The sequence below is a fragment of the Telopea speciosissima genome, chromosome 5 (assembly GCF_018873765.1).
Source record: "Telopea speciosissima isolate NSW1024214 ecotype Mountain lineage chromosome 5, Tspe_v1, whole genome shotgun sequence".
Lineage (NCBI taxonomy): Eukaryota > Viridiplantae > Streptophyta > Magnoliopsida > Proteales > Proteaceae > Telopea > Telopea speciosissima.
The window spans coordinates 31,264,474-31,336,562 of record NC_057920.1 but is presented as its reverse complement, the minus strand read 5'-3'; the positions used below and the strand labels follow the sequence as shown (position 1 = coordinate 31,336,562).

The 72,089-nt window shown below is 39.5% G+C and overlaps 1 protein-coding gene across 1 annotated transcript; it reads right to left on the bottom strand.

Moving 5' to 3' along the window:
• Nucleotides 1-37,521: 37,521 nt before the first annotated feature.
• On the bottom strand, nt 37,522-38,896 carry LOC122662938. Its single transcript, XM_043858641.1, has 3 exons — nt 38,762-38,896; nt 37,706-38,401; nt 37,522-37,623 (listed from the first exon to the last, which is right to left on the bottom strand). The coding sequence occupies exons 1-3, from the start codon at nt 38,894-38,896 to the stop codon at nt 37,522-37,524; spliced, it is 933 nt and encodes a 310-aa protein (XP_043714576.1).
• Nucleotides 38,897-72,089: the final 33,193 nt, after the last annotated feature.

The window sequence follows — 72,089 nt, the reverse complement described above, 5'->3', positions numbered from 1 at the left end:
GATTAAACTCATAAGAGATGGCCAAAGATGGATGTTAGGCGTATCAAAAGCATCCTATATTGACAAAGTTCTGGCCAGATTCAGTAAGGAGAACTCCAAAAGAGGAAGTGTTTCTTTTTGGCATGGAGTAAATCTTTCCAAATCTCAATATCCTCAGACTTAGATAGACATTGAATAGATTAGGAGAATTCCCTATGCTTCCGCAGTAGGGAGTTTGATGTATGCTATGTTGTATATGAGGTCAGATATTTACTATGTAGTGGGTATTGTGAGCCGTTACCAGTCAAATTCTGGATTAGAGCATTGGACTACTATGAAAAACATCCTCAAGTATTTGAGGACTAAGTATTATTTCTTAGTTTTTGGATGTTGTCAGTTATCAGGTTATGGGGTATGCTAACTCAGATTTCCAAACAGATAAAGATGATAGAAAATCCACATCTGGGATGGTTTACTTAATGGGAGGAGGTGCCATTGTATAGAGGAGTACAAAATAAAAGTCTATAGCTGATTCCATTACCGAAGCAGAATACCTTACAGCCTGTGATGTGGCAAAGGAAAATGTTTGGTTGCGGAAGTTTCTATCAGATCTGGAGGAAGTCCTTGTCCTTGTCAAATGCCCTATTTCCATGTTATGTGACAACAAAGGGACAATTGTACAAGCTAAGGAGCCTAGGGCTCATAAGAGGAACAAGCACGTGCAACGGAAGTATCACCTTATCAAGGAGATTATCCAGCAGGGTAACATGAGTATCTCCAATGTGGACACTACTAAAAAAGTGTCGAATGCCATGATAAAGGATTTATCCCCTGCAGTGTTTGAAAAACACATGGAGGGTATGGGCTTAAAATGTATGGGGGATTTGATTTTGATATACAAGTGGGAGATTGTTGGATATGTGTGTCCATCAAACCCGGTTCTTGCCGGTTCAACCCGATTTATTATGTATTAAACATTTCATATAATTTTGTTTAATATGATCACATGCGATATAAAATTTTAAGCAATGTATGCCCATAAGTATTACTTTAAATTGGTAGTCATGACTAGGGTTTGGGTTGGGCAACCTTTATCATATGGTCGTTGCATTGGGTATTACTAGACATGTTTGATGTCGGACTAATGTGAGTACACACATGTTGATGTGTGTATTGGCAAAGAATCTTATTTTGTCGATTCTCTCATATATTACTGCCAGATGTAGGTTTGGGATAGACATGTGTCATCGAGACCCAGTACCTGAGAGGGACTTATCACTGCATGATGTGAGCATATTATTTGGTTCACCAATGACTGCGGTTTAAAAGAACTAAAGCTGGTCTTTTAGGAATGCATAAATATTATGTGAGTAAAAGAGTCACTCAACATGGTCTCCACTACTCGATTGAGGGACATCAAGGGGACTTAGTCTATCGATGGTCGGATAAGAATTAGGATCCTATGCCATTTTGTACATTGTTTTGCAAAACTTATTTTCACATAAAATGGCGTATTATATTTATGTATTTGATTAAACAATTTAATCACGTTTTGTGGATTTTTTATCACGTACACAGATGCTCCGATACGGACATGTACCATGGAATGAGGTTTGGTGTAAAATTTTTATACCAAACCCTAACTGGGTTATAATAGGGTTCCCATGGGATGCCAGTTCTTAAGTTAGGGTTCCATGGGCGACCATGGGTAACCTAGATTTCCAATACTTGTGAACCCAAGATGATACCATGACTTGTTCTTACAGGTCTTACCTCCTAAGAGAATCACCATCCAGGGTAACCCCTGGAGAGTTCCCATCGTAGCACGCGACCCCCCAGGAGTTGCTATGATCGCTATGGGGTGCACTCGGGATAGAGGACCTAAACACATGGTCCCCTCCTCCAAAGTGGTGATTCACGGTAGCTACTGTGAAACAACTAGAGGAGGGACCAAACCCAGACCCACCAACAGATTATGATGCCAAGCGCCATCTGAAGATAAAGTCTGAGACTACTAGGCCATCAAAAAATAAAGTCCGAAAGGAAGATCACAGGGATACAACCATCAGAAGAAAAATGGTAAATACACATGGAGGTATAACATAGCCCCCATTCAAGAAGGTGTCTCAGACGATGCCACATCAAAATAAGAAAATCTACTTAGAACAATGGACACCACGACCCAGAATAGAGGTAACAGAAGTAGACCTCACGGCGTCTGCATAAATAAGAACACACAAGGACGAATAAACCACCCTTATGTAGGAGAAAGAACGATTAAGATGAGAAGAGCACACAATGGTCCAGATTGAAGAATAGACCAACGCATGAAGAGATTACAGGAAGAATAACTACATCATCGGTTGTGCCTATTTCCCATTGGAGGTCTATAGGTACGATGCCTAGAATACCACAAATGGCAACATTTTCCAATAGAAGCATTGATGAAGAGTCACTGAAGAAGACGACTACTCCACATGAAGTGCCAGATTCTTACAAATTCAACGCATGGATACTCGCAAAGGTAAAGACGAAGAATAAGAATCACTTCAGTCTTAATAATGTGGTAGTTATAACTCGTGTTATGAAGCAGTGACAACGGCACTACCCTTGGGGGTAACCAACAAGGAGATGCACAACTCAAGTGAGTGCAACAAGTACGCACCCGAGTCTCAACCAGCCCAACAAAGAACACGGGGCTATGACATTCTCCAAGAAAGTAAAGCGCGAGAAAATAGGAGGTGCGTCAGAGATTGTCCTACTCCAACACACCCAAAATGGAATATGTTGGAGTAGGGGGCTTTATGTTACACCATATGATAGCCACCCAATGATAACATGACATGTGGCATCGACAAAGATATTCAGTTGGGTCAACCAGGTAAATCATACCCACACAAGATCAGCCTAGAAGGTCCAGAGACCCACTCAAAGAGGTAAGAGGAAGCTGGCATGCCTATTGGGTCAACTAGCCTACCTAGGGCGACTCTACACATCTTGGCACATCCTTACCCATTAAGCGTGGTTATTTAACAAAGGCCTTGGCACATCACCACCCCCTAAGCATGGTTACTCAACAAAGACCTTGGCACATCATCGCCTGCTAAGTATGGTTATCTAGTGAAGGAAACCACTCTCTACGCCTCCACGGCATTAATGAGTATTTAATGATGCTCACCAAACAAGGCTCCCATGCATGTAGGAGACCTTATCAGATAGGGACTCTCCATAACCTAATAAAAGAAACACTCCACCTGCTAGAGACAGGAGGGTTGCACCAGCGGTAAAATCAGGACCTTTACGTTACCACGTCAACCAAAGGGAACCAACCCTATAAATTGGAAGGTAATACCCCATGCAGGGGGATCATATTCTTGAAACTCCTACTATTTCATCTATTTGCTAAAGAGATCTAACTTAGGCATCGAAGAGTCCCCCGTCGATACTCTACCGGCACTCATCTCCCTTATCTATTTGCTATTTCGTGTAGGTCCCATCCTTGGAGGACTCACCGGAGATTTCTTGACGCAACAACATGTCTCCTTAATACGACAGGCAATAACAAATTCTTTTCTATACACACACATTATGTGTACTTACATTTGTACCATGAAATCAACATTTCTAATGACATTCAATGAACAACTAGATAAGGAACCTGGAAAGAAATGAGGTGCGTCTTCGGATGGGCACTGGAGCTGAGACTATGGCGATGGCTGTGGGAACTTTTATTTTAAATTTTAGTTCTACTTGTTTAGTTTTAAAGGATTGCTATTATGTACCCTCTTTCAAGAGGAAGATAATTTCAGTTTCAAAACTTGTTTTGGATGGATATAGTTTTTTCTTTAATTCTAAGTCAATTATTCATTTTAATAATTCCTTTGTGGCATCCGGATATGTGCAAAGTGCTTTGTATTTTCTAGATTGCCTTATTAGAACGAATGTTGTTTCAAATATTGATTTAAAACGAAAAGCAGCTCCAGTGAACTCAACATATCTATGGCATCTAAGATTAGGTCACATTAATGTGGACCGAATCAATAGATTGGTGAGGGATGGACCCTTAGAGAGTCTGAGGGTGGAACAGTTCCCAATCTGTGAGTCATGCCTTCAGGGCAAAATGACCTAGAAACCCTTTAGCAATAAAGATACTAGAGCCACAGATCTGTTAGAGTTAATACACACTGATGTGTGTGGATCCATAAACACACAAGCAAGATATGGGTATGAGTACTTTATCACATTCACCGATGATTACTCTAGATATGGTTACATATACTTAATGCGTAGGAAATCGGAAGCCTTTGATAAATTCAAAGAGTTCTAAGCCGAGGTCGAAAGACAGCTCGAAATGTGTCAAGTCCTTATGATCAAATCGTGGAGGCGAGTATCTATCGGATGAATTTAAAGAATATCTCATATCGCAAGGGATAGTTAGTCAACTAACTAATCCAGGAACACCACAACAAAATGGTGTATTCGAATGACGCAATCGGACCCTATTGGATATGGTCCAGACGATGCTCATTTATAGTGAACTGCCTCTCTCTTTTTGGGGGTATGCTTTAGAAACGGCAATTTACATCTTGAATAGGGTTCCATCCAAGTCTGTAGCCAAGACACCCTTTGAGTTGTGGGAAGGGCATAAGCCCAGTATTCAACACCTTAGGGTATGGGGTTACATAACACATGTGCAAAAACAACAGACAAACAAGTTGGAATCCAGGACTTCAAGATGCCATTTCATAGGCTATCCCAAAGGCACGATAGGATATTATTTCTATGACCCAGTTGACCAGAAGGTCATAGTAAGCAAACACGTCACATTTCTAGAGGAAGAAATGTTGACCAAGAGGTCCGAATCTGTAGTCATTAAAGAGTTATCAGATAACTCAGAAACGTCACTTCCAGAAGTGAGACCAATTGACATACCCACTGAAATACCAACACCTGAAGAACCTCGATGCAGTGGGAGGACTATTAGACCACCCACTAGGCTAACTCTTCTAACCGAAGAGGAAACTATGGAAGAGTTCCACATGGTATCGGTTGAATCGGATGATGATCCGATGACATACTCTGAGGCTCTTAAGGATGTTGATGCCACTAGGTGGCTGGAGGCAATGCGCTCTGAGATCAATTCGATGCATTCCAACAAGGTCTGGACTCTAGTCAATCCACCAGCTGGCGTCAAGCCAATTGGATGTAAATGGATCTTCAAGAGGAAGAAGGGCACTGATGGAAAAGTTAAAAGGTTCAAAGCGAGACTGGTGGCAAAGGGCTATACCCAGAAAGAGGGTATAGATTGTAAGGAAACCTTTTCATCGGTGGCGATGATGAAATCCATCAGGATTTTATTGGCAATCATCGCACACTTTGATTTTGAGATCTGGCAGATGGATGCGCGGACTACATTTCTAAATGGATTTCTCCAAGAGAAAATCTACATGTAACAGCCAGAGGGGTTCTCTTCCTCGGAGAAAGAAAGAAAGGTGTGCAAATTGCAGAGGTCCATTTATGGACTGAAGTAGGCTTCCAGAAGCTGGAACATCAGGTTTGATCAATCAATCAAATCATTTGGTTTTGATCAAAACATGGATGAACCATGCGTTTACAAGAAGATCAGTGGGAGGGCAAAATGTTTTCTTATTTTATACGTAGATGGTATATTGCTGATGGGTAACGATGTAGGATTCCTTTCATCAGTAAAATAATGGTTATCCACAATGTTTTCGATGAAAGACCTTGGTGAAGCTAGTTATATCCTTGGGATTAAACTCATAAGAGATCGCCAGAAAAGGATGCTAGGCTTGTGATAGGCTACCTATATAGACAAAGTCCTGGCTAGATTTTGCATGGAGAACTCCAAACGGGGAAGTGTCCCTTTCCAACATGGAGTCTTATGTACGTCATGTCGTATACGAGGCCGGACATTTGCTATGCAGTAGGTATTATGAGTCGTTACGAGTCTAATGAGTGGATGTGCCATTGTATGGAGGAGTACAAAACAGAAATCTACAGCCGATCCCAATTTTTATGAACACCTTGCATCATATGATGCGGCTAATAAGGTGTTTGGGTTAGGAAGTTCCTAACATTTCTGGAGTAGTCCCTGATCTTGTTGAAGGCCCTATTCCCCTGTTATGTGACAACAGAGGGGCCATTGCACAAGCTAAGGAGCCTAGGGCTCATCAGAGGAACAAGCACGTGCAGCGGAAGTATCATCTCATCAGAGAGATTATCCAGCAGAGCAACGTGAGTATCTCTAAAGTAGACACAACTGAAAATGTGTCAGATGCCATGACAAAGGGTTTGTCTCCTGGAGTGTTTGAAAAACACATAGAGGGCATGGGTTTAAAATGTATGGGAATTGGCTTTGATGTACAAGTGGGAGATTGTTGGATATGTGTGTCCATCAAACTCGGTTCAGACCGGTTCAACCCGGTTTACCTTTGTATTAAACTATTATATATTTTAGTTTAATATTGTCACATGCGATATAAACTTTTTGAGCATTATGTGTCCTTAAGTTATACTTAAAATGGTAGTCATGACTAGGGTTTGGGCTGGGCACCCTTATCATATGGTCGTCGCATTGGGTATGCCTAGACATGTGATGTTAGGGTACGAATGCGAGTACTCACATGTTGATGTGTGTATTGGCGAAGAATCTACTTTGTCGATTCCCTCATGTATTACTGCCAGATGTAGGAAGGGATAGACATGTGTCACCGACACCCTTTTACCTGAGGGAACCCTGTCACTGCAAAGTATGCCCGCATTCTTTGGTTCATCTATGGCTGAGACTCAAGCGAGTCAAAGCCGGTGTTCTGGGAATGCGTGAATGCTTTGTGAGTGAAGGAGTTACTCAACATGGTTACCATTGCCCGATTGGGGAACACCAAGATAGAGATTGTCTATGTATGGTCGGATCGGAATTTGGATCCAGTGCCGTTTTGAAAATGTTTTTGTAAAATTTATTTTACATAAAATGATATATTATTTATAGTTATTTTAAATAAAGTGTTTAATCGAGTTTTACGGGACCCGATCAGATGCACAAACTCTCTTATATGGACATGTACTATGGATTGGGGTTTGGCAGTACATGTGTACATGTCCTAGATTCCATAATGATGGTGTTGATTAGTGGGGGGGCTGTATATGATAAATTGTTATCATATAGGGAGTTATTTAGAATTTACTAATTTAATTGGCTCTTTATTTAATTAATGGATTTGGTGCTAATTGTAATTATCCATTAATAATTAAATAAAGAATCTAATTAATACTTACCCTATTAGATTCTGCTTCTTCACTTGTGTAGCACTTTGAGTTTAAACAAAACTGCCAAACAAAGAGAGAGAGAGTCAGACTCTCACAAGGGTTCTATTAAATCCTACTAGGATTTAATTAAATCCAAATAATATATATAGGGGACCAAAACGCAAAAGGGAAGCAAGCTCTCCATGTTTTTGGCAGACACTCTCTCTCCTACATTTTTGGTCTCTCTCTCTCTCCCTCTTGTGATCTCTCTTCTTCTTCTTGCTTCTCTCATCTGTGTTTGAGAGTTAGGGTTTGAGAAACCCTAGATCTATGCTGAAGAGTACGAGAGCATCTGGGATTGGCTTGAAGAACCTTGGTAGCACCATTGGAGGTTCAGATCTGTTTGCTTAGAGCGCTCACTGGAGGAAGAACCATTGTCTATTGGAGGAGCAACACTTGAGGCTCACCAAGTTAGCAATTCTTGTTTAATTCCTTCAGTTATTAATTATTAATATTTATGGGATGCAAAAGAAACTCGAATCGATTTATTTCCGCTGCGCATTCGAGTATGGGATGGATCCCTCTTGCCATGTGATGGATTAGAGATGTTGTTTCTCTGTCCCTAATGTGCTCTATAATTGCATGGGACACATGAGGGAAGGAGAAACCCTAACAGGGTTGCACCAAGGTTCCCATGGGCAACCATGGGAAACCCTAAAAATTAAAATGGGGCGCCCATGGGACACCATGGGCTAACCCAAGGTGTGCAATACCTTAATTGGTTTATAATTGGTTTCCCTAGGGAACCATGGTTTTATCCCTGGACCGTAGTTTGTCCTACACTTTATTCAGCAGGCCGTCCTTATTCCCTCATTTCTAATCGGGAGCTACATAGTATGTTTTGTATAAAATCCCATTTTTACTATGGAAGTCTTTTGGTTTGATGTGTTAGACTACACTACTGTCACTCACAGAGCTGCAGTAGTAAGGAAATAGTTCTACAAATTCCATTATGGATGTTTATCCATGATAGCTGCTTTACTGCCTTTCTTTGGGATCTTTGTCTTCTCAGCTATCGTCTGTTGCGAGTAGATGGTTCTGCAAAGTTTATTATGAAGATCTTCTATGAGATGTGTTGTATTCTGTTTGCATTTCTTCTCATGTAACGACCTGCGACGATTCACACGATATAAAATATGTCAAGTTTCTTACTTTTTTCATTGTTTGTTTCTCTTATGGCATTAATTGACCTCACAAGCTTGGATGCATTTATAATTGTCGCGCAATTCACCAAACCATTGTAGATCCTTCAATTATTTTTCACTTTGATTTAGTAAATTTAGGAGCTGCGTTGCCTCATCTTAGAGGACTTATGAGGTATGGTTCCTTGACTTAGAGGTCTTATGTATTCATTGTCTCGTCTCAGAGGGCTTTACGAGGTGCGGTGCCTTGACTTGGAGGTCTTACGTATGGATTGCTTCGACTTAGAGGGCTTATGAGGTGTGATGCTTCAATTTAAAGGTCTTACATATGCACTGCCTCTACTTAGAGGGCCTATGACATGCGGTGCCTTGACTTAGAGGTCTTACGTATGCACTGTCTTGACTTAGAGGGCTTATTACATGCGGTGCCTCGACTTAGAAATCTTACGTATGCATATTCTCTGACAATAGTTTTAATAGAAGTACTTGCTACTTTATTCACTTCTTGGAAAAATACAAATTATAGAGCTTCAAACAGAAATATGTTGGAAGAAATGACTAAATAACTAAAAAGATCTACTAAGCAACCTAATTAACTATGGTACCTATTGTATCAGAATTTCTGCTGATGAGAATCCTTATTACAAACAGAGTTCTTGATCCCATCAGGAAAACTGAAGCAATTTGGAAAATAAACGAAAGAAGATGGGGGAGCCTTTTACTCCAAAACTCAGTTAAATCTTTTATTGAATGAAAGTCGTCTCTCCTAAAGAGGGACTCTCCCCCTACTTATATACATTGTTGGGAATTGACAAGTAATCCATTCTCTGTGAGCTATCACCTTCCTTCGCAGCATGGTTTTCTGATACCTCCGTTCTTGATGTGGTCCCTTCTTTTTCTCCGTGATTCCTGGTCCACGTGGGAATTCCTCCTGATGTGGTCCCTAACTGCCATAGGGGGATAACTGTTAGACACACATGGGAATTTATAAGCGTGCTCTCCAAGTCTTTATTTCTTGATGAATCCACATGTACAGTTATGATTTAATGTAGATTATGGTATAACATTTGCCCCCTACCCCCTTCACCTTGGTCGAGGCACCTCGGTTGAGATGAAGGGTGTATTTTAATAAAATTTAAAGATTATCTAGATACATTCCCTCCTCGAAGATATTTACAAATATGCCATCTATGGCCGTTCTTAGGCACGTGGAAACAAAATATCTATCGTCTTTTCGCTTCTTTTGAGGGGGAACTGATGGAGAGTTAAAATTTAACTTTTAAACTTTTAAACCTTTTTATTCCTCCCGGTGTTCTAATGATAGCTCTCTAATTCCTAGGTATAGGTCCTTTCATCTCCCCCAATATTTGGTCCGTTCAACAATATTTAAATAACAGGATCTTAATCGAGGGTTTTTCATTGTCGTTTTCAAGTGCGTAAAAAACATTCTAATCTTCTCGAGTTTTCTATTTTTTGATCTTCAAGTTCTCTCTGTGAAGGATTTTTCTTCAAGCTCCACCATTGTGTTATTCTGTCCCTCCATATCTTCTTCAACTGTATCCTTCTTCTTCCCAAGTAAGTGCTTTTTCTTTCTCTTCTTTTATTTGTAGTTCTTTTTCCTTCCCTTTATTTTTAGCGGAAATGGGAAAAACAAAGAAAAATCACTCATCTAGGGTAGAGACCGAAGTAGAATTTTTGCTAGAAGAAGGTGATAGATTATATCATGGAGTTACCCAAGGAAAAAGGAGTTTCTTCTCAATCATTCACTGTGAGTGATACAAATTCTAGGGTTTCAGCGTTCGTTCCTAGGAATTCTACTGGAGCGCTGGCTAGTTCTTATAGTCTCGATTCCATGAAAGAACTTGGAAAAAAAGGTTATCGAGTTTGCCAGCCACAACTAGATCCTACAATCGGAAAGGGGGTTGATGAGATTTGCTCTGTTCTATCTGAGTATAATCTTCTAGAAATAAAAAATGTGTACGCAATCCCAAATGAGATTGTTCTGAGAGTTCCTTCATCCGAGGACAGATTGAATCAACCCCGACCTGGAGAAGTGGGACTTATCCTTGACGCTTTTGAGGCCGGTCTCCAATACCCTCTTTCTCCTTTCGTGGGTCAACTTTTAGGCATTATCAAATTGCCCCCAGTCAATTGGTTCCTAATGGGTGGAGGTGCATTGGAGCCTTTTTGATAAAATGCTTCCGTTTAAAAATGTGTGTCTCCCCAACACTGTTCATCAAGTGTTTCACTTTAAATCAGAACAGTGGTCATCCCGGGTGGTATTATTTTCGTCAATGAGCTGGTATTCCTATAGTAGAGTCTCTCCCGACGTCTAACCACGGTTGGAAACAAAGATTTTTTTGGGCAGTTCTGGTGGGGCCTAATTGTCCTACCACATGGGGTTACCCCGATACCAAGGCCAAAAACAAGACTCCTCAGTTAGATTCTACGGATCAAGTAACTTTGAAGAAATTGATAGCAGACGGGAATCGTATCAGGGGAGAGGCCGTTGATGTGCAGAATATTGGCGAATTGGAACAGGGTGAGTATCTCGTGAGTTATCCCCTAATGTAGAAAGTTTTCTTTGTCTCACATATTGCTTTTGTTGATTGCAGTTGACTTCAATTTGGATTCTGTGGCATCATTCATAGAGGAGGAGGACCTCCAAATTACTGGGGATACAATCGTAGCTTCCTCTGAGTGGAGCAAGAAGCAAAAAATGCCACCCATTGAGCTAAGTAAGGATTCCTCTAAGAAAAAGTCTTTCAAGCCCCCGCCTGTGCCTTCCAAAAGTTCTGAGACCACTGAAGCCTCCTAGAATAGGGAGATATTGCTAATCCGAGCCTGGTTTCTTAGGAGGGGGGGATCCTCGATGATCCCAAAAGATCTTCCTCCTCCTGGCAATACAAAAAGGGATAACGGAAAGGGCAAGGCTGACCTGAGCGTGTTTGTTCCCCAGTTCCACCTCGTCCAGAGCTTAAACATTTGAAATTGTAGTTGTTATAGGTTGGATGTACAGACTTTGCTTCTTTGCGCTCGGGACTGGTTGGATCTATGTTGCTTTTTCTATTTATTGAATAGTTAAATCCTTCTTTTCTTCTGACTTCTGTTGACATTTCTTTTCCAATGACGTATTTCTTCATCATGATGCAAACCCCTTTTCAGCGATTTTTTATAGATTTCCAATGCCAACATTTATTATGCCCCTATTTGACTGGCTTTTCATATACTTTTGCATTGATGTGATTGGTGAGGAAATCGAATCGCTGTCTAGGTAACTGTTCTACCTACGGTTCTGGGAGACCGCTAGTCCATTGGGGTTGAAACATGTGGCCTTGGACGTAACTTCTCAGTAAGTGGGGCAGTTACTTCTCCAATATTCGGTTCCTCTTTTGAATGGTGATCCTGCCCTATAAATAGGGTTTACCCCCTTTATAGTTTTGCTTCTTCAAAGAGAAATGGATTCCTCTGTATCGTTTTTCCTCGATTGTTCCACAGAGACTCTTTATCTTTTATGGAGCTTTAGTTGCCGTTGCTTTCTAAGATGCAAGGGTTGCAAGTTTTTGAAGATCTATCTTCTCAGAAGTATCACTTTCGGCTTCAATCTTCAATTGACATTTTTCATCACAGCTTCGATCCTCAATTGACATGTAGTGTCTTTAGGGTTGTCAGGCTGTGATGGTACCTCTCGGGGGACCTTCCCATTGCCAATTCTTTGGAGAAGGAAGGTTGCATCAGAGAGGTGGAGAATCTTGAGGAGACTCCCTGCTGCCGACCTTCACTGTTAATGTATTTGGCAGGCAGTGGTGTGGATCTGTTGGGGTACTGAAGGACCCTAAAAGCCTTTGTTTTCTCCCATAATTTTTTGGCTCTTTACTTCTGGTGGCTTGAGAGGAGTAGAAATAGGGCTATTTTGGTGCTTTGGCACGCTGATGGAGAATCCCATCTGGCAAGGTGGTCAACTGTTGATTCTCGGGGTTGCTGTGGAGTAGGTGATTTTACTTCATCATGGTCGAGCTTGGTATCGATCATTGTGTCAATGCTACTCTTGTTTCACACTTCCCCATTCTCGGCTTTTGGTTTTCATCAGCCTTCTTCTGTTCGTGACCTCAAAGCCAGTTTTCTCCTGGCGGTGTGGTTGTGCAATTCGTTTGTCAGGTTTTCTGCTTGCGGTGAAGTGGTTTTCGGGACCGAGCAAGATTCCTTTGTAGTGCTTGTGAACCTTACGGTGTACTTGTATTTGAGAAATATAATTGCTTTGTAAGCTTGCACTTGTATACTGGTATCGGTGTACTGAATATAAAAGAATCTTGTTACCCGAGCAATCTTCTTGATATATTTTCATCTTTCTGTAAACGTAATCTCATATTTCTGTAGGATATCTTCTCCTATAATCTCGTGATTGCTTCCTTTAACTTATAGAATCCTCTTCAGAACGTTGCAACTAATCATCATCCTTGTTTGTGGAGAAACACCCTTGTGATGTTACTTACTCCATCATGGTCTGTGGGCTAGTATCTTCTCTGGGGAAATGCCTCTATGGTGTAAATCACCATTATGGCCAGATGACCATCGTCTTCTTTGGGGAAACGCCCCAATGGTGCAAATCACCATTATGGTCGGATGACCATTATCTTCTTTGGGGAAACGCCCCTATGGTGCAAATCACCATTATGGTCGGATGACCATTATCTTCTTTGGGGAAACGCCCCTATGGTGCAAGTCACTGATGAGCACATTTATGTGTGAAATCTTAGGGCATAAAGCATATATTTTACCACATTGGACAGAGTTACTTTGGTGCTTCTTGTGTTTTTTAGGTTTTGGGCTAGTCTAGACTATCAGGAGCTGCATGTCCCAAGTTTCACGTAAAATTGCCATTTTTCCTTCCATAGCTGCAAAGATGACTAAATTTAGAGCAAGTTGGATGTGACAGAATGCAAGTACGCATTCGTCTAGCCCACCGTACAGTTGATTATTCTTTTCAACCTAAGAAAGGATAATGGGTCAGAAAGGAGCTGTAGTGCAAGCCCATAGTCAGTCTTCCACTGCCCAAGGACATTTTTGACATTATAGAAGATATTTTTAAGCAATGGTGGAGATCTACTGCAAGTACAGGGCCGCTTCGACAATTTTGCATTCTTGAAGAGAGAGAAGGACAACTACCCACATGGAGGGACCCACACTGCCATTAGATTCCATTAATTTTGAAGGCCCACAAGGTGTCCACGATTTTTATGGGCTGCATTTAATGCCCCATGATTTTTAGAGGACACATTGGGGATTTTTTTATTTGGTTGAGTGGAATCCTAGTCATCGCTCTCTCTCTCTCTTCCAACTTTTCGAGGGCATTCCTGGAATTTCACTTGGGATAGATTTATTTTGAAATATATTTTCTCATCTATGGAAGGTTGAAAAATCAAAGATGCTTTGATTTTATTGCTTGGAGAAGATATCTACAAAGAAAAGGAAGCACAAGTTAGAATTAGAAATTTACTTTTCTAGAAATAGAAGGTTTATGTAAACAATATTCTCTTCTTTTCTTCTTTCTATTTTTTTTTCTTTTTCTTAGGAGTCAAGGCAATGTAAAGAAGGAAGGAGAAGAGAATATTCTCTTTTCTTAGGGAATATTTCTCCTACACTTCCCTCTTCTCTCTTCTCCCCTTTCCCCTATAAATACCCCCTACCTCTCTTGTAAAGTTTGCTCATTCACTTAGTGAAATTTCTTCTCTTCTTCTCCTTCTAATTTGTGATTTTTGGCTTTTCTAAGTTCTAGTTTGCTGTTTTTGATATTCCTTTAATGGTTATAATAGGTTTAGTTTATGGTTTAATTTCAATTTAAGTCTTCAATTGGGTTGTAATTTCTTAATTCTAGTTTAGGTTTTAAGCCTTCTAGTCTAAGTTCTTAAGTTGATGACAAGACTTGAAGATTTAGAAGAGGAGGCCATGGTAAGTTTATGCAAGTATTCAAGCTTTTCAATTACATTCATGCAAGCACATCTGTAAAACTCTCAATCTCATTCTCCATCTCCTCTATCTCTCTCTATCTTCTTCTTCTTCTTCTCCCTCTATTTCTTTTATTTTTATTTTATATGGTTGTGGTTTGTGAATGTATTTTTATTTCCTTATTTCTTTTTATGTGGTTAGTATGTGTGGCTGTATTTTTATTCCTTTCAATTCGCTTTAGTTTGATAGGTTAGATGCTCATGTGTTAGGATGCCGATTTAATCCCTTAATTTTGTTAGATGCTTATGAGTTAGGATGCATTGATTTTCGTTAGTTTAATTAATTTAATTTAACACTTTAATTTGGTTCACTATGCATTACTTTTAAGTTAGTTAAATAGAGTGGCGTATATCTCCTCGTGTTCGACCCGTAGCTACAATTGACCCGTATGCTTACGGTTTTATTTTAACTCAAACAAGTTTTTGGCGCCGTTGCCGGGGAGATTATTGTCCATTTTATTTATCTGATTTTTAAGTAGTTTGAAGTGTTTTAGTTTATTATTTTCTTTTCTTTTTCTGAAAAAAATAAAAAACAGTTTTTGAAAACCTCTTCTTGTTTCTCTTCGATTTCAAATAGTATGCGCCCAATCTAAAGTCCTTCATATGCTTCAACCCTCCATCTTTTGGTGTCCCTCATAGGATTAAGTTATCTATGACGCTACATCTTGACTTGGTTGGGTGGATTGGCATGTGACTTATCTTTGGAGGTGACCACTCTTGATAACAGGAAAGCGACATAGTGAGAGCGTTGGAAACACAAACGTATAGTAGACATGCACTCTACATCAGAATCCATTTGGAGTCGACCGTAGGTGGCTATAGAAGACTAAACGGGTTCCCTTGCTGTCAACCTATATGGCATCCTTACAGCTTTTGAACCATTGTTTTGATTTTTGAGGGATAGATGCACTATCTACCTTGGGCTTCCTCTTGTTTTTAGTACTTTTTCTTAAGTCTTTTATTTTTCTTCAATTTTTCTAAAGGAGACCTCATATCTGTTTAGGTGGCTACGGTGTGGACTCGTGATTCATCTAATCATCTTATTAGAATACCACCTTCTCCATTACCCTTAACCCCACCTTTGACCATGGTTGACCAACAACCCAAGACTCGTAAGGATAGGTTGTATCCTACAAGGGCTGCACAGCCTTCTTGCATCAACTTACAACCTGTTACAGGAAACAATTATGAACTCAAGACCAAATTCATTAGCATGCTACCCAACTTCCATGGGATGGCCAATGAAGATGCATATCTCTTCCTTAGGAAATTCGAGGAGGTCTGTGTTCTAATTAAGGTCTAGAATTTGATTGATGATGCAGTTAGGCTTAGGTTTATACCCTTTGCCCTGAAAGACCAGGCCAAAAAGTGGCTCTATGGACTGCCTACAAATTCCACTAATACATGGGATGAGTTCACCATTGTCTTTTTGAGAAAATTCTTCCCTCTTCACAAGACCAATAAGCTTAAGAGTGACATCCTCCAGTTCAGGCAGAAACCACATGTGTCCTTTTCTAAATTCATGGAAAGATTTAAGGACCTCCTCTTAGAATGCCCTCACTATGGTTTCGACTTATGGCAGCTATACCAAATTATTTATGAGGGTATTGATTATCAAACCAAGCAACTTGTAGAGTCCATGTGTCCTGCAGGCTTTACTTCTTTTTCTGAGGAAAATGATGCATGGACATTCTTAACCAACTTGGCTGATAAGACTAGGGAATGAGAATCTTCCCAAGAGGCTGAAGGACCACTAAGGGGTATCTCATTGAGGGTATGCCAGCTAAGGAGGCCAAACTTGACAGCCTCATAAAATGGTTGGAGTCCATAGTTCTTAAAGAGTCTATACCGGTTAACCAGGTCAACCAGTTTACAATATGCAGTTGGTGCCAAAATTTGGACATATTTTGGAGGAATGCCCCAACACCTTGGTGGGCAATTCCAGCACTGAGAATGTAAGTGCTCTCTACCAAAATAACCCATATAGCAATACTTACAATCCAGGATGGAGAAATCACCTCAATTTCTCTTGGAATCAAGGGAACCAAGCAGGCCCATCCAACTTTAACCATCAAGGCCAGCTTGGTGTCCAAAGGCCCAACTATGCACCACAAAGCCAAGGAATGTCTCTTAACCCCTTTCCCCCTCGTCCTCATCTAGGACCTTCTGTGAATTCTACTAGGCCTCCTCTCCTTGCACCCTATCAGCCACCCCCAGGGTTCATCAATACAAGAGAGGCACCAAGAATAGGTGAGATTGAGAAAAGAATGACCCTTATGGAGAAGCAACTTACCCAACTTGTCACAATTTTGCATGAGAGGGAAACAGGGAAGTTACCTAGCCAACCTGAACCAAATCCTAGGCATCAGGTTCATATTTAACAAGGTACCCAAGCTCCTCCACTCAACTAGGTACAAGGCTAACAGCTTCAAGGGCCCTTCAGCCAGGTTAATGTTTTCTATGCTTTAAGGAGTGGCTGTGAGTATCAACAGGCTAGTATAACTCAGTCTTTACTATCTCATACTCCTATTGACTCTCCCCTTTCTAAAGAGGCCATTGAAGTGCCTACTGTTCCTGGTTCGTCTGTTGAACCTAAAGAGATCCCAGATGATTTGGTTAAAGAAATCAAAGATGATTCTGTTGAGAAAGTAAAAGAGACCACCCCTGAAAGAGTTTATACCCTACTTGCCCCTTTCCCAAATAGGTTGGTTAGCAAGAAGTCCCCTTCTGTGGAGAAAATTTTAGATGTTTTTAAATAGGCTCAGGTGAATATCCCCTTGTTAGATACTATTGCCCAGATTCCTACTTATGCTAAAGTCCTTAAAGACTTATGCACCCTAAAGCGGACCACCAATGTGCCCAAAAGGCATTCTTGGCTGCTAACATTAGTTCTCTCAACTCACAGCCAGTAGCAGCCAAGCATAAGGATCCTGGTAGCCCCACCATCTCTTGTACTATAGGCAATACCACTATTGATCATGCCTTATTGGACCTTGGTGCAAGTGTGAACCTCTTACCCTTTCATGTCTACCAACAACTGGGATTGGGAGAACTGAAACCCGCCAAAATCACTCTTCAGCTTGCAGATCGATCAGTTAAAGTTTCTAAGGGAATGATTGAGGATGTCCTGTTGAAGGTTGGGGAATTTATTTTTCCTGTGGGCTTTATTGTTTTAGATACCCAACCTACTGCCAACTTCAAGGACCAAATCCCTATCATCTTGGGTAGACCATTTCTAGCTACCAGTAATGCTTTAATCAATTGTAGGAATGGTCTCATGAAATTATCTTTTGACAATACTTTTGTTGACTTCAATGTGTTTAGGTTGGGCAAGCAGCCTGATATGGATGAAGAGGTGCATATGCTTCAAGGATTTTCCGATGATATTGATATATTCTTTGAGATTGATTTTGATTCGGGATTTCAAGAATGTATACAGGAATTGGAGGGTGTTGATGATACCCCCTTATCTGAGGTCTGGAACATCCAACCACCTTTGGAGCCCCTTGGACCCCTATCCACCTCCATTCCCAAACCCTCTATTATTGAGCCCCCCGCATTGGAGTTGAAGGCATTGCCCTCCAACCTCAAGTATGCCTTCCTAGGACATGATCATACTCTCCCTGTTATTATTGCTTCTGATTTGACTTCTATTCAGGAAGAAGAGTTGATTAAGCTTCTAAAGGACCATAAGGAAGCTATAGGTTGGACCATGTCTGACATCAAAGGTATTAGCCCCTCCATTGTTCAACATCATATACATCTGATGGAGAGTTCCAAACCTTCTAGGGAACCCCAAAGGAGGGCTAATCCTGTGATGAAAGAGGCAATTAAGAAAGAGATCCTAAAGTGCTTGGATCATGGCATCATTTATCCTATTTCTGATAGCCAATGGGTGAGTCCTATGTAGGTTGTGCCTAAGAAAGGAGGAGTCACTGTAGTTGAGAATGCCAATAATGAGTTGATTCCAACCCGTATCCAAACGGGATGGAGAGTGTGCATTGACTACCAAAAATTGAATGCGACAACATGGAAGGACCACTTCCCCTTGCCTTTTATTGATTAGATGTTAGAGAGACTAGCTGGCCATGAATATTATTGTTTTCTTGATGGTTATGTAGGCTATAACCAAATCCATATTGCTCTAGAGGACCAACACAAGACCACTTTCACATGCCCTTATGGAACTTTTGCTTACCGATGTATGCCTTTTGGGCTTTACAATGCCCCTGCTACATTCTAAAGGTGCATGATGAGTATCTTTTCTGATATGGTAAAGCACTTCTTAGAGGTGTTTATGGATGATTTTTCTATTCATGGCTCTACCTTTTCTAATTGCTTGCATCATCTCTCTTTGGTTCTCAAAAGATGCATAGAAAAGAACTTGGTCTTGAATTAGGAGAAGTGCCACTTCATGGTGAAGCAAGGCATAGTTCTTAGTCACATTGTGTCCAAAGAGGGGATTAAGGTTGATAGATCTAAGGTGGACCTCATTTCCAATTTACCACCACCCAAGAGTGTGAAGGACATTAGATCTTTTCTTGGCCATGTAGGTTTTTACAGAAGATTCATCAAGGATTTTAGTCAGATAACTAGACCTCTCACTTCCCTTTTAGCAAAGGATTACCCATTTGATTTTTCTCCTGAGTGTCATAAGAGTTTTGAGCAATTGAAAAGAGCATTGACCTCAGCCCCAATTATGTAAGCTCCAAAATGGACAGTGCCATTTGAGCTTATGTGTGATGCCTCTGATTTTGCTTTAGGGGCTGTTCTTGGGCAAAGAATCAGCAACTTGCCCCATGTGATTTATTATGCTAGTAGGACTCTTGATGATGCACAACTTAATTATACAATCACTAAGAACGAATTTTTAGCTGTTGTGTTTGCTTTAGAGAAATTTAGGCCCTACTTAGTTGGATCACATGTTATTGTTTACACTGACCATGCAGCTATCATATATCTTGTGCAGAAGAAAGATGCCAAGGTTTGCCTCATTAGGTGGGTCCTTTTGTTGCAAGAATTTGATCTTAAAATTAGGGATAAGAAAGAGTGTGAAAATTTGGTTGTAGACCATCTATCCCAGCTGCCTAATTCTTTGACTGTTGATTCTCCAGTCAACGAGAACTTTCCTGATGAGTATCTGATGGCAGTGTCTAGTGAACCATGGTTTGTTGATATTGTCAATTATCTGGTTACGGGTGTGACACCTGCACATTGGTCCACCCAAGATAAGAATCATTTATTATCACAAGTTAAATATTTCTTTTGGGACAATCCTTATCTTTTTAAGACTTGTCCGGATCAAGTAATCCAGAGATGTGTTCCTGATCATGAGCAACAATCTGTCTTATCTTTTTGCCATGATCAGGCTTATGGAGGCCACTTTGGACCTAATAAGACTGCGGTCAAGGTTTTACAATGTCGATTTTATTGGCCTAGTCTATTTAAAGATACTTTTACTTATTACAATGCGTATTCTTCATGCCAATCTTTAGGACATCTTTCTAGGAGGAATTTGATGCCCCTCAACCCAATTCTAGTGGTTGAGGTGTTTAATGTATGGGGTATTGATTTCATGGGGCTTTTCCCTAACTCTTTTGGTAACCTGTACATATTAGTTGTTGTGGACTATGTGTCCAAGAGGATTGATGCTATTGCTTGTACGACCAATGACCATAAGGTGGTTATGAAATTTTTGAAGGAGAACATCTTCTCCCGTTTTGGTACTCCCCGTGCTATCATTAGTGATTGGGGCAAGCATTTTTGTAACCGGCCTTTTGAGGCCCTCATGAGGAAATATGGTGTCATTCACAAGTTGGCCACACCCTACCATCCCCAGACTAGTGGCCAGGTTGAGGTTTCAAATAGGCAGATAAAGCAAATTCTTGAGAAAATCATCAACCCGAACCACGAGGATTGGTCTAACTGGTTGGTAGATGCTTTATGGGCCCATAGGACAGCCTTTAAAATCAATCTTGGTCGATCTCCGTACCATCTGGTGTATAGAAAGGCATGTCACTTACCTGTTGAGCTTGAGCACAAGGCCTTTTGGGCTATTAAGAAGCTTAACTTTGACCTACCCACTGTAGGTGCCCATAGGAAACTCCAACTATCTGAGTTGGAAGAGCTTAGGAATGAGGCATATGAGAATGCCCAGATTTACAAGGCAAAAACCAAGGTTTTCCATGATAGGCACATTTTGAGAAAATCTTTTGAAGTAGGCCAAAAAGTTTTGCTGTATAATTCTCGTTTGCACATCTTTTCAGGTAAGCTGCGTTCTAGATGGGATGACCCCTATATTATTCAAATAGTTTATTCTCATGGGACTGTTCAGGTTGCCAATCCTAGTACAGGTGCTACTTTTAAGGTCAATGGCCAAAGATTGAAGCCATACATTGAGATGCCCACTCCACTTGTAGAAGAGGTCATGGATCTCCATGAACCTCTTTACCTTGAAGAATGACCTCCTGGTATATTTACCCTCCCTTGTCCTTACTCTTTCTCTTCTGAATGCATTGAAGACATTGCATAAATCAAGTATGGGGTGGTGTGTTAGACTTTATTTGTGAATTTTGTGAATTTTGATTGTGGCGGTAGTTTGGTTTTGTGCATATGTTTCTTTATTGCGAAGCTAGAGAAAGAGGGAATTAGGTTCCCTAGCATGCGAAATAATAAAAAATCCCTTTTCAAGGATGGTAGTTGGTTTGTATCCGGTGATGGGGATTGAGTTTGAAAATATGAGTGCTACTTCATTTGATGGTTAGATTCCTCTATGTGTTTATGGACCCTTTTGATCTTTTGGCTAGTAGTTGAGGCCAATTTGTTTATGGCAAGGCAAGGCATGAAAGTGAATGAGAAGAAAAAAAAAAAAAAAGAAACAGAAAGGAAAGTGGAATTCCTTGGGACAAGACAGGGCATTGTGTCTCATGAAGCAGGGTGACTTGATCGAAACTCCTTGGAAGGAAACTCAAAAAAAAAAAAAAAAAATCTCTTGCATCAATGTTTTAATGTCTTATGGATATATGTAAAAAGCGAAGCTACCAAGTATTTGGGAGTCTGGTGTGTGCTCCACCATGTCATTTAGAGAACAATAGTGGAGTAGAAATAGAGTTTATGGTTGAGAAAAAAAAAAAAAAAAGCTTTTGCCTTAATGCCTAAAAAGAAAGGATGGTAAAAAATACTCAATGCCTAAGTCTTTTGTTCCATCGATGCTATGAGTGATTTACTTGAAGGTGAGTAGTGGGGGACCTTTGGCTCCTTAATCTTTAGTTGAGTATTTCTTTGAGATTGTGTGCACTATCTTACTTATGCCATGAGAAAGATTTACATCATTCTTTTTGATTTATTGAATTTTGGGTGTATATTCACTGCAAACACCCACGAGACACAACTCGTCCACTAGGGGTAACCTAGGGGTTTAAAGGCTTGTAGCACATGCTAAGTGCAACTGTGATTCCTAAGAAAGTGAGTTAAGATTTTTTGCATTCTAGGTTAGTTTTTATTTTGTTTACTTGAGGACAAGTAACGTTCAAGTGTGGGAAAATCTGATGAGCACATTTATGTGTGAAATCTTAGGACATAAAGCATACATTTTACCATATTGGACAGAGTTACTTTGGTGCTTTCTTGTGTTTTTCAGGTTTTAGGCTATTCTGGACTATCGGGAGCTGCATGTTCCAAGTTTCACGTAAAGTTGCCATTTTTCCTTTTATGGCTGTAAAGAGGACTAAATTTAGAGCAAGTTGGACGTGACGGAATGCAAGTACGCATTCGTCTAGCCCACCGTACAGTTGATTATTCTTTTTAGCCCAAGAAAGGATAATGGGTTAGAAAGGAGCTGTAGTGCAAACCCATAGTCAGTTTACCACTGCCCAAGGACATTTTTGACATTATAGAAGATATTTCTAAGCAATGGTGGAGATCTACTGCAAGTACAGGGCCATTTCGATAATTTTGCATTCTTGAAGAGAGAGAAGGACTGCTACCCACATAGAGGGACCCACACTGCCATTAGATTCCATTAATTTTGAAGGCCCACAAGGTGTCCATGATTTTTATGGGCTGCATTTAATGCCCCATGATTTTTAGAGGACACATTGGGGATTTTTTTATTTGGTTGAGTGGAATCCTAGTCATCACTATCCTAGTCATCACTCTCTCTCTCTCTTCCAACTTTTTAAGGGCATTCCTGGAATTTCACTTGGGATAGATTTGTTTTGAAAGATATTTTCTCATCTATGGAAGGTTGAAAAATCAAAGAAAAGGAAGCACAAGTTAGAATTAGAAATTTACTTTTCTAGAAATAGAAGGTTTATGTAAACAATACTCTTATTTTTTTTCTTTCTATTTTTTTTTTCTTTTTCTTAGGAGCCAAGGTAATGTAAAGGAGGAAGGAGAAGCGAATATTCTCTTTCTTAGGGAATATTTATCCTACACTTCCCTCTTCTCTCTTCTCCCCTTTCCCCTATAAATACCCCTACCTCTCTTGTAAAGTTTGCTGATTCACGTAGTGAAATTTCTTCTCTTCTTCTCCTTCTAATTTGTGATTTTTGGCTTTTCTAAGTTCTAGTTTATTTTTTTTTTTTATTTTCATTTAATGGTTATCATAGGTTTAGTTTATGCTTTAATTTCAATTTAAGTCTTCAATTGGGTTGTAATTTCTTAATTCTAGTTTAGGTTTTAAGCCTTCTAGTCTAAGTTCTTAATTTGATGACAAGACTTGAAGATTTAGGAGAGGAGGCCATGGTAAGTTTATACAAGTATTCAATCTTTTCAATTACATTCATGCAAGCACATCCAGGTTTTACTATCTAAACTCTCAATCTCATTCTCCATCTCCTCTATATCTCTCTCTATCTTCTTCTTCTTCTCCCTCTATTTCTTTTATTTTAATTTTATATGGTTGTGGTTTGTAGATGCATTTTTTTTCCCTTATTTCTTTTTATGTGGTTAGTATGTGTAGCTGCATTTTTATTCCTTTCGATTCGCTTTAGTTTGATAGGTTAGATGCTCATGTGTTAGGACGTTGATTTAATCCCTTAATTTTGTTAGATGCTTATGAGTTAGGATGCATTGATTTTCGTTAGTTTAATTAGTTTCATTTAACACTTTAATTTGGCTCACTTTGCATTACTTTTAAGCTAGTTAAATAGAGTGGCGTATATCTCCTCGTGTTCGACCCATAGCTACGATTGACCTGTACACTTGCGATTTTATTTTAACTCAAACAGTCACCATTATGGTCGGATGACCATTATCTTTTTAGCACTTAAATGTCATACCCCAACCCGATTCAATAGGGCCAAGTGTGACAGGATATCCCAGACATCCAACCACGATCACAATGCAATTCTCTATTCGCAGTTTCATTCACAATATACTGAATCAAAGTGCAGCGGAAGCAATTTAATAAGACGTAAGACATAATTAAGGGAAAACTAGTGATAATAGTTATAATTATATATGAGCATTCATGTACAACAGGGTTACAATGCTGGTTCATAAAAGATGTAACACTAACTCAAAAAGATATATACAATGGGTACTACAAAAGTGATATAACAAAAAAGGAAGGAAGGACCCTGATCAGTCTGGGAGATCAGGAGAACGAGCAGTCGTCACAAGAGCACGAAGCATCGTGCTCCACTAGTACATAAGTATCAACTCCATAATCAACAGAAGAATCCTGAACAGAAGGAGTCCCCATAGGAATACAAGCAGCAGCGACAGTAGTCTCATCTGTAAAAATAGAGTGATCACGAGGAGTGAGCTCTCGACTGAGCCCAATAAGGGAATGCATACAAAACAAACACATTAAACATGATGCATGTTCTAGTCTAAAATGCACCTATTATGGAAACTAAGTCTCATAAGGTTCAAGTACTACTGTGGTAGATGCTAACCTCGGTCCCGAAAACACATAACCAGATGTCGGTCACCTGAGCGAAACCATTCTACCACGGTAAGGACCCGTCAGGAAAGCATATCCCCAGGCAGCTAATCCAACAGACCCCCAATGACCAACCCTACTGTTTGTTCCCACAGCGGAATACACATGCTAATATGGGACAGTAAATGGTACCCTAACATACCCTTCGGCTGTACCATAGGGTGTCCAACACCTCACCCCCTGTTGGTAAGGGGCGTAGTACTGGGTTATGATATAACAGCCTAGCCCAGTGCAATCTATGCATGAAGAAACATGTATGGATAGTTGAGTTGTAAAAATAAATAGTACTTCACTTTCATCAATTGAACAGTAATAATAAGTATCAAAGCAAATGCAAGATACCAATGCAACCTAGAATCACATGCAAACTAACGCAAAAGAAAAATAACCTAAGAAACTACATGAACAGTGTATTGTTGATGAAACATGACATGGCACATAGAATAAACAAGAATTAAGAAAGAAACACACATAAAATAAGTCAAAATTCCCTTACCTGAATCTGTAGATCAGGTTTATACAACTACCCTCCAAATATCCTAGCAACATAGACAAGATCAGCGAAGAACAGGCTGAAACAGTCCCTAAACAATAGAAAATCACCAAGCTTTGGGGATCAGAACACAGCCAGGGGTCAATCCAAGGAGTTAGGGGTATTTTGGTCCATTTTAGCTGAACCGGATTCACAGGGCACCTGAACTGGATGACCGGTTTAAACCCTGGTTTTGCATCTAGTTCAAGGGGCAGAATACTTGGTGGATCTTGACATGCAAGCTCCCAATTTGAAGTTTTAAATCCATTTTAAGGTGGGTCAGTTCTCTTATTTGTTAAATTTCAAAATTAATTATCAAATTGGGGATTTTGGTTATTTATTCCCAAATTAATAGGTTAGGGTTCATAAATCTAGTCCCTAGAACCAGGTTTGGATACAATTAGATGGGCTGCCAAGGGTTTCTGCTGCAACTGAACCCAATTCAGCCCAATCAGGTTCATATAGGTAAGATTTCTATAATAAAAGCTTAAATCTATAAGCTTTAATGGCAGTAGCATCTTAGGCTGCAATTAAGGAGGAATTAGAGAAGAAATTAGGTTCATTAGGGGGGACAGCCTAAGGTTTCAGGTGCAATTGAACAACAATTAACCCTAAACAGTCTAATATAAGCAGAATTTTATTAATAAAGCTTGGTTCTCTAAGCTTTAATGGCTGCCATGGGGTTAGGACTAAAATTAGAGAGAATTTAGGGAAGATAGAGATGGGAACAGCAAAGATTTTTCAAGGCTTACCTAGATTCAGGATTCAGCAGTCTTGAATTGTGCCACAAGGACTCCAATTGAACACCAAGGCTTCAATTCCAAGTAGAGAACCAAAGCCCTAACATAAGGTACTCTTCTCCCTTCTTCATCTTCTCTTTTCTCCTTTCTTTAAAGTTTCTCTAAGGAAGAATTGTTTCTTATGTTTTAGGATTTATGAATAGTACAAATCACTTAGATATATATAGTGGTTTGATTAAAGCATGTTTGCCTATTAAAGCTAAAATCAGTTTTTTAGAAGCTAATTCCTAAATCAGATTTTTAACAGAATTTCATACCTATTAGTGTATTCTAACTACATAATGATGTCATATGACATCAGGTGTAATCCGGGTTCTGGTAAATGTTGGAAATAGGATTCCCCGCAGGAGTGTGGGTCCCACAGGATTAAATTACCAAACTGCCCCTATAAACTCTATTTGGTCAATTTAATACATTATAAAATACAAACAATTCGTACCTTCAATAGGTTTAATTGATGGAGAGGTTCTACATGTTGTCCAGCCAGCAGATCCAACACAGGTAACTTAATACAAGGGGGGGTTCCATTGGGGTCCTCTGACTCCAGAAGAACAAGATGGAAAGATTCCCTGGAATCCTCCATAACCAAGGGTGAGAACCAGAACTTGAAATTACACAGGTTCCAAAAGTTCAAATTTTTTTTTTTGCGGGTTTCACACTCCCCCAACCTTATAAGAATTTCGTCATCGAAATTGACGCACCTAGTAATCTAAACAGTTGAGGTTACTTCAACTGCATCACGATTTACACTCTTATGTTGTTTCCTGTTTTGTGTACCGTACGATCTATTGGTTGATGGCTTTTATTGACCAGTTTCGGGTCAGACAATATTCTAAATTGACCAAAGACACTACTCTCATATCTAAACTCTCCTATTCTTTCTCTAAGCACAAAAGAATAAACAATAGGGGAGGTCCTAGAGTATCTAAGGTAACTTGGGAACAGTCCATTACAAGGTTCACTCAGCATATCAACAAAATAAGTATTTACACTTAAAAATACAAAGAAAATGTTCTCATTCTCATTATTATTATTGTTATCATTATTTTTGTTCCTCTTATTCCTTAGTGTTTGTTTTTATTCTTCTTTTATTTGAATTCCATTATATTCATAATATTTTCATATAATTCGATTATTATATTTTTATCACTATTTTTAAGGTTTGGGTTGTAGTGTGTAAGTATGTACAATTCTTGCTTATAGGGTTTTCCATTATGAAGACTTTCCCTTTTGGTTATGCAATACCTAATTCAACTGTGTGATGAATTAGAATATTGATGGGATCCCTGGTGTTCACTCCCAAACGGAGGGGACATTTGGTGACCCATTACTCCACTCATACCTATTATTGAGCAAAGTTTTGACACATCCTTCAGTTCCAGCTTCACTCTGTTCTCAGTTCTTTTTTTTTAGCTTTTATTGCATGAAGTTTTAAGTGAAGGAATCCAAAAATTTTAAGAAGGGCTTGTTATTTTAATGCCTACAAGGCGTTTGGCAGGACTCCTAAACTAGTATCCCTAGGTCCTTCATTATGAAATCCCTAAATTTTCTTTTATCTTTCAATACTTGGATTGTTCATAAGCGTTCTTATGTGAAATTTCTTCTTATCTAGGAAGTTCTCCTTCTAACACTTTAGGTTACTTTAAATTTGATTAGAGTTTTAATAGATCCTTGGCCTTAGGTAAGCCTAGCCTAATGATATCAAATGTTATCTATTCGCTCCATACATCTCCTATGGTTTCTTGAGTTGTTTTCAAAGGGGATTCAACCACCTATTGTGCTGTACTTTCTTTGGTCCAATTCTAATGTACTTTCCATGAGGTTAGGTTAGTTTCATATGGTTTCTATTAGAGATTTTACTGTGTTTTACTTAGTAGTCCCAACTTGATCTTTGTTTAAGTCTATATATGTTTTTATCTTTGCTAAACCGCCTTGTATTAGTTGTAAGATGAGTTCCCATTTGTCTAGATTTTTCTTATTTTTTGTTTACTTAGTCTAAGCAATGTAGCATTATTCTTTCTTTCTTTTACTCTGTAATTTTGTCACGAATCGTCCTAGAAGACTTCTAATACGTTTTGGGGCATTCAATCCTAAGATCTACCTTCTTAATCTACAAGTAAGTTATCCAATCTCAATTTTTCTCCTCAAAATTTTTTAACCTTTTCACTTTTCTTGATCCTAGGTTGGGTTTCTTTTTCTTTTACCTAAGCCTGGGGTAATAATGTAGATATTTTCTCTTTCCTTCTACATTTCTTTCAAATCTTTTACTTTCGCTTACTTACCCTAGGCACTCAATATATAACTCATTATTGAGATGCAAAGGCATGACACGCTGTCATGCCGAGTTCCTAAAAGGAAACATCATTACATACAATACATTCTTTATACTATTATTAGATAAGCAACTAAACATACAATATATTCGTTATTAATAATTATAATAACACAAGAATACATATTTTAATGTCATAATGTATTTCGTTTCTTCCTCTATTCACACTTACTACATTAACATATACTTTTAAGATATATATACACATTTATATACAATATGCATGTTTAATCTTACTTTATATTCTATTTATTTCATTATTTTGATGCAACATAGGTTTTATTTAATTATTGTATTATATACCTGTTATTACTATTTTAATAATAATATACACATAGTATATAATATGTATGTAATTTACTATATTCTATTTTAATTTTAATTTTCTTTTAAGCAACAAAACTTGAGGTAAGATTGTTAAACCTACTAGGTACTAAGTTAGGAAGCCTACCAATATGTCTAGGTAAACTAATTATATAGGAATACATTAGGAAGATATAAAAATCTGTTTAGGTTCCAATATAAGTATAAATAGATACAAACACATTGAGAAACACAATAAAAATAGGGTAGTATAAGGAGAGAAAGTAATTATATAAGAATTATAGTACATTAGCATAGCTTAAGATAGAAGACATGCAAAACATAGAGTAAACTTTAAAACTTAATAAGAAAAGATTAACAACCTAGTAACCCTGTGTTAGCATTATACTATGTTTTAAGTGAACAAAACAATACCTAGTCTCAAGACCTAACACATACAATGATAGGCAAGAACCAACAGTGTACCTAAAAGAAAACTAAAACCTAAGAAGAAGAGAAGAAAATAGAAGCAATGCATAGATCAAACAAAGAATAAGAATACATGTTAATGAGGCAAAAGGATAAATATTTGCTTGAAAACTTAAGAGAAGGGGAAGAAAGGAACATATGAGAATTTGTGTAAACATCATTGGAAAGTTGAGACAACAACATAGTTAAGGTAGACAATGACTAAGATTCAATAGAGACCTTAGTTGCAAACATGCTAATGGGAAAGAATGGAAATCACAAGGTTAAGTAGACTAGTAAGGATTTGACTGATTATACAATGAGAGGATAGCTATTGGTTGATAATAGATCTATTTAGAAATTTAGTCATATAAAGCACTTCGAAATTCTTCTTTATGTATTTTCATGCTGTCATTGATAAAATGATTGGAAACCTAACCACTTTCATGTAAAAGAAGGTCTAAAAGTTTGACAGGTGCTAGGAGTACCTTAAGTTTTAAAATGAACAAGAAGTTAGCTAAGAAGACTCATTAGGACATTTTATTGAACACTTAGTGCGTACAACCTAGTATATAATTAGAAGTAAAGTTTTGGATAAAAGAAGATTAGTAGGAAAGAACTTAGAAAAGAAGAAAGGAACCCAAATGTGTCCCAAATTGTTCAACCAAAACACTAGAATCAAATTCCCAATTCAAAATAAACTAAAAGGAAAGTAAATGAAAATAATTTATATAATATTAAGTATATAATAATAGTATTCTTAGGGTATGGATCACACATCCCCTGAACACCTTCGAGAATACATAGAATGGGCTAATATCTGTAGAATTGAGGAACGACAATTTCTCCTTGAACGTGCGAAAGAGGTAAGGGATGACATCTCTACCTAGACTTGAAATTGTATATGACCAGGCAGAAACTTAAGAGACTGGCCTGCTGAGTTTAGGTATAAAATCAATCATATATACACTTATACATGAGTACATAAATAGAAGATACCTTCATGCGAACATACACTTAATGAACTATGAAATGCGTGCTGATAATGAAGAAGAAACACCAATCTTGTTCTCGTATGCTCACGATACTACTATTAAGTGTTTAGAATTTCTCAAATAAATGATTTATTCTGTGAGACTCACCAAAACACTTGTCATGTAGTCTAGCGAATAGGAGGAGATTGTCTTTTCTTTTCTCGTGACCTCAGTGTTTGGTCCGGACTACCTTGGGATGTCATTCGTAGAACTCATTGGAACCCTTACATGAAATACTGAGAGTGATCCTGAGTACCCTTAATGAGCCTATGACCTCACATGCCTCTTTAGAGTACCATCCTAGGACTTGTTAGTAATCCTATTAGAAATTAGAAATTTATTTGGTGCTTAGGTCTAGTCATTGACCTTGTCCAATAGATGTTTTCTGACTCGTATCTAAATTCCATAGGGATGGTGAAAGATTGTAGGCACGTAGTGAGATTTAATTTGATTGCTCACTGTAACCGAAGAATGATTGAAAGAGATGTTTCAGACCTGAGGCTTGAGAGAGTGAGTAACAACCTTAGAGATTGAAGTTTATGAGAAATTTATAATAGGTGTTGGTATATCCAAGTGAGACTAATAGAAAAGTTGTGACTGAAACTGAAAGATTTGATAAGACTTTGCTCAACAATAGATATGAGTGGAGTAATGGGTCTCCGAATGTCCCCTCCATTATTGGGAGTGAACAATAGAGATTCCATTAATATTCCAATTCATTCTAAAGTTGAGTTAGGCATTGAAAAATCAGAAGTGGTAGTCAACAACGAAGAAAAAGCCAAATAGAGCTAAGTGGATCACCTACCATACATATACTATAAAATAGTACTTAGTCACTACACCTTCCCCTAGATCCTTCTATGTTTTTGTAGACACTGAATTTTGTCACCCCCCCGGAGATGATGACAACAGGACATGGACAGACATCGGTATCTCTCTCAAGAAGGACTCTTGTCCCTACATTTGAACCAAATCACCCTGATATCCCTAAAATGACTTATCAGACCCTTTTACCAATTGCTGAAGGAGGTATTGCTCACCCTCCCCCACCACGGCGGTCCCGCTGTGGGAAGGGCGCCGTGGACTCCTTCCCACGGCGCCGTGGGCTCCTTCCCACGGCGCTGTGGGCTCCTTCCACGGCACTATAGGCTCCTTCCCACGGTACCGTGGGGATGTGTACCAGATTTCCACGACGCCACAAGGGGGTATGACATCAGCTTGCTAACGTCACCCACGACGCTGTGGAGGACTTATCTGGCCAAGAGAGAGAGGGGACCCTCCCTATAAATAGGAGGGTCCCCCTCCCTCATTTCTGAAGCTTTTCTCGAGTAAGGAGACCCTCCAAGGCTTATTTTGCCCCCCTTTTCACCCTATTTTCCTCCGTCTTTCCCTCGTGAGTATGTGAGTGAGTGGAGTTCTTCGACATGGGTAGATCTTCGGTTATCCATCCAAGCATAGAGCGATTCTGCTCTTGGGTATTGTTATCCCGTTAGTGTACGGATAACGAAAAACCCCCTTCACAGTCGTTATTCTGTCTGTATACAGATAATGAGAATCTCTTATATAGCCGTTACTCTGCCCGAAGTCTGAGTGACAAAACTCATTTCGTATAGCCTCATTCTGTCCGACAAGAGAGAGACAAGCCGATCGTCCATCTCCACCTGAGCTGTGGGACATCACATATTTCTCCCTCGGTGCGCTTTCATTTATTTCTTACATTTCTAGACAGGTATCTGTCTCTTTCCCTCTCATTATTTTTGGCATAATGTAGAGAATTAAAGCCACTCGTTTAGTGTTTACGTTCCTTCAGCAATGGCCATGTCACGATAATTCATTCCTAGTACAAACATAGAAATAACTCTGCAATCATTCTTAGTCCAATGTTTGATATCAAATTCATTGGATAACCTCTAATTCAACAACGAAACTATTTAAGCTACCTATTATCTTTTTAAATACCAAAAAAAAATTAAGGAACATACTTATTTTCACCTCAATAATTAGGTACCCTCTGTAGTTTTTCAACTCTGCTTTCAACATCTAGTTAAACTTAAAATCCATTCAACCCAAATCATGTGATCAACTATTAATATACCCTTTCCTTCTAAATTAATAATTTCATTCAAAAATTGAACTTACATTATGCTAACCTTAGAGTAGGTCTAAAACATGAAATTGGGTCTGTGCATGTGAAGATCCATACACTTAGAGCAAAACCCCCAAATCTGCCCCTTGAACCAGATGCAAAACTAGGGTTTGAACCGGTCATCCGGTTCAGGTGCCCTGTGAATCTGATTCAGCCAAAATGGACCAAAATACCCTTGACCCCTTGGATTGACCCCTGGCTGTATTCTGACCCCAAAACTTGGTGATTTTCTACTGTTTAGGGACTGTTTTAGCCTGTTCTTCGTTGATCTTGTCTGTGTTGTTGGGATCTTTGGAGGGTAGTTGTTTAAACATGATCTACAGATTCAGGTAAGGGAATTTTGTCTTATTTTATGTGTGTTTCTTATTTAATTATTATTTATTCTATGTGCCATGTCATGTTTCATCAACAATACACTGTTCATGTAGTTTGTTAGCTTGTTTTTCCTTTGCACTAGTTTGCATGTGATTCTAGGCTGCATTGGCATCTTGCATTTGCATTGATATTTATTATTACTGTTCAATTGATGAAAGTGAAGTACTATTTATTCTTACAACTCAGCTATCCATACATGTTTCTTCATGCATAGATTGCACTGGGCTAGGCTGTTATATCATAACCCAGTACTACACCCCTTACCAACAAGGGGTGAGGTGTTGGACAACCCGTGGTACAGCCGAAGGGTATGCCGGGGTACCATTCACTATCCCATGTTAGCATGTGTGCTCCGCTGTGTGAACAAACAGTAGGGTTGGTCATTGGGGGTCTATTGGGTTGGCTGCCTGGTGATATGCTTTCCTGGCGGGTCCTCACCATGGTAGAATGGTTTCGCTCGGATGACCGACGTATGGTTATGTGTTTTCAGGATCGAGGTTAGCATCTACCACAATAGTACTTAAACCTCATGAGACTTAGTATCCATGTTAGGAGCATGCTAGATGGGCACATTCATCATGAATTATTATGTTGTGTTTTGCATGCATTTCTTTACTGGGCTCAGTTGAGAGCTCACCCCTGTGGATATCCTTATTTTTTAGGTGATTTAGTTACTTCTAATGTTGGATTTACGGCGCTGGAGTTTGAAGTGTACGATGCTACGTGCGCATATGATGATTACGCATTCTTCTGATCTTGGCCTGATAGTCCAGGCTATCTCCCCACTCTTTTATGCTTATAAATAGTTCTGTATAGATATAATATAGTTCTTGTATAATTTTACCCTGTAGTACCTTTGAGAACTGTATAGTAGTACCACAAGCTTTATCCTTTATATAAATGAAATATCACATAAACTTCTCTTACTACTGATGTTACCTTTATTATTTAATTTTTTTCGCTGCCTCTGATTACTATATTTGTGAGCAATGATTGTAAATAGGGTACTGTACTTGAGATCCTTGAGGATTGGTTAGATGTCAGAGACATACCGTCACACTTGGCCCTTATTAATCGGGCTTTGGGGAAACGCCCCTATGGTGCAAGTCACCATTATAGTTGGATGACCATTATCTTCTTTGGGGAAACGCCCCTATGGTGCAAGTCACTATTATGGTCGGATGACCATTATCTTCTTTGGGGAAACGCCCCTATGGTGGAAATCACCATTATTTTTAATTGCTGACACATTGTTAACAAAAGCAATAATATAGAGAATAACATCCTCAACCAAAAAAATTCTGATTTTTTTCAACTTTATTGATTAATCATTGATTTTTCACAAATGATTTAGCACAAATGATGCATTTGGAGACCCAACAGCTAACAGTGCTGGAATTTTAATTTTGGAACTTTCAATAACAAAGTGTTACCAGAATTCGGACGGTTGGGGACTAACCTTATCATTGGTAGAATTTTCGCAAGTTCTCTGCATTCCAGGATCATGGTATGGATGTCCCCTCCAGGGTCTCCAAATGATATGCTCTTGGGGCTACTCGCTTGGAGACCCTATATGGTCCTTCCCAGTTGGGTGATAACTTTTCCATGGACCTCGGGTTTGAGGCTTCTACCTTGCGTAGAACTAGCTCTCCTTGATGGAACCTTCTGGTCTTCAACTTTGCATTGTAGTAGCATGCTATGTGCTGCTAGTGTATTGCATTTTTCATCCGAGCTGTTTCTCGGATTTCTTCCAACAAGTCCAAATTTACTCTTAGTTCTTCATCGTTGATTTCAAGATTATAGAGTTGTATCCTCAGTGAGGTTTCTCCTTTTTCCACTGGGAGTATTGCCTCAGTTCCATATGCCAGCATGAAGGGTGTTTCTCTAGTTGCTAACCTCGTTGTGGTTCGGTACGCCCACAGAATATTGGGCAATTCTTCCGCCCACAATCCTTTGGCTGTTTCAAGTTTTTTCTTGATTCCATCCAATAGAATTTTGTTCATTGCTTCCGCCACCCGATTGGATTGGGGGTGGGCTACTGAGGTCTTTCTTAATTGAATTTCATATTGGTCACTAAACTCCTTAAACTTTTGCTCAAACTGTTTCCCATTATCAGTAATCAGGGTTCTCGGGTTTCCATACCGATATAATCGAGTGCAAAAAGAATTTCCAGACTTTTGTTACTATGATAGTTGCCAACGCTTCTACTTCTACCTATTTAGTGAAATAGTCAATAGCTATTACTGCAAATTGCTTGCCTCCAAATGCTTTGGGAAAAGGTCCCAATATGTCCATTCCCCATTGTACGAAGGGTAAGGGACTAGAAATGGAAGTGAGCTCGGTGGCCGGCTGACGGACGATTGGTGCAAATTTCTGACATTTCAGGCATTTGCGAACAAAACTTAATACTTCTTTGTGGAGATATGGCCAAAAGTATCATTGTCTTATGACCTTGTGGGCTAGTGCTATGCCCCCCAAGTGTTGTCCGCAAATGACTGTGTGTATCTCTCGAAGTACATATTCTGCTTCTGATGGTCGGAGACAATTTAGATAGGGCATTGCAAATGCCTTCCTATATAGTGTTCCTTCTATCATTGTATATTGGGTGGCCCTCATCCTGACTTTCTTGGCTTCTTCTTTATTGGTGGGTAATATGCCATCCTGGAAGTAGTTGATTAATGGATCCATCCAACTAGGTTTTGTCTCCACCCAAAATACTTCCTCGGATTGTGCTATGCTCGGGGAGGTGAGTATATCCAGATACACGGTTCTACCCGAATCTTGAAAATCTGAGGTGGCGAATCTTGAGAGGGCATCCACTGACGCATTCTATGCCCAAGGTATTTGTAATATCTCAAACCGATTGAAGTTTGTGATCAAGTCCTGAACCCTTCTCAAATATTGGGCCATCTGAGATTCTTTAGCATCATACTCTCCTTTGACTTGATTAACTATCAGTTGAGAGTCACTGTGTACAATAATATGCTTCACCATTAGACTTTGTACCAGCTTCAATCCTGCAATCAGAGCTTCGTACTCTGCCCCATTGTTAGTGGCCTGAAATTCAAACCTTAGCGCGTACTGCACAATAAATCCTCCGGGGCTGGTTAATATCAAACCTGCCCCACACCCTTGCACGCTGGATGAACCATCCACATATAGCATCCATTCTTCCGTTGTCTCCTCGGGTTCCACGATGGTAGTGATTTTCTCATCAGGGAGTATACATTCTACCAAAAAATCTGCCAAGGCTTGAGCTTTTATTACAGTTCGTGGTCTGTAATGGATGTCGAATTCGCCCAGCTCCACGCACCATGCTACCAATCTTCCTGAGTGGTCCTGTTTGGCCAATATCTTCTTCAAAGGTTGGTTAGTGAGCACTTCAATGGTATAGGCTTGAAAATAGGGCCTTAACTTCCTAGCCTCCATAATCAACGCGTAGGCATATTTTTCCACACTACTATATCTGATTTCAGCATCTAGGAGGACTTTGCTGACATATTATATTAGTTTTTGGATTCGCCCATCTTGTCTAACCAATACAGCACTTATTGCGACATCAGAAATGGACAGATATAGTTGCAATATATCTCCTGGTTCAGGCTTGGCTAGAAGGGGTGGTTGTGCCAAATACCTTTTTAGTTCGGTGAAGGTGGCCTGGCATTCTTCTATCCATTCAAAGGTAAGCTTGAGTCCTTTGGCTCTGCATTCCTTTGCTCGGTTCTTGAGTGCTTTAAAGAAAGGTAAACATCGGTCCCCTGAACTCGAAATGAATCTCTCGAGCGTTGCAACTCTTCCTGCCAGTTCTTGTAATTCCTTGACTCTTCCGGGAGGATGCATCTCAAGTATAGCTTTAATCTTGGCTGGATTTGCTTCAATTCCTCTTCTTGAGACCATGAAACTGAGGAACTTTCCAGACGTAACTCCAAAAGTGCACTTGGCTGGGTTTAACCTCATGTTGCTTTCTCTCAGGACTTGAAATGCCTCCCCCAGATCTGTAATATGATCCTGAGCTTTCAAGCTCTTCACAAGCATGTCATCTACATATACTTCCACGTTCCTGCCTATTTGATATCTGAAAAGGTAATTTTTCAAGCTTTGGTAGGATGCCCCAGCATTCTTCAATCCAAAGGGCATGCGGATGTAACAATATGTGTCTCTGCCCGCAATAAATGAGGTTTTCAATATATCGGGCTCATACATCTTGATTTGATTATATTCGGAATAGGCATCCATAAAAGAAAGCATTTCATGCCCTGCCGTGGCATCTATCAATGAATCAATGCGAGGCAAAGGATAATAGTCTTTAGGATAAGCTTTATTCAAATCAATAAAGTCAATACACATTCGCCATTTGCCATTGGACTTTGGGACCATTACAACATTAGAGAGCCATTCTGGGTAGATGGCTTCCTCGATAAAGCCTGCATCAAGTAGCTTGGTCACTTCTTCAATTATTTTCTCTTGCCGTTCTGGTGCAAAGGTTCTCTTCTTCTGGAATACTAGTTTGGCATTAGGGTAGACGCTGAGCTTGTGTTCAACTATCTTTCTGTCTATCCCCCGCATATCCGTGGCAGACCAGGTGAACACATCCGCATTAGCTCTCAGGAAGTTTACGAGGTTGGTTCTCCTTTCGTCGGTCAGGTTCGTGCCTATCTGGACCACACGCATGGCATCCCCTTCTCCTATCTTCACGTGAGCCAGGTCTTCAGCTGGTTCAGTCCTTTCTGGCTCTTTGATATCTCGGTTATCATCTAAATGGATAAGGTTCATTTGGGGCTCCTTCCCCCGGGCCCTCAGATATCCTTCATAGCAATGACGGGCCGTCACTTGACTTCCTCAACATTCTCCAACCCCATGATCGATTGGGAACTTCATGACTAAATGGGGAGTGGAAACCACTGCTTGTAGGGTGTTGAGACCAGGATGTCCCAATATCCCATTATGCGCGGAATTCACTTTTACCACCAAAAAATTCATCATCACGGTGGAGAGTTTGGGTTCTGATCCTACCGAGACTGGCAGCTCGATTGATCCTTCAACTTGGATAGGGGCTCCATTAAATCCATACAGAGGGGATTCCACTCTTTTCAGCATCTCGGATTTTAGGAGCATCCTTTCGAATGCATCTTAATATAGGATGTCAACTGAACTCCCATTATCTACCAAGATTCTCCCTAGCGCGCAGTTAGCAATCACCATCTTAATCACCAAGGCATCGTCATGGGGCGTCTGTATATTTGCCAAGTCTTCGTCAGAAAAAGTTAAGATAGCTTGCTCTCCTCCTCTTGACTGTGGTCTCGGTTTGGAGCACATTCCATGCATGGTGCTTTCGAGAGTTGGAGGTTTCTCCCCCTGTGCCAGGTCCGTGGGGTTCACCTCGGGGGAGTTCCTCTTTATTAGCTTTAGGGGATGATCTCCGCCTTCCCTCGGGCTCTCGAGCTCTGTATTTCATCCTTCGGTCATTCTCCTCCTTTTTGATGAATCGTTTGAGACGCCCTCTCTGGATGAGCGCTTCTATCTCGTCCTTCAACTGTCTGCATTCCTCGGTATCATGACCATGATCTTGGTGAAAACGGTAGTACTTGTTTTTATTGCGCTCGTGGGCTGGCTTGACCATTTTTGCTAGGGTTGTTTGATCTTTAATCTCGTTCAATATATGTGCCTGGGCGTGTGTCAGGGCAATATAACTTGGCTCGGATTCTCTATCTGGGGCCCGAGGAGCCCAAGCTTTTCTATCATCTTTTCTTTTCTTTCCATCCTCATCATCTCGGTTGCGCTTTGTGCCGGCCTCTCGAGGAATCTCTTCCTTCTTCCACGGAGCCTTCTTCTCAGTTTTGTCTCCCCTTTCTGCCGCAAGAACTTTAGCCAAGTTGATATACTTTTCGCACCTTGAAAATAGTTCATACATATCTCTGGGTTCATCCATGATTAATGACTTTTTTAACTCGATATCACAGATTCCACTCCACAGAGCTTGGAATTTCACCATTGGATCCAGGTTTTGCACCTGTAGAGCTTCTTTATTAAATCTTGTGAGAAAACTTCTGATGGATTCTTTTGGCTACTGCTTTATGGCCAGGAGATTGGCAGCTGTCTTCTTGTGTACCCTGCTGCTTACGAAGTGAGCCAGGAAGGCCCATCCTAGGGCTGTGAAATTGGAGAAAGATCATGGGGGGAGACGAGAAAACCACTGAGGCACTGCCCCCTTCAGAGTGGAGGGGAAGGCTCTACACATTATGGCGTCTGAAGCGCCTTAGAAGAACAGGAAGGATTTGAAGGTTTCCAGGTGATCCTTTGGGTCAGTGGTGCCGGCATATTACTCTACGATTGGCATCTTAAACCCTTTTGGGAGAGGTTCAAACCGTACCTCATCTGTAAATGCAAGATCTGTTGTGAAGTGGAAATTGTGGATTGAGGCCTGGTTCTTTCCCTTTATGACTTCTTGTAGCTGATCTTGGAGTTCCAAGACTTTATCCTTCACGGCTTGTTCAATTCTCGTCATCTGTGAATCTTGATTCTTGGCGAATCCTGGAATCTCTTTATTCCTTCGTCGAGTATTATTTGCATTGCTGTGGTTCTCACTATACTATGGTGAATGAGATCTTTCTCTGTTTGATAGTGGAGGTGGGGGCATAGGAACCCCCTGTAGAAGGTCGCGCTGTATTTCCAACATTTGTTTGATCTTATCATCCCAGCGAGTCTGCATCACGTTAAATTGCTCCACCGTCACATAGCGCGGTGGGTATTTTGAGAGTCTTGGGTGAGAGTCCGCCAGATGTGACGGTTCCAGATCTCCGAGGATGTGATCTTGACCTTCTTGTTGGGAATTTGCCATCGGGGCTCCTCCCAAACCAGTGGCAGGAGGTGGAGGAGGAATATCGATAGGAGGTAAACCAGGTGCAGCAGCCACGTTGGACCGAGTGATCCTTGCCTGACTTCTGATGCTAGTCATGGTGGGATCTTCGCAGGTTTCTATTTTCGTTTCCCACAGATGGCTCCAAATGTTGTATCAGAATTTCTGCTGGTGAGAATCCTTATTACAAACAAAGTTCTTGATCCTATTAGGAAAACTGAAGGAATTTGGAAAATAAGCGAAAGAAGATGGGGAGGCCTTTTACTCCAAAACTTAGTTAAATCTTTTATTGAATGAAAGTCGTCTCTCCTAAAGAGGGACTCTCCCCCTCCTTATATACATTGTTGGGAATTGACAAGTAATCCATTCTCTGTGAGCTATCACCTTCCTTCGCAACACGATTTTCTGATACCTCCGTTCTTGATGTGGTCCCTTTTTTTTCTCTGTGATTCTTGGTCCACGTGGGAATTCCTCCTGATGTGGTCCCTAACTGCCATAGGGGGATAACTGTTAGACACACATGGGAATTTATAAGCGTGCTCTCCAAGTCTTTATTTCTTGATGAATCCACGTGTACAGTTGTGATTTAATGTAGATTATGGTATAATAGTACCAAAGTAAAACTTGTGCAGGTGTAGATATTTGAGGTAGGTCAGAGTTGATCACTAATAATATTTTGCAACTTTTCTGCGTTCCAAGCTCTATCTATTCTCTCCCCCCCCCCCCCAGAGTTTCCAGGTAATACGTCCCTTGGCGAATTTCTTTGGTAACTCTATAGGGCCCTTCACAATTGGGAGCAAGTTTTCCTATGTTGGAAGGTTGCGAAACTTCTAACCTACTCAGCCCGAGATCTCCTGTTCAGAATCATTTTTCTATGACCTTTGAGTTATAATATTTTGCATTTCTTTGGTTGTAGGCTGCTATCCTTAGTCGAGCTAGATCTCATACCTCATCGATTAGATCTAAATTATCTCTCATGGTCTCCTGGTTGTTTTGCTCATTGTAGTGCTAGACTCGGTAGGTCTTTGCCCCGATTTCAACAGTAACTACAGCTTCTGCCCCATAAATCATCATGAATGGAGTTTCCCCATGGTTAACCTGGTTGTAGTCCGGTATGTCCATAATATGCTTTGGAGTTTAGATGCCCATAAGCCCTTGTCTTCATCTAACTTCTTCTTGATGCCTTAATAAAGCGTATGACTAGTGACTTCTGCTTGTCCGTTTGCTTGGGGTTATGCTACAGATGTAGTCTTGTGGTCAATTTCTAGCTTGTCACAGAGGGCCTTGAATTTCTTGACAATAAATAGTCTTCCATTATCTGTGACCACCGTATGTGGGTAGTCGTATTTGAAGAACTTCTCAGTTTTTTCTTCTGTGATGAGCGCTAAAGAAAAATTGATGACCTTTATGAAAAACTTAATATAAAGGAAGGGGAAAATGCGATCTATCGGATTGCTAAATTAAGAGAAAAAAAGCCATTAACAAAGAGGGTGATATAGAGGATGGTGTCTCCCACAGAATTAAAGTTGGATGGATGAAGTGGAGAGGTGCATCAGGAGTTTTATGTGACAAACGCATGCCTATTAAGCTTAAGGGGAAATTCTACAGGACAGTAATAAGACCAGCGATGACATATGGGGCAGACTGTTGGGAAGTTAAGAAGAGTAATATAGATAAGAAGAGCATAGTGGAGACGAGGATGTTGAGGAGGATGTGTGGCAAGACCAGAAGAGAAAGAGTAAGGAATATTTCTATTAGAACCGAATTGGGAGTTGCACGAATCCAGGATAAACTTCGTGACAGCCGCTTGAGGTGGTTTGGTCATGTCCAATAGAGACCCATGGATTCACCAGTAAGGAAGAGTGACCAGATTCAGTTGGAAGGAGCTAAAAGAGGTAGGGGATAATTGGAGAAGTGGTAAGAAAGGATATGCATATGGTAGGGCTTGATCCTAGTATGACCGTGGATAGAGTTGTTTAGAGGACAAGGACCCGTGTAGCCGACCCCTCGTAGGGAGATGTTCCTGGGATGCTGCTCTGACTACTGCTTAGATTTGTTCCTCTACTAATTTTATTTTATTATTATTGCTACTTACTACCCCTTTTACTTTTTTACTTCCCTCTACTTATTTCATTTCTCTTACTTTATTGGCCCCTTGGATCCATGTAGCTGACCCCATTTATTTGGGATGGGGTTTGGTTGTTGTTATTGTTGATTAGGGCTAAAGGTTCAACCTCTGCCCATTTCGTAAAGTAGTCAATTACTATGACAACAAATTTCTTTCCTTGAGCTGTAGGTGTAAATGGTCACAGAATATCCATTCCCCACATTGCGAATGGGAGGGGAGTGGATATTGGGACAAGAGTAGATGTTGGTTGTCTCTAAACCGGTGCATAGAATTGACACTTTTCACACTTCCTTGAATAGTCCATGCATTATTGGTGCATTCTTGGCCAATAATACCCTCATCACAAGATTTTGTGAGCTAGCGCTCTGCCACTGAGAAGCTGCCCACATATAACTTCATGTACTTCTTAGAGCATGTAAAGTGCTTCAGATGGTCTCAGGCATTTTAGGCAGGGCAAAATATATGACCTCCAATAGAGTTCTTCATTAATTATGAGGAACCTTGCTGCTTTCATCTTTATCTTCTTAGCTTTAGTTGGGTCTTCTGGGAGAATGCCTTCTTTGAGGTAGTCGATTATGGGGTCCATCCAACATGGTTCCACATCAATTTGTTGAACTTCAATATCCTTTCCAATGATGGGCATCTGGAGCTCTTCTACATATATTGTAAAACCTAAATCAGAGTATTCCGAGGTTGCAAGTTATTAAAGTGCATGTTCTAAGGCATTCTCAGTCTTGGGGATGAGTTTTATCTAAAAATATTGGTCTCATCTCTTGCACTTTCTATAGATATTCCACCATCCTAAAATCCTTTGCCTTGTATTCTCCCACGACTTGGTTGTCTAACTTTGAATCACTGTATACCAGCAACATTGTTACTACAAGGGCTTTTGCTAAATTCAACCCTAGAATCAAAGATTCGTATCCTGCTTCATTATTTGAGACTAGGAATCTGAATCTCAGGGCATATTGCACTACGAACCCTTCTATGCTTGTAAGGATCAGACCTGCACCTCCACCTCTTGAGTTGGAGGAGCCATCAACATATAAGGTCCACTATCTCAGTGTTCCCTTAACATTTTCTTCATCAGCTACGACCTTTGGTAATGTGGATTCAACTAGGAAATCCGCCAAAACCTAAGCTTTGATGGTGGTACTGGGAAGGTAGTGGATTTTAAACTCACTTAATTCAACTGACCAATTTACCAGACGTTCTGAGGTGTTTGGTTTTTGCAACGTCTTCTATAGGGGCTGATTGGTAAGCACTCATATTGTATGAGATTAAAAATATGGCCTAAGCTTCCGGGCGGTGGTTACCAGGGCATAGCCAAACTTTTCAATGGTCGTGTACCTTATTTCTGCATCTAGGAGAACTTTACTAATGTAATAGATTGGATCTTGCACCCTTCCTTCCTCCCTTACTATCACTGCACTGACAACTACAAGGGATATGGCTAAATATAGTAGTGGGTCATCTTTGACCTCCAATTTGTACAACAAAGTAGGGGAGGCCAAGTAGGTCTTTAGTTCTTCGAATGCTATTTGTCTCTCTTTGGTCCACTCGAAGTTCTTTGCCCATTTTAGTGTCTTAAAGAACAGAAGGCACCTTTCCCCATATTGAGATATGAAGCGTCCTGGTGTCACTACCCATCTAGTGAGCTCTTGTACTTGCTTTACATTCTTTGGTTGCACTATGTCTAGGATGGACTTAATTTTTGCCGAGTTTACTTCTATCCCCTTGTTGGAGACGATGAAACCTAAAAACTTTCCCGAGGTGACACCAAAGGAACACTTGGCTGGATTTAACTTCATTTGGTACTTTCTAAGGACTTGGAATACCTTGCATAGGTCTTCGACACGCTCTTTAACTTTCATGCTTTTGACAAGCATGTCATCTACATACACCTCCATATTCCTAATGATCTGAGACTTGAAGATTTTGTTGACTAATCTTTGTTAAGTGGAACCTGCATTCTTCAATCTGAACAACATTAATTTCTAACAATATTGATTGTCACTAGTAAAGAAGGCTATCTTTAGGTCGTTGGGTTCGTACATCTTGATTTGATTGTAACTAGAGTAAGCATCCATGAAACTCTGCATGTTGTGACCTGTTGTGGCTTCAATGAGTTGGTCAATCCGAGGCAAGGGGTACACATCTTTCAAGCAGACCTTATTGAGGTCCTTGAAATCAACACACATCCTCCACTTGCCATTGCGCTTGGGTACCATGACCACGTTAGCCAACTATTTTGAATACCTGATTTCTTTGAAAAATCCAGCCTACAATAGCTTATCTACTTCTTCTTTGATTCTTAACTCTTTTTTAGCAGCAAAATTTCTCATCTTTTGATGAATAGGCTTTCGGGATGGGTTTATGCTTAGCTTGTGCTCGATGACTCCCGAGCTATTCTTGATATGTCTGCTGCCAAAAATGCAAACACATCAAAATTTTCTTCAAGAAATTGGATCAGATTTTCTCTTTCTTTTCCTTCTAGCTAAGCTCCAATCTGGACAATCTGACTGAGATCTCCTCCCAGTCCTATCGTGGTAAGGTCTTCCACAGGTTCTCCCCTATGTGGGTTGTGTTCATCTCTCAAGTCCTCTATCTAGATGGGTAGAGTTTCAACAAAGCTTTTGGTTCCCTGTGCTAAAGTCTTATAACACTCTCGAGCCACTTTTTGGTCACCTCTTGTCATACCCCCCATCCCAATCAGGGATAAAATACAATAAATAGAGTATTACTAGGATGACACGTGTCATCTCCCACCTGCAAGATCTCGAAAGCAATGTTCTGAATCACAGTCAAAACTAATATAATCATCACATTGATATCAGAGTGTGGAAATAAAAGGAATAGTTCATTTCCATTAAAGATAAAGAGTTTACATAAGCGTTTAAATAGTAGTTACAACATGTTCAATCGGCTAAGTGATACATAATAGAATTTTAGCAGTTATCCTGACTAACCATAACATAACTACTCAAAATATACATGTATAAGGATGAATGTTTATGCAATGGGCAGCAAGGCCCTAAAAGAATCAAAAGGGAATCCAATCCCAAATCACGGTGCCCCATAGGCACAATTATCATAAGGACACCCGTCGTCGTGATCCTCTGTCACTAACTCAGGGTCCTCAGCACCAATGGGATCATAATCCGAGGAATGAACCTCGAGGTTCGCCACATAATCGTCATCTGCATCAACATCTAAAGAAAAAGGTGTACACAAGGGGGTAAGGTCCACTGAGGGGATGGGGATGCACACACAACAAATTTAGATAGTCCATGATGCATGTATTTATTAACAAATTTTCACCTAACACACAATCTAGGTCACTAGGCATATGCTACTGTAACAACTTGAGAGACACCGTGGATCACTTATCTTATCTCCAAAATGAAACCTGAATTATTATCTAAGGGCTCGTGCTGATGAAACCCCAAGCCACCCAGAGGCAGACCCCAATAACCAATGGTCATCCCTGACCTGGCCTCGTATCACTCCTCAGGCCTACAAGGAGCTCTGATTACGCAATACCTAAACCCCTGTTGGTAAGGGTCGTAACATAGAGAACGTAACCTTAACCACAATTATACTACATGATTCTATTGTATCGAGAGGTATTCTGGGTGCATCAATGTCCCATTCCATCTAGCACCTAAGTACCAGCTTGACACGGCACATACAGGCCAATGTGACATATGACAACAATTTATCTCATAGGGTTTCACTGTCGGCATATCCCAACACCATAACCCGTCATACATTAATGAATTCAAAACCATGTCACATAAACATCAACAACATTGACAATCATAGTTATAATAATGTTACGCTCCCATCCCGATGTAGATATTTTGCCTTACATAGGGGGTGACTGGGACAACACACATCATCCCAATACCTACCAGGATCACAGATACTGTGTTCCGAGCCACAGTCCATCCTGTCATCTCATAATGATAACAGAAAGGAATGTACCCAAATGGAATAAATCATTCCAATTACAGAGTTAGCAGAAGCGAAATTTAATTTAATTTATGTGAAATTATAGAGCATCGATCCTCTAATGATAACACATAGTACAGTTTCAATATTTGTAACCATTCAATCTCTCCTTATAAATAAACATACAGTTTATACATGATTGTGGAATGAATACAAAAATTAAATAATAAATAATTACCACAAAGTCACCATTCTTGGGTGTACATCTACATCTAAGTCACAGCCACTGGCTCCACTTGATTCGCATCCAACGGTGCTCATCAAGAGTAGTACCTCCTGGATATAAACTAAAAAGGGGGTTACGCAATGGGGTTAGCTACACTAGCTAGTGAGAAAGAAAGGAGAATGCATAAACATACACACAATCAATATCAAGCAGAATGATGCATGCTAATGTTAGATTCATTTTCCACCTAGCACACAAATTCTACAAGTCAAGTGTATGCTACTGTGATAACTCAGGAGACACTGAGGGTCACTTAACTTATCGCCCCAGGGAATCCTCAATTATCATATAGGAGCCTACATAGGTAGAAACCATCCGGTCACCCAGTGGCAGACCCCGATAGCCATCACTACCCCTATCTTGGCCTCTCCCACCTCCACAGACCACAGGTGCTCAGACTATCCAACACATAAACCCCTGTTGGTAAGGGTCGTAGCATAAGGGAGCCAGCATTCTAGCCACAGATATACTATATGCAAGTCTTATCATCCCGAGAGGTATTCTGAGTGTATCAACGTCTCATTCCATCTAATACCCGGGTACCAGCATGGCACAGCACATACAGATCAGGATGGCATACAACAGTTTTCATAATTAAATATACTGGGGTTTCGGTATCGGCACACCTGGCACCATAGCACGATATAATGGTGAGAATATTATCACAGTCATAGCAGTTCACATTTGAGATAAGTAATGCAATGCACACAATGCTTATAATTATATAATAGCATGCTTAAAATTGCTTATTATATATATTCAAACCCAACAAAGTCACCCAGAACCCACTCACCTAACTCGGGTGTCACCCGGCGTGGTTGACATGAATCTCACTGGTGTACCAGCTATCCTTTGAGTTGGGTAGCCTAAACATATAAAAGCAATCATTAAAGCATGTATAGAAGGGTCCCATGTTAGGCCCCCAAGGTTAAAATCAAGTTTCAACCAAGATAGCATGAGTGGACTTATTGGCGGATGTAATAGGGTGAGTCCGCCCCTGACTCCGTTCAGGCCAAAAGGTAAAAACATAAGGAGTGGATCTACGGATGGAACATCTTACTTGGATCTGGTCGTGCATCCGTTCGATTTCTGAGATATACCTGAGAGCGAGCGGACCGACGGGCGGATGAATCAACTTACTCTGCCCCTGCATCCGTTCGATCCCTAAGACATGCCCGAGAGTGAACTGACCCACGGACGGAGGCAGCAGATTAAATCCACTCCTTCATCCGTTCAGGTAAAATCATAAGGATTACACTCACAAGGGAGCAAGGAACAACAACAAGCAACCACGATATCTGTCTTTTTTTTGTTGTTATATAACACTAAGGTTTCCGAAACCCTAGATGGGAAATAGTAAAATCCCAGTGAGAGTCAGACTTTCTCTCTCCTTGTTTGGTTGTTTTGTTTAAACTCAATGTGCTTCTAATTGGTGAAGAAGTAGAATCTAATAGGGAATGTTATAATTATTTTAATTTATGGATAGTTACAATTAACACCATATCCATTAATTAAATAAAGAACCAATTATTTTAATAAATTCTAAATAACTCCCTACATGATAATAAATTATCATGTACAATCTCCCACTAATCAACACCATCACTATGGAATCTAGGGCATCTACACTTGTACTGCCAAACCCCATTCCATAGTACATGTCCATATAAGAGTGTCTGTGTATCTGATCAGGTCTCGCAAAACTCGATAAAACACTTTATTCAAATAACTACATATAATCTATTATTTTATGTAAAATAGGTTTTGCAAAAAACCATTTCCAAAATGGCACTGGATCCAGATTCCGATCCAACCATACACAGACAACTTCAATCTCGGTGATCCCCAATTAGGCAGTGGTGACCATGTTGAGTAACTCCTTCACTCACAAAGTGTTTGCGCATTCCCAGAACACTGGCTTTAACTCACTTGAGTCTCAGTCATTGATGAACCAAAGAATGCCGTCACACTTTCCAGTGACAGGGTTTCCTCAGGTAAAGGGTCTTGGTGGCACATGTCTATCCCTTCCTACATCTGGCAGTAATACATGAGGGAATCGACAAAATAGATTCTTCGCCAATACACACATCGAACATGTGAGTACTCGCATTCGTACCCTGACATCACATGTCTAGGCATACCGAATGCGACGACCATATGATAAGGGTGTCCAACTCAAACCCTAGTCGTGACCACCATTTTAAGTAAAACTTATGGGCACATAATGCTTAAAAGTTTATATCGCATGTGATAATATTAAACCAAAATGTATAAAGGTTCAATACAAAGTAAAACCGGATTAAATCGAACCAAATCGGGTTTGATGGACACATAAATCCAACAATAACCACGTGGGTCACCTCCACCTCCACCTTGAGTAACCTGAGTAGGCGGAGCACCACTAGCTTAGACTGCTTGAGCACCACCAAGAGACACATCTCGTCCTCCAACAACCTAAGTACCACCATTCAGAGAGATATGAGCACCATCATTGGGCCCACTCAAATGAGAACCACCCCTAAGAGATCCACCGCCATTCCGAGCCGTTGCCGGCCTAGTTCTCTCCTTAGTCTCAACATAGAGAGCTCCAGGGGGACCCTGGGGAGTCTACTCATGAGCAGCTTTGGCTTCACCTTCCTTTTTCAACCGACAAATATTCACCACATGGCCCACTTTCTTGTAGTAGCCACATTGGGTGAGTTCATCCTCATACTCAACGAATTGCTTGAAGCAAAACCTCTGAACTAAGTTGCTTCCTTTCAACTTAAAACTCATACGTTCTAGAGAAAGAAGCAGAGTCTTCCACTTCCAGCTGCACCAGAGCAAAGTGCCCCATAATACCATTACGAGTCTGCCAGTCCAAGCTACAGGCCGACCAACAACCTTTGCCATGGACTGCAAAACATTCTTGTACCAATACTCAAAGGGGAGATTTGGAAATCTAACCCAGACCAGCTTTGTGGCAACATGATTCTCATATATATTGAAATCCGGCTTCCACCTCTTAAATCTAATCCGCTGATTGTCGAACTTCACCAGTGATCTTCTCCAAATCTGAGACATGTCGTTCTCTAAAGAGAATTGGAAAACAACGAAGCCATTCTCAAACGACGTCATGGTCACTGCCCCTTTGAGGTTCCAAAATTCCTTAGCCCAGGCACGAAGATCATCCATGGATCCAAGATGAAAATTTACCTGGCCGATCAGAGCAAACTGAAAAATTTGCCAGGTTTTGCTCATAATCATCTTGGGGGATAACAATCCTCATTATATTCCCTGCTTGAATGGGCTCCGGCAAGTCTTCAATGTTTAGTTTTCGAGGAGCACCTACAAATGTTGCATAAGAAACTAGTTTGACAGTCCCACCATGTAATGCCCCCAAAACCACCCTAGTGGTTTAGGACATTTACGGTCCACAAGATCGTTTATGTCAAGGAGATATGAACTGGAGTAGAACCAAAACACAAACATAAGTCTAAAATGTATAGATTAAGACTTCAACTAAAGTAAAGTAGTCAAACTAAGCTATTACAACTTCCAAATTAAACTTAAAATTCTTAAATAAAGGTTACAATCTCCAAAATTTAATTTAAACTCAAACAAACTATTTGTTCTTCTAAAATTTAAAGGAAGTGTAAAGTTTCTAATAGTAGTAGTCCTGTTCTCGCTCTCTTGTTCTCACCTCAGGAGGTTATTCTGAGAAGTAAATGGAACCTAGTCGGGAGACCTGAGTATAGATTCTGGGCGGCATCTCAAGTCTCACTCCTCCAGCTTGCTTGCTCAAGATTTCAAGCCATCTACCCGGGTCGTAGGGAGTTGCAGGTCGCCATAGAGTTTTGTTTTGTTTTGTTTTGTTTCTTTTTTTTTTCTTGCCACTAACTCGAACCCATATCCTACCCTCTCTTAACCTCTTAACTCTCAACCCTACTCCGACTTTCACTCTAACACCTATTCTCTTTCTACCTCCCAACTCCCAACCCCACTTCGATTTTCACTCTAATACCTACTCTCTCTACCTCCCAACCTCAACTTAGACCCTCTCCCGATTTCTAGCCCCTTGCTCAAACTCCTTCCTAGTTCCTCTCTTGATTTCAACCATTACCTCTATTCGCCTAGTGCTCACCTTGCACTTTACTTTCTAAGATTCTCTAGCCTCTTTCTTAAATCCCTTACTAGACCTCATTGTTGGGTGATCACTTCCCTCCCCAATCATTGGTTTTGATGATAACAAACAAACATGTTTGAAAATGAACATCAAGCCAAGAAGTCAAGAAGTCAAGAAGCCCAGAACCAAAGAATCAAAGAACTTGGACGATCAAGGATGCTGAAAAGTCATGCGAAGCGTCATCAATAGAAAGATCTAAACAAGATCTTTTAAAGATTGAAGAATATCTTTGAAGATGTCAAGATAAAGCTCAAAGACCGAAGACTTAAACCTTTAGGCACACACCACTTACACTTAATGTATTGCATGATATTCTTAATGAAATTTGCATTGCATACATCATGCAATTTAGAGACCTTGGGAGGCTAGATTATATACCATAATGGCCTTAGTATTAATAGGATTTAAAATGTGTAAGTACCCACAGAGAAAATTATAGAAAATACCCTATCTGTGAACCGATTTCAGAACCGGTCGACCGGTTGATCTTTACACAGATCGACCGCTGGTCACAAAGATTGAAGTGGGACTTACCAATTGGGGAACCGATCACCCAACACTAACTAGTTCCATAACCGATCAATCAGTGATCGACCGGTTGGTACAATTTGACTCTAATGGCTATATTTTTAATGGCTCTCTTAAAGAGGTCGACCGGCACACAAAGTGATCAACCAGTTTGACTAAAAACTAGCCGTTTTTAATCCATTGTGACTCAAACTCACTCCAAATTTTTTGTATAAATAGTGCATCTTCTTAGTTCTAAATACAACACTTGAAATCGGTCAAGTACTAGCAATTAAAGACTTGTTTGTGTGAGTTTCAAATCAAGTGAGAGCTACATTCAAGCATCAATCTCAAGCTCTCTTTGTTGAAGTTAAGCCATCTCTTATAAGTACATTCAAAGAGAACTTCAACCCATCAAAGACCTTCACAACACTTATATTTCAAGCATTATCATCTTGAAGGCACTACATTGAGCATTCATGTACACATCATTCTTCACTTCCAAGGAATGCATGTCACATTCCTTGCCTAGGTAATCGTTATCTTTTATTTTTCAATTATTTATGCTTTTGAGTTAAGAAAGCATTTTTACATTAATCTAGACTGTACTTAGATTAGTGTGTAGGATCCTCTTATCCTATGAAAAAGAGTTAGGATCCTCTTATCATGTGAAAAAGATTGTAAAGGTATTCTTTCCACCTACTATACCAAAAGGAAGCTACTAGTGGAATTCTCTCAAGGTTGAGAGGAGTGGATGTAGGCTTGGTTTAGCCGAACCACTATAAATCTTGTGTCTTCCTATTTTCACATTATTTGTGTTTATATCTTGCTTTAAACACTTAATTGGAAGATAAATCAAAAAAGAGTAAAAATTCACTAGTGATAACCTATTCACCCCCCTCTAGGTTATCTCATAATTGGTATCAGAGAGGGAGCTCAATACACAAAGACTAAAGATCCATGGCAGCACACCACATTGCACTCGAAGAACTAAATGTCTCGAGACCTCTGCTGTTCAATGGTGATAACTTTGCATATTGGAGAATTAGATTTAAGAACTTTACATGTGCACATAACTTAGATATTTGGCATGTTATTGAAAATAGACCATATGTTTTCACCAAGAAGGTAGGTGATGAGAATATACCCAAAACCACTGATGAACTATCTCCAATTGAAAGGGAAAAAATTCAACACAACTTCAAAGCTATTATCTTTTTGTAATACGCATTAAGTGAATCTGAATTTGCTAAAATAGCCATGTGTGAGTCTGCCAAAGAGATTTGGGATACTCTTGTCGTTTCCTATGAAGGAACCACACAAGTGAAAGAATCAAGAATTGATAAACTTGTGACAGAATATGAATTATTTAAGATGTTATAAAATGAAACCATTGCTAATATGTTTTTGAGATTTAATAACATCATAAACAAGTTGAAGGGCGTAGGAAAGACCTACACCAAGTCTAAAAATGTGAGAAAGATTCTCAGGTCACTTCCTCTAAAATGGAGACCAAAGGTTACAGCTATAAAAGAATCAAAGAATCTCAACATGGTCAGCATGGATGAGCTTATGGGATCTCTCCTAACTTATGAAGTTGAGTGAAATGAAGATGACAAGTGGGCAGAGATGAAAGAACCAAGGAGAAAGACTATTGCACTTAAAGCTGTAAAACTCTTCTGATGATAAAGCGATGAAGATGAAAATCTAAGTATATCAGAAAAGGAGATGTCACTAATCACTAAGAACTTTCAAAAATTCTTCAAAAAGAAAGGAAGAAAATTCTTCAACAAGGGACAGACATCAAGAGAGAATAAAGGTAAATACATCTCTACATCTCTAAGGATAAACCTACTTTTTCTAACAGAAAAGATATAGTTTGCTATGAATGCAGAAAGCCTGGTCACTTCAAAACTGAGCGTCCAAAGGGTTAAGATAAGAAAAAAGCCTATGTCACTGAAATATCATGGGATTCGGATGAAGAACAAGAAGAAGATCATTCCGAAGAAGAAACCATAAATCTAGCTCTAATGGCTCATGAAAGAGAAAATGAATTAGAGGTAAATTCTGACTTTTTTAGTTCAAACTCTATAAATAGCAATTCATTTGATGATATTAATACAAATGATATAGATGAAAATGCTATAGAAAGAGGTTTTGAAGCTCTCATGAGGCAAGCCAAAAGCTTGAGGCTTCTAACTCTATATTAGAGAAAGAAGTTATTAATCTTCATAATAAAATAAATAGTCTACATGATTATATTTCAAAGCTTGAAGAAGAAAAGTAAAATTTGAAGTCGGCTTTGCTCACCTTTATCAAAGGGCAAAAATCCTTAGATGCTCTTCTTGGTACACTACAAAGGACCCCTCTTGATAATGAAGGTCTAGACTATGATGGGAGAATCTCACAATAAGCCAAAGGAAAGAGTAAGATGGTACATCCAAGAGAAGCAAACCAAGGTCAAACTTCAAATTCTCAAGTACCCTCTTCTAGAAACCAAAGAAGAAAACAAAATCACGGAAGACCAAAGAATCATGCCTTCCAATATACTTATCACAAAAGGTATAGGTCGCAAAAGAAATTTGTTCCTCAAAAACCCCTTAGGCCATACTATAGACCACAAGCTCCATACTTTATGAAAAGAAACTATAGACCTCAGCCAAATCATAGATCATACAAGTCTCACTATCCAAGACATTATGAATCCTATACCCCTCAAAGAAGAAGAAGATCTCAAAACTCCTTTGATAGTCAAAAGAGGATACCATCTCCCTGGAATATCTATCCTAGATATCAAAAACCAAAGACCCAAAAATTTACAACACAATCCAAATCATCCTCAAGTAGCTATGGTCAATCCCCAAGGAACCTTTATTCCATGAACTACTCTACTAAGAGAGTATGGGTGCCCAAAGGAACCCTTGATCCTAACCACAATGGACCCATAAGAATGTGGGGGCCAATGTATATTTAAATCTTATTTTGTAGGTATGCTTGAAGAGTAAAGATCAAATTGAATAGTACATTGATAGTGGATGCTCCAAGCATATGACATCAAATAAAAAGCTTTTTACAAAACTAAGAAAATATGATGATGGATGGGTAACTTTTGGAGATAATGGCAAAGGAAAAATTATTGACATCGAAAACATAAATATTGGAGGTACTACTATTTCAAACGTTTGTTTGGTAAACAAACTTGCTTACAATCTACTTAGTGTAAGTCAACTTTGTAGTACCGGATTTAAAGTGAACTTTAATATTTCACAATGCTTAGTTATAGATACAAATGATGAAATCATATTAAAAGGAACTAAAAATAACAATATCTATACTTGTATTATTGATGAAACTAGTCCTAGTATTACATGCTTGATTTCACATGAAGAATCAAATATTTGGCATAGAAAGCTTGGTCATATAAATATTAAGTTGATAGAATCCGTTACATCTAAAGATCTTGTTAGAAACTTGCCTAACCTGAAATTTGACAAAAACTATTTTTGTGATGCTTGTTAAAAAGGCAAACAAGCAAAAGTTTATCATAAATCTAAGAATATTGTATCTACAAGTAGACCTCTTGAATTACTTCATTTAGACTTATTTGGTCTAATACCTACTCCAAGCTTGAGTGATAAAGTATATACATTTGTAATTATTGATAACTATTCCAGATATACTTGGACTCTATTTCTTAGACACAAGAATGATGCTTTCAATGAATTTGCAACACTATGCAAGAAAATACAAAATCAAAAGGGCTATTTGGTCACTGCTATAAGAAGTGATCATGGTGGTGAGTTTGTTAACTCAAACCAATTTGAAAAATTCTGTGATGATGAAGGTATCACACACAACTTCTCAGCTCCTCGAACTCCTCAATCTAATGGGGTTATTGAAAGAAAAAATAAATCTTTTCAAGAGATTGCCTGAACCATGCTTAGTGAATATTCTTTACCAAAATATTTTTGGGCTGAAGCTGTAAACACTACTTGCTATGTTTTGAATCATGTTTTAATCCAAAGGATTTTGTCTAAAACACCATATGAATTATACTTTGGAAAGAGACCTAAGGTTGACTACTTTCAAATTTTTGGATGTAAATGTTTTATCTTGAATACCAAAGATTTCGAAGGAAAATTTGAAGAAAAATCTTATGAAGGTATTTTTCTTAGATACTCTGGCAACAGTAGAGCCTATAGAGTATTTAATAAAAGAACCTTAACTGTGGAAGAATCCATGAATGTCAAATTTGATGTTTCACTTCCCAAAGATAGATATAAACCATTGGTTGATGATGATGAGGATACACTATCCGAGATCAAAAAGAGAGTTGAGACCATCTCTCTAGATGATTCCATCAAAGAAACCCCTTTAAAAGAGTTAACTGGACTTCCTAAAGACATAAGACTTGTAAGGCATCATCCCTTAGATCAAATAATTAGAAATATTGAGAAAGGTATTCAAACTAGATCTAAAATTCAAAATACTTGTAATTTTTCTGCTTTCTTTATCTATGATTGAACCTAAAAACATAAAGGAAGCATTGCTAGATAATGATTGGATTCTGGCTATGCAAGAAGAATTACATCAATTCGAAAGAAATGATGTTTGGAAACTTGTTTCAAAGCCCAAAAATAAACCCATCATTGGAACAAGACGGGTTTTCAGAAATAAACTTGATGAAAATGGAATTGTTGTGAGAAACAAGGCAAGACTAGTTGCTCAAGACTATAATCAGTAGGAAGGACCTGATTTTGATGAAACCTATGCTCCTGTAGCTAGATTAGAAGCTATAAGAATGTTGCTAGCATTTGCTTGTCATAAGAACTTCAAACTTTATCAGATGGATGTAAAAAGTGCATTCTTGAATGGTTTTATAACTGAAGAAGTGTTTGTTTCACAACCACCTGGATTTGAAAATTCTACTTTGTCTAATCATGTTTATAAACTCAAGAAGGCTTTATATGGACTTAAACAAGCACCTAGAGCCTGGTATGATAGATTAAGGAAATTTCTTATTGAACATAATTATATTATTGGTAAAGTAGACACTACATTGTTTGTTAAGCATAAAGGTTCACATTTGATCATTGTTCAAATATATGTTGATGATATCATTTTTTGTGCTATTGATGAATCTCTATGCATTGAATTTAGTAATTGCATGAAAAATAAATTTGAAATGAGTTTAATGGGAGAATTGCATTTCTTTTTAGGACTTCAGATTAAACAAACTGAAAATGGGATTTTCATTAATCAGTCTAAATATATTAAAGAATTATTGAAGAAATTTGATATAAATGCTCAGAAAGCTTCTTGCACTTCTATGAGTACCTCACTAAGCTTGTCAAAAGATGAGAATGAAACTCCTTTTGATCCCACTCGATATCGAGGTATGATTGGCAGCTTGCTCTACTTAATTGCAAGTAGACCTGATATTATGTTTAGTGTTTGTGCCTGTGCTCGATTCCAAGCTAGCCCTATGCAATCTCATGCTAGTGCAGTCAAAAGAATATTCAAATATTTAAAAAACACTATTAATGTAGGATTATGGTATCCTATGAACAATAATTTTTAATTACGTAGCTTTCTGACGTTGATTTTGTTGGTTGTCATCTTGATCGCAAAAGCACAAGTGGAACTTGCCACTTCCGTGGATCATGTCTTGTTTCTTGGTTCAGTAAGAAACAAAATTGCATCGCACTCTCTACTACTGAAGCTAAATATATTGCAGCAGGTAGGTGTTGTGCTCAAATTCTCTGGATGCGCTAAACTCTCACTGATTATGGTATTTCTTTTGAAACTTCAAAAATCATGTGTAATAGCACAAGTGCTATAAATCTCAGCAAAAATCCAATTCTTCATTCCCGAGCCAAGCACATCGACATCCGTCACCATTTCCTTTGTGACACTGGTCAAAAGGGTAAAATTATCCTTGAACATATCGACATTGCAAGGCAAGTCGCGGACATTTTCACAAAACCCCTACCTGAAGAGCGTTTCTGCACGCTATGACATGAGTTGGGCATTTGTAATCCTTTTTGAATATAAGCATACTTCTACACTCTTATTTAACTGAAAAATCAGTTCCTGCTTCTAAAATTCAAAAATACAGGATTTCTGCCCCAACCAGTCGACCGCTTAGATTGTGCCGGTCGATCGGATTGCTAAAAATTTTGTTTTTAAGGGAAACTGAGAGGTCATTTCTTCACAACTTCTCATTTCTTTTTCGCGCCTCTTCGCTCCAAAACCCTTGGACGAACATTCTAGGGAAAAATCTCTATAAAATCCCTTGAATCATCACCGCATTTCACTTCAATCTCATCTCTTTCCCTTAAAATCCTCTTTCTCTCCATCAATGGCTCCAAAGGATAGTGCTCCAAGCAAGAAGAGGAAGACCACTGCAAACAAAGGGAAGACTAGGGCTTACAATGAATCTCTCTTCTCATCTCTTGAAGCTTCTCTATTTTGGCCAAAGTATTTGGAAAGAAAAGTGATCCAAGAACGCTATGTAAGGACTGGTGAACTCCAAACTGGTAATATCTCCGAATTTACACTTTTCTTGGATGGGATTCTGCACTTTACCACAACAATTTCTGTTATCCTGCTTTGGTAAAGTATTTTTACTATAATCTTGAAGTTGAAGGCCAAGATGAAGACTTGAGAGTCAAATCTCTTGTCAATGGCATTCCCATCTCCTTCAATATGGAAGATTTGGAAGATATTTCGAATATTAGGGCTTATGGTGAATTCAAATATCTCAAGGCCAAACAAAACTATGATGAGTTCATGAATGAGGCTAAGGTTTATGGAAAAATTATGCAAAATTATGATGGCAACTCCCAAAATGTCAAAGCTATCCAACTCCATGACATTCCTAGGGTGATGTGTCTCATCAACTCCTACAATCTTCTACCCAAAGGAGGCCATAGGGATGCAGTGAAACCCTTTGAGGCATACCTTGCCTGGTGTTTGGTTACTGGAAACCAAATCAGCCTTCCATATCTGTCACACCCCAAACCACCCCCTGGGAGGATTAGGTAGGTGACCCGAATTGCGTAACGGCAATCCGCCAAATCTCATGGATCTAGAAGCCGTTTTTACATTCACAGACCCACATTCATCACTTTACCATAAGCAAGATCAGAGTGCTGTAGATAAACTATAATTACAATAACAAGGAGAAGCGTAGCGATACGGGAAGTGATGATAATACATACATACATGTGTTTATCCTGATACATTCCCCAAACTACCCACAAACTGATGAGTAAAGCTGACAAGAACAAAAGCCAAAGAAAATGCATACATATATATACTGGGTGAGCTATCTCAACTAATCCAAATGCTTCGTCCTCTTGAACCTCCTTCTCTAGTATATCTTCACATTCAGGTTTGCATTCATAAAGTTGTTCATCTGAAAAATGGTGAGGGTAAGCTTCAGGAAAAGCTTAGCAAGTAAATCCATAACAACTATACAGGTGTGAAAACATGCACAAGTAATACAACATGTAAAAACATATAATAATATGTATATATAGATCCAAAAAAAAAAAAAAAAAAAACAAAATGATCATAACCATATTTGCTTATCACCACTACCGTAATGAAAAGTATATATGACAACAATCAACAAAAGATATATCGAAAGAATGTAAAATAACAAACACATCACTTGCTAATGGACTAGTGTGAACTAGTTACCATACACTGGTCAAGGCCCTCATGATAGCGGCGTATGAACTCCAGCAATGATCAACTACAACACCACTGTCCCCTCTCAACATCAAGAAACTAATGGAGAAACTAGTGACCAAACTTGCCCCATATTGAGTCAAAGCCCCCGAAGGTTTTGCCAGCAATGCCCTCCTGGAGAGTTTTTGATCATCTCCTCTTTCTAGTAGTCCATATAGCTCCAATAAGGGTAAGCCCGTAGCTCAAAAACTCGTCAACTTATCCTTACCCTAACATATTCATCAATGTCGATGAGGTAAACAACAAAATAACAATCAAGGGTTTGCTTATAATTTAAAGCTGTACATCCAAGTTCGGAACTTAGGGGTCATGACTCCCCAATTCCACCCTAACACATGCTATTGAAAAGAATGAAAATAAGATATGAAAATAATAACTTTCATCAACATATCAATGCATAAAGTGAAGAACAATAATAGGAAAGATTGGGCAAAATCTTTGCAATCACTTATCCAACAATAACATCAATGAAAATTAAAAGGTAAATCCTAAACAAAATCAGATTTTTATGCATCATCCATAAACATCATGCGCTAGGTTATAATCATGAAAAATCATTCATAGACCTTCATCATACTATCAACAAATAAGCATTGGATTCATTAGTCTATAAACATGACATTATTAAAATTCTGCACACACATATGTGAATTAAATCATAAGGAAATCACCATTCCTTGCAAACAATCATGTGTGAGCAATTTAGTTGAGTAAAAGCATGAATGAAATATGTTTTTGGCATGATAAATCTCAATCTAAAATGAAATTCCAGATTTAAAATAATGTTTCAAAACAAATTTTATATGTAAGGAAAATATCAAGTATAATGATCGAAGATCTACTCACATTGTGTGAAGCGACTAGGGTTTCTATAGGTGACCTCAAATCAATGCTTCAATGATGTTGATCTACCTCTTTCTAGTTCAAAATCACTTTAATGGAGTCCTATGAGTAAGGTAATGATGAAATCAACTTCAAGGTATTGCTTAAACTCGGATTTGGGAAACACAGAATTTTGGCAGAATGACCTACCTTCAGTAAATTAACGATATCTCTCTGCTCAGATCTCCGTTTGGGCTTATTCAAGTTGGGTTATGAAGATAAGAAATGAGGCTATGTTTTATAGTGCAATAAGATTTTTTGAATTTGGATCCAAAAAGGATCAAAATTGGACGTCAAGTGACTGGTTATGCACAGTCCGAATCTCCTTCTCCTCCTTTCATCTCCTCCTTCCTTCTTCTTCTTCTTCTTCTCTTCTTCTCTATAGTCCATGAATTTTCCTCTCTCCCTCTCTCTCTCTCTCTCTAAAATTTATGATAAAGGGAATGGGGTTTGGGATTTGGTTATTGGAATTTAGTCCTAACAAAAAGGGGGTGGAAAGAATTCTATTTAATCTCTAACTAGATCTCTTTACTTTTCCTCCAATGAAAATATTTTAAAAGGAATCTTGACTTAAGATTTCAGTCAATTGGAGATTGCCACCTCACCTTTCCTTATCAATCCATAATACTTCCCTAACTAAATTCTTACAAAATTCAAAGACCTCCCAAGCTAGAATCGTGGAAGTCCCTTCTTAAGCCTTATAAAATTATAAAAATAAAACATTTAATTGCACTTCTAAAGAATAGAACCTTAGACCTCTAACAAATTGAATTAAATGTCTAAGCACTAGGCTAGGTTACTAACTACAAATTATTTTTCAAATCAAATTATATATCTTATAAATAAAACCCTAATTCTACACATAGGCAAGGAATAATTCAAATTAAGGGTGTTACACTAGGGCACAGTACTTACCATGCATGTATGTATACACCTCCAGTTAGTCCAAACTCCTACATATCAGCTTGCCCTAATCCTGTATTAGGTAAAAAGACCAAATTACCCTGAATCCAAAATCAGGGTATTACACACCATCACCGCCCTTCCCCTCCAAGACTCTAGTGTCTGCTTCACCCACCAAGCCTTCCTACTCACCTTTGTCCTCCAACTGCCACACCTCTCCACATTGCAAAAAACCCTCTCTCTCCGATGATCTTCTTCTATAGAGAATTCATCTCATCCTGCATAACCCTTATCCAATTGTCTTTGTCTTCATGCGATTGTGCTTATTGGGTCCCCCTCATCAAAAAGCAAGAGAAAATATGATGATGGTCAATTTCTCTAGTGGATCTTCAAACTTGAAAATCTGTAATCTTTGGCTGTGGATGCTGCTCCTCCTGCTCAACTATTTCATGCTCTATCATATCATCATCAAGAATTTTGTCTGATCCCCATTTGTGGTATGCTATAATGGAGAAGAGATAGGAGTGAGGTCAGAACATCAACTACAATTTTAGACTTTTCAACCCTCTCAAGATTTTCCAAAGTCTGGTCCTCATGAAAGATCACATCCCTACTTCTTAGAGTTTTTTTTATTTACGACCTATAACCGAAATTCTTCATCTACATTGCCCACAAATATGCATGAAATTGCCTTATCACCAAGGTTTGGTCTTTGTTCTTTAGGCACATGGAAAAATGATTTGCATTTAAACACCTTCAGATGAGAGTTAGACACATTCGTACCTGTCCATACCCTTTATAGGACATCTCCTCCTAAACGAGATGAAGGAGATTTGTTGAATGAGTAGCTTGTTGTCTGAACGACTTATCCCCAAGGCAACTTAGGAGTCTGTAACATGCATCTGACTCTTTCAATAATGGTTTGATACATTATTTTAACAATACCATTATTTTGAGGAGTGTGGGATATTGTCTTCTAATGCCGAGTGCCTTGACTAGTACAATAGTCTTTAAATTCATTTAAAGTATACTCGCCCCCATTATTTGTATGGAGAAATCTCAATAATTTACCTATCTCCCATTCCACCTTGGCATGGAATTGCTGAAAAGGTAAAAATACTTGATCATTTTTTTCAGCAAATAAACACACTCTCCTAGATGCATCATCAGTAAATGTCACAATTCGAGTGTAGAGCCTATATACACTGCCAGGCACAGCCCATCTCCAATGTTCAACCTTGGTTTTGCATTTGAAATATCCCTATTTACTACTGCATGAGCAGCTTGATCTGGACAATCCATGTTAGACAATATTGAGTTTGCCTCATTATAGGAAACTCAATATTAGATTCCCACTATATTTAGAATTTCATATTGCATGCAATCTTGTAATCACATGTATCATATCTTTCCTATTGTATAGCTGATTTAGGATTCTCCCTCTCTACGATATATACATTCCCCTATTGGGGTCCTATCCAATGTAACAAAAAAACTAGAATTGAAATGGTATCAGAGTACTTTGGCTCACGCCCATCCTAAAACCTAATCGTACTTTCTTTCTCTCCCTCTCTCTCTCTCTCTCTATGGTGACCAGCTGCCCCCTTTCTATTTCCTCTGTAATCATACAAGTACTTCCCTTCTTGTTTCTCTCCCCTCTACCACGCCTACTACCTCTCTACCCACCGCTGCTCATCACTTTTTATCACTCAATTTAACCGCCAAGAATTTTCTTCTATGGAGGGCACATATCCTCCCATTCCTACGTGGATAGCGGCTTCTCCATTTTGTTGATGGCTCCCACCCATGTCCCACCGATCTAATTGCAGCAACGGCATGGCAGGAATAAAATGCGAACATCATGAGCCTCCTTATCTCCTCCCATTCTGAGGAAGTGTTTCCTCTCATCCTTGATAGCACGACCAGTCAATCTCTCTAAGAGTCTCTTATGGCTCATTTTGGTTCCACTTCTAGTACGAGAATAATGAATCTGCATGCCCTCCTTTAGGGTCTTGATTAGAAACCCGATGAACCTATCACTGATCTTCTCTATTAGATCTGAGAATTCTCAGTTGAGTTTTCATTGATTGTAAAGATATATTTATATATGAGATTAGGGTAAGCCTAGAGATCGGATTCCCTACATAGGATAATGGAAAGAGAAGAGATTGTGTACATGTGATAATAGGAAAGTGAGAGAATGAATCCTAAATAAATCAACCGTATATAGAGTTTCTATTTGAGTGAAACTCTATATACGTCAATACACACCCTCAAGGTGGAGAGTCGAGGAAGCGAATCTTCAACTTGTCCCGTAAAAACTGAAACTAAGCAGTGGAAAGTGGCTTGGTCAAAGCATTGGCAATTTGATCTGTAGTAGAAATAAATTGAACAATTAGCTGACGTTTGGCAACCCGATCCCAAACAAAGTGAAAATCGATCTCGACATGCTTAGTGCACGCAGGAAAAACCGGGTTTGTAGATAAATATGTCACCCCAATGTTATCACACCAAAGTACTGGGGGACCAGGGAGAGAGATTCCCAACTTAGTGAGCAACGACTCTAGCCAGACCAACTCTGCCACAGTGTTGACTAGAGCCTTATACTCAGACTCGGTAGAAGAACGAGCAATAGTCCATTACTTTTTTGAATTCCAAGAGATACGATTGGGGCCAAGAAAAATTGCATACGCCCCAGTAGATTTGCAATCATCACTACCACCAACCCAGTCTGCAACGGAATAGGCCTGAAGAGTGAGATCTGTAGAATGACTGATAAGGAGACCATGATGCTGAGTTGCCTTCAAGTAACGCAGTATACATTTGACTAAAGACCAATGATGCTCAGTGGGGGTATGCATATACTGACAAACACGGTTCACAGCGAATGCAACATCAGGGTATGTAAGGGTAATATATTGAAGCACACCCATAATGGAATGATAGTTAGTTTCATCATAGAAGAGAGCACCCCCTAGGTCAGAAGCCGATGTAGACAAAGCCATTGGAGTGGAGAAAGGTTTGCAATCTTGTATACCTACACGATTGAGTAAATTAGCCACATACCAAGATTGAGATAGAACCAGCCCTTTAGAGTGATATGTAGCTTCAACACCCAAGAAAAAGGATAGGGGCCCAATTTCCTTGATGGAGAACTCTAAAGACAATCATTCAAGAAGAGAGCTAACCAGAGCAGCCGAATTGCTATTAACTAGTATGTCATCCACATAGATAAGTACATATATAGTGTGACCACCATCTTGAAGAATAAATAATGAGGGATCTGTTTGAGATGCTCGAAAGCCAAGTTGAATGAGATATTGAGATAGGCAGTGAAATCAAGCACGAGGGGCCTGTTTCAGCCCATACAAAGAACGATGAAGCTTGCAAACATAATCAGGACGGGTAGCATCAACAAAACCCTGCAGCTAGACCATAAATACATCTTCAGATAGAATGCCATACAAGAAGGCATTGTGTAAGTCAAGTTGGGGAACCGGCTAACCATGAGAAACCGCAAGGGATAAGATGGAACAGATGGTGGTGGGTTTGATAACAAGACTAAAGGTTTCCTGATAATCAACCCTGGGCTGCTGATGAAATCCCTTTGCAGCTAGTCAAGCCTTATACCATTCAAGAGAACCATCAGATTTACGTTTGATGCGGTAGACCCATTTACAGCCCACAAGATTCATTGTAGAGGAACGAGGGACTAATGACCACGTTCCATTTTTAATTAAGGCATTGAATTCTTCAGTCATAGCAGTGCGTCACTCTGGAACCTTGGAAGCTTGCAAAACATAAGTATGTTCAAGGGGGGGGGGGGAAACATCATTAGATAAAGCATGGGGCCGAGAAGGCCATAGTGGGGCAGCATACAACTCTTGAATAGAGCGAGTACGAAGAGGGGGAGGGGATGGGAGGGAGACAGGTGGGGAAGAGGACGGCGATGGCAGTGTGGGGTTGTCGATAATAGGTGGGTCAGATAAGGGAGGTAGGGGAGGGGATGGCAAAGGTGGTGAGGGGGGATCATGAGGAGGTGTAGGTGTAGCAAGTGGGACTGTACAAGGAATGGAGGCCCAAGGAGATGGGAAAGAAGGGGAAGAGGGAGGAGAGGGAGGGGAGGAGGAGAGAAAGGGAAAAGATTTCTCATCGATGCAGACATGATGAGCAATCCAAAATTTTTTGGAGCGAATATCGAAATAGCAGTATCCAGTGTGTGAAGGACTATAACCAAGAAAGACACAGAGTGTGGAATGAGAATCCATCTTGTGACGATTATATGGTTAAATATGAGGGTAGCAGAGACAACCAAAAACCTGAAGAAAGGAATAATCAAGAACTTTGTGATGAACCAATTGGAATGGTGAGATATGATCTGACACACGGAAAGGCATGCGATTAATAAGAAAGATAACGGTTTCAAAAGCATAGTGCCACTACTGCTGAGGAACATGACCATGGGCAAGTAAGGACAATCCAATTTCAACAATGTGCCGATGGCGACGCTTAACAGCCCCTTGTTGCACATGAGTGTGTGGGCAAGAGAGGCGATGAGAGATGCCAACAGAGGAGAAGAAGGTGTATACTCACCCCCCCCCAATCAGTTTGCACAACACGAATTTTGCAATTAAATAAACATTCAACCATTAGATGAAAAGTGCAAAAAATAGAAAAGACATCAGATTTTCTTTGAAGGGGAAAATACCAAATATATTTAGTGCAATCATCAATAAAAATTACAAAATAACGATGGCCATCACTAGAAACAGTAAGAGAGGGCCCCCAAACATCACTATATATTAAGTCCAAAGGAAATAAACTACGAGAAGGAGAAAGATGCAAAGAAAGACGACTAGCTTTGCTAAGTTTGCAAGCATTACATAAATGTGATAAACGAGAAGAATGACATGGAAGACTATTCTGACGAAGCATAAAACGTAGGAGACGTTCATGGGGATGACCAAGGCGGGAATGCCAAACGTCCAAGGAGGTTCTTTCAGCAGTATTGGTGGTTGGGGAAGAAGCTGAATCAAAGGAGATGGTGTAGAGACCATTGTTACTCAGTCCGGAAAGTAGTATGTTCTTGGTTACCTGGTCCTTCACAAAAAAGTGAGAAGAATGAAACTCAAAATAAACAGAATTATCTTGATAGAACTTTTGAACGGAAAGGAGATTTTTAGATATAGAAGGAATATGTAAAATATTAAATAAATGAAAAGAAAGAGAGTCAAAAGAGAATTGATAAGTAGCAGTACCAATTGATGAGCACACTTATGTGTGAAATATTAGGGTCATAGAGCATGCATTTTTATACTTGGAACCGAGCTACTTGAGGTTTTTGTTTGTGTTTTCAGGTTTTAGGTGAATTCTTATGAAAATGGAGCAAATGATAATAAGGAGCCATTTTTAAGCTGTTTAGTGGTGTTTGGCAGTAGCCGAAAGAGCCCAGGAGTCGAGAAAATAAAGTTTGGATTGAGCACTGAAAGAATCACGCCAATTAGTCAAATTTGAACATGAGTACAGTGGGCTCCTTAGAATAATTTTGAGGTGTTAAAAGTATGGATGCGTAGCCCATCTAGTCAGCTTCGTAACGGTTCAAACGGCACTTGATTCCAAGTTGAAACGAAGAAGTTACGGCCATTTCCGTAACGACGCGTGAAAATGGCATGCTACTGTTTTCATTTTTTATGATAGGGGTTTATTCATAATTATCAAAAATTGGCCAGAGACAAAGTAAAGTAGAAGTTTGGATTTGAGGGGCTGTATTACAATTAGTAGAAGTTATCTTTTCTGTTAGCCAAAAGATTCCATTTGGAAGGCTCTAGAGCAGTCCAATTTCAACTTGAGATATCTGGGGCTCCCTAATTCCAAATTGGACAAAATTTAGGTCTATTTTGGGTGATTTTCGTAAGGAATACAATAGTGAGGCCTATATAAGCACCCCATGCTCCATGTTTTTTAAAGGACAAAATGGATATTTTATTTATTGTGAGTGGAATCCTAGTCATCACTCTCTCTCTCCTCCAACTTTTTAAGGGTACTTTTGGGATTTTACTTTGGATAGATTTCTCTGAAGAAGATTCTCTCATCCTTGGAAGGTTGAAAAGTTAAAGATGCCTTGATCTTATTGCTTGGAGAAGACACCTGCAAAAAAAAGGAAGCACAAGAATTAAATTAGAAAGTCCACCTTTTAGAAAATAGAAGGTTTATGTAGCTACGATTTTTATCTCTCCCACTTTCTATTTTTTTTTTTTCTTGGGATTCAAGCTTTTTGTAAAGGAAGGAGAATGGAATATTTCTCCTACCTCTTCTCTCTTCTCCCTTCTCCTCTGCTTCCCCCTATAAATACCCCTTGCCCTTTGGGTTGTAACTAGTTAATTTTTAGTTAGTTCTAGTTCAGTTTTAGTTCAATTTTTAGTGCAATTTTTAGTTCAATTCATTAGTGAAATTTCTCTCTTCTTCATCCAATTTTTGGCTTTTTAAGTTTTCTAGTTTGATTTATGAGTTTAGTTTAATGATTGTAATAGGTTTAATTCATGCTTTAATTTCAATTTATGTCTTCAATATGGTTGTAATCCTTTAATTCTAGTTTAGTTTTAAAGCTTTCTAGTCTAGGCTTCTAATCCTTGTGAAAAGAATTAGAGACTTGAAAGAGGAAGCCATGCAAGGATTAATTAAGTGTTCAAGCTTCATCAAATTACATTCATGCAAGGCTTAATTCATTCATGCACTTTCAACTTTGGTAGAAGGGAGTATCAAGTTCTTATTTTTATTTTTATGTTCTTCTTTTTAACCTCTTAATTCTTCTAGTTTCTAATTTCTTCTTCTTATTCTCTACCTCTTTCTTCTTCTATTAGTTTTATGTTATTAGTATTCTCATCTCCATTAATCCCTCCATTCTATTAGGAATTTTCATTCTCCATTATTTTTATTTTCATTCTCATTCTCTACCTCTCTAATTCAATCATGTTTTTAGGATTTTATTTTTTAGTTACTATTATAATTCTGCATTATGGTAGGATTTTAATTTAATTAATTTTGTTTTAATTTCAGATTTGGTAGCGCCATTTCAAGTGTGGTAGAAGCAAGCAATTTCAGTCCGGTTCAAGCACCTTCGGGTTTCACCTCTTTAATCTCTTAGCTTTATTTCTCCCTTTATTTTTTTTATGTGGTTATGATGTGTGGCTGTAATTTATTCCTTCAAATCCACGTTAGTTTTGATAGGTTAGATGCTTATGTGTTAGGACGCCAATTCAATTCCTTAGATGCATAATTTCGATAGATGCTTATGAGTTAGGATACGTTAGTTTAATCATCATTAGTTTAATCCATCACTTTAATTAATTTGGTTCACTTTGCATTGCTTTAAAGTGAGTAAAATAGAGTGGCGTATATCTCCTTGAGTTCAACCCGTAGCTACGATTGATCCATACGTTTGCGGTTATTATTTCTTGCAAACACCAATGTTGGAGATGGGGAGTCCCTTACCGTTGCCTACATGGAGCTGATCAGGGCCATGGTAGCTATCATAGGAAGAGAGAGAGTTGAGATCTGGGGTGACATGGTGAGAAGCACTAGTATCCAGATACTAGGTGAGGGCAGTGGAAGGTGGTGGGGTGGGAAGTAAAGGAGGGTTTGCATAGTAGGCTGCATGGGGAGGGGTAGGAGGATAGGGGCGGTAGGGTGGGGGAGAAGTGTGAGTGGAGGGGTGGGGTTGGGGTGATGAAAAAGGTGGGGCTGGTCTTTATAATGACATTGGGCAGCAGTGTGGTAAAGGTGGTGACAAATAGTACACCATGCAGTGGCCCCTTGTGAAGATGAACGACCCCTAAAACCACGACCACGACCACGGCCGCGGCCACCCCTACATAGCTGCATCTAGATCAAAAGAAGAGGGGTTACGCTGAACATTATTGGCAGTGGGTAAGCTTGCCGATGGAGAAGACTCAGTGAGTGAGAGCTTATTCAACGCCGAACCATGGAGAAACTCATGGCTAAGAAACATAGCATGGAGTTCATCATATGAAATAGCATTTGTCTTGGTGAGGAGAGAAGAAACCATAGCCTAAAATTCCAGTTTCAAGCCTCGATAGACATGAAGGTTGAAGGTGCTTGGGCGCAAGGGCTGACTAGCGGCATTGAGTTCAGCCACAATTGCTTTGGCACGAGTAAGAAATTTAGATACAGGTTCATCTTGCTGATGTGTTATATCCAAAATAGCCATGGTAAGACACATTAAACGGCTCTCAGAAGGAGAGGAGAGAGTAGTGGATAGGGTATCCCAAATTTCCTTACTCGATTTCATACCGAGAATGAGAGAAAAAACCTCTTCAGAGAGCGATGCGATCAGGAGACTTTGAATCATCGCATCATTGCGACACTAGGTAATAGCGGCAGTATCATCGATAGGGCATGGAGTAGATCCATCGAGATGTCCAAATAAATTTTGAGCCACGAGGATGGTTCGACTTGGGTCTGCTAGTAGAGATAATTCTTCGTGGTTAACTTGATGGATATGTAGTGGTGAGCCTGCGGAAATGGCATACCAGGCACGGAAGCTATAGTGGTAAGAGCAGCAACATCACCCATATTGGAAGAAGAATGAAGAAATGAAAAGAAAAAGGCCAGGAATGCTAGCTCGTGGGAGCAACGACGGATGATACTGTAAGGACCGTGGTCCTCGGGACAAGGGCTCCTCAAACTTGCTATATGGTGACATGGGTTTGATATATATATATATATATATATATATATATATATATGTATATAGATATGGATAATATTGTCAATGTATAATATTGATAAATAGGGGATTGGGATCATGCATTAAAATATGCTAATATAATGTGAAGTCGCCACCTAGGGTTAGGGCCTAGGACCCATTAAGTGTAGCCCTATCCATTGTGAACGGAATCGGGCTACATGACTCCATATGGTCTGACCAGAGGTTCGGGTAAGGGGTTAGGTTATGAGCATGGGAAGGTGTTAGGCACCCACCTCGCCCGGCTGAAGTCAGTCTCTCTGTATTAGATGCTACATAAAGACGAATGTTCTCTCTCTTTTATTACGGGGATGGGGGATATTATGAACTACATTCAGATGCTATGAATTGAACTAAAAACATAATAAACTACATTACATATATGAAAAATACGGACTAAAATGATGGAATACGAAAGGACTACATCGAATCAACAAGAATGCAGTTATTATACTTGTATGGTTGTATTCCCCTGGCTCAGGGGAGATAGACGAATGGACTGACGTTGATTCCTTTCTGGGCAGAGTAACTGCTCTTTCAAGTGATTTGGAGAGGAGTAAACAGACAGAATAATGTCTATAATAAAAGAGTTTTGATTGTTAGCCGCACACTGACGGGATAACAATGCCTAGGAGCAAAAGCGCTCTATACTCAGAGGGATAATCGAAGGATCTATCCGCAACCAAGAAAACTTCACTCACTCACATTCTTATGAGAGAAGGAGGAGAAATGAGGGTGAGAAGGGAGAAAAAGAGGGTAGGAATTACTTGGGGAGGGTCTCTCCACCCAAAAATTGCTTGGAAAATGTGGGAGAGGACCCCCTCTCTCTCCTGGCCAGATAAGTCCTCCATGGAACCGTGGAGATGTCCACGGCGCCGTGGGGGACTTTTCCATGGCACCGTGGGTGACATCAGCACTCCGTGAGGGTGTAGTGCCATTTTTTCTTGTTTTTAGGCCTAAAATGGGTCATTTTGTGCTCAGCATGGTTCTTGGTCTTATGGGTCAGGTATCTTGGGTCTAGAAAGAAGGAGAGTGCGTCGTCCATCGTCCATGTCCCGTTGTCATCATCGCCAATTAGGGGATGACAAAAATCAATGTCTACAGATACCATATGAGATCTAAGAATTCTCAGTTGAGTTTTCATTGATTGTAAAGATATATTTATACATGAGATTATGGTAAGCCTAGAGATCGGATTCCCTAAATAGGGTAATGGAAAGAGAAGAGATTGTGTACATGTGATAATAGGAAAGTGAGAGAATGAATCCTAAACAAATCAACCATATATAGAGTTTCTATTTGAGTGAAACTCTATATACGTTAATATTCTCCAATGGGCTAAGAATGTCGATGATGAAGTTGTCGCTGCTGGGGGACCCATCTCCATCAAAGATTTCAACCTCCATGTCTTCAGAGCTCTTCGATATGAGTTGCAGGATATTGTACCTACATTACTTGGTCATGAGAAACCCATCTCTTACATAGATCTTCAAGCCTTACTAGTGAGTCATGAATTTTTACGTTCCAAACCTATCACCAAGCTGAGCATTACAGACAACCCACCTTCTCCTATGGAAAACACCATTCAAAAGGATTCCTCCATCTCCTCTTCACATACTATCAATTTCTCCTCAACTGGTCGCGATATGGGAAGAGGTCATGGAGGTCATAGTCATGGCGGTTGATTTTCCTCCTTCTGGCGGTTGTGGTGGCTTATGGTGCATCATATGTAACAGGAATAATCACTTCACCAATTACTGCTATTACTACCAGCCTTTCCCTCCTTATGGCTATAACCCTCCCCTACTATGCATCCATCTTATCATGCATACTCCCATGCTGCCCCTACCTTTCCATCTCATAATCGATCTGTTCTCCCCACCCCTCTACCCTCCACTGCCGTAACATGGTACCTTGACACGGGGACCTCCCATCACATTACTCCCTGATATACACTCCTTGTCCTCTTACGATGAGTATACCAGTCTGGATCAAGTTCAAGTTGGAGACCGTAAGGGGTTGCCCATCACACACATTGGTGATTCTTTTATTTCCTCTCCTTGTTATAATCGTTTCTTTCATTTATCTAATGTATTACACGTTCCTTCTATTTCTAAACCATTGCTTTTTTTTACACAATATTCTAGAGATATTAACATGTATTTTCAATTCCACACTTCCCACTTCTTTGTGAAGGACCAGGTCACCAAGTCCATAGTGCTGTCCAGTCTGAGTAGTAGTGACCTATACACCCTCTAGTCCTCCTCCAACTCTTCTTCATCCATGACTGTAGCTGAGTGCACCAATCTCCACCGGTGGCATTGTCATCTTGGTTGGTCACCCTCATGAGAGGGTCCTTCATTTTAATTTAAAAGAAAACAATTTACCATGTAATTCTGATTGTTTATTTCTGTCTGTATCGCTTGCAAGTTGGGCAAAGCCAGTCATTAACATTTATCTACTTCAAATTCTAGGAGTTTATTTCCCTTAGATATTATTTACAGTGATGTATGGGGGACCTTCTCCCACTCATTCCTTCATGTTCATCGTTACTTCATTATTTTTGTTGATGATAATATTAAGTATGTGTGTTTTTATCCTCTTACTCGAAAATCTGAAGTTTTTGACACTTTTCTTCACTTTCAAGCATTGGGAAAACGATTATTTTCTTGTAAAATCAGATCTGTGCAAATTGATTGGGGCGGGGAATATTGCTCTATTCCCCATTTCATTTCCAAACTTGGCATTTAACATCGTTTGGCTGCCCCTCACATGCATGAGCAACAAGGGGCAGTTGAGCATCATCAACGGCATACCATTGAAACTGGCCTCTCCCTTCTTGCTCATATGTCTGTCCCTCAATGTTACTGGCACCATGCTTTTGAAACAACAACCACAAACCACAAACCACCTAATTACACTTTTTTGCACATTTTTGGTTTCCTGTGTTTTCCTTTTTTATGTCCTTACAACAACCACAAAATGAATTTCTGCTCCACACCATGTGCGTTTCTTGGCTACAATCTATCTCACTCCACATACCGTTGCCTAGATCTCAAAACCAATAGGATGTACATTGCCCGCCATGTATGCTTTGATGAACTAACCTTTCCCTTCGCCACCCACCAATCCATCTTGGGTGCTCATCCGTCTTCCCATTAATCACCGTCCTCTCCATGGACTGTTTCCCCTCTCCATCCTCCTCCACCTAGCATCCCTACTGCTCCTCACCCTCCCCTCCACTGTTACCTTCTCTACCGATTCTGTCTCATGTCCCTTCGGCTTCCCCCTCTCCTTCCCCCATCCCTTTTGCCGCACCACTCACCCCAGCCTCCTCATTGCCCGAACCACTCCCATCAACTTCCCAATCGGCTGCCTCCTCTTCTCCTCCCCTATGAACTCACCTGATCTAGGACCTGTATCCTTCATCCACCCCTCCCCAACCCAACCCCTCTGGTCTTCAAATTTTTGCCACACCTCCCCTCCCACCTGCTT

Bases quoted from the DNA above. Each gene is read 5' to 3' on its own strand.
- LOC122662938 (XM_043858641.1), bottom strand. From the start codon at position 38,896: ATGACGAGAATTGAACAAGCCGTGAAGGATAAAGTCTTGGAACTCCAA. The intron at 38,402-38,761 runs GTACGGTTTGAA...GAAGCTCTACAG, and splicing joins ATCTTGCATTTACAGATGAG to GTGCAAAACCTGGATCCAAT. The intron at 37,624-37,705 runs GTGCTCCAAACC...GCAAATATACAG, and splicing joins GAAAGCACCATGCATGGAAT to ACGCCCCATGACGATGCCTT.